At 36.1% G+C, this 72,089-nt stretch overlaps 3 protein-coding genes and 1 long non-coding RNA gene across 5 annotated transcripts; 2 read left to right on the forward strand and 2 right to left on the reverse strand.

Annotated features, from left to right (window-relative positions):
- Positions 1 to 3,591: 3,591 nt before the first annotated feature.
- On the forward strand, positions 3,592 to 6,385 carry LOC131689928 (RNA-binding protein lark). The gene is made up of 3 exons (XM_058975316.1): positions 3,592 to 3,750; positions 4,016 to 4,750; positions 5,213 to 6,385. Exons 2-3 carry the CDS (start codon positions 4,085 to 4,087, stop codon positions 5,537 to 5,539), a joined length of 993 nt encoding a protein of 330 aa, XP_058831299.1. The 5' UTR covers positions 3,592 to 3,750; positions 4,016 to 4,084; the 3' UTR covers positions 5,540 to 6,385.
- Positions 6,386 to 8,048: 1,663 nt separating this feature from the next.
- LOC131689376 (uncharacterized) lies at positions 8,049 to 48,803 on the forward strand. 2 transcript variants are annotated; one of them, XM_058974427.1, is made up of 4 exons: positions 8,049 to 8,265; positions 8,458 to 8,578; positions 34,857 to 34,961; positions 48,378 to 48,803. In XM_058974427.1, exons 2-4 carry the CDS (start codon positions 8,477 to 8,479, stop codon positions 48,471 to 48,473), a joined length of 303 nt encoding a protein of 100 aa, XP_058830410.1. In that variant the 5' UTR covers positions 8,049 to 8,265; positions 8,458 to 8,476; the 3' UTR covers positions 48,474 to 48,803. The 2 variants fall into 2 exon arrangements, with proteins under 2 accessions (XP_058830410.1, XP_058830409.1); XM_058974426.1 differs by lacking the exon at positions 8,049 to 8,265 and having other exon boundaries at positions 8,386 to 8,578.
- LOC131689377 (uncharacterized) lies at positions 17,472 to 24,448 on the reverse strand. Its single transcript, XR_009305382.1, has 4 exons — positions 23,701 to 24,448; positions 18,377 to 18,459; positions 17,969 to 18,149; positions 17,472 to 17,912 (listed from the first exon to the last, which is right to left on the reverse strand). It is a non-coding gene; the product is annotated as an uncharacterized LOC131689377 (long non-coding RNA).
- A 17,224-nt stretch (positions 48,804 to 66,027) lies between the features above and the next one.
- On the reverse strand, positions 66,028 to 67,157 carry LOC131689368 (protein transport protein Sec61 subunit beta). The gene is made up of 3 exons (XM_058974416.1): positions 66,939 to 67,157; positions 66,662 to 66,870; positions 66,028 to 66,355 (listed from the first exon to the last, which is right to left on the reverse strand). Exons 1-3 carry the CDS (start codon positions 66,939 to 66,941, stop codon positions 66,268 to 66,270), a joined length of 300 nt encoding a protein of 99 aa, XP_058830399.1. The 5' UTR covers positions 66,942 to 67,157; the 3' UTR covers positions 66,028 to 66,267.
- Between the last annotated feature and the right edge of the window lie 4,932 nt (positions 67,158 to 72,089).

The following is a 72,089-nucleotide window of genomic DNA, read 5'->3' on the forward strand; positions in this document are numbered from 1 at the left end:
GTCGTGAGTAAGAACTTTACATGTACGAATGGAAAACCAATTCGAAGATCTGTTGATATGATTTCATACTTCTTGAGCGTTTTTTCAAAACGTCATATCTGCAATGAGTTACTCTCTGTTTATACTTTCTCTTTCGATTTTTACGGCGTCACTATAACACTTTTCACTTATTTTACAGTACAGATCGAAAGACGGTGGTTTTAGCTAGCATATTATGCAAAGAGCTGAGGGATAAATGTTAAAGTGACCGAATATTAACAGAAGAGAAAGTAAACAAAGAGAGTAACTCATTGCAGATATGACGTTTTGAAAAAACGCTCAAGACTTGTGCGAATATCTCTTCGTGTTACAAAAAATCTTGTTCTTTTCGTTTCTCTACACTCGATGACACAAGAAAAGAGTAAAATAATAATGACTATAATCACAATACCTTTTCCATATACATCCAAAGAGAACATGTTATGTGACGTCATGCTCGATTGGCTCCGCCATTTGACATGTTCAATTGGCTCCGCTCAGTGTCTCCGCCTAACTATGAATATAGTAACTATAGACAGGATACGCGCAGAAATCTGACAGGGCTGCCAAACCAAGACTTACAGAAATCTAGCAGAGCGGTCTCTGCCAGAAAATTTGCTCACTGGGGAGGTGTGGCCCACCCAGCGAATCGCGACTGTATCAACAAATTGTCTCAAATTTTCAGTAAAAGGTATGAAACATAATACCAAATACAAATATGTTATAATTTGTATTTGATAATACGTTCATTGAATCGTTGACTTTTACATTACAAGGGTAAAGTAGAGCACTCTAGTTAGAGTGTGGCCATGACGTATCCAAACGAACATGAAATTTGACGTATTTCTATTGTGTATGGGCCCATATTATTGGCTCGAATCAAAACTCGTCGAAATGTCAATTGACGATAGGTTCATCCGGAGTGTTCATTTGTGTTTACATTTTGCTAGCGTTGCCAATTTTATTTTGTGTCCAGCACCCAATGTGGCTACGCCACATCGCTTTTGCGCGTGCTGGGATAGCCTCTATGTTTGAGTAAGCCGGGCAAACGAGTGGATCACAGGTTGGCTTGCTTCCGACGGCGGGTCGGTGGCCACCTCGCCTAGGCCTCGGTTATGCGGCTAAGCCACATCGAAATGGTACCCCTTAACCCAGTTAAGCTCAGCCGGAAAAGAACCGGAATTCTGGCTGGTTCCAGTTCGTATTCCGGCTCCAGTGACACAACCGATTCTAGTTAGAATCGGTTGTTGCACTGGAGCCGGAATACGAACTGGAACCAGCCAGAATTCCAGTTCATTTCCGGCTGAACTTTACTGGGAAACATTCTAACTTGAATCGATTGTGTCACCGGAGCCGGAATACGAATTAGAACCAGCCAGCATTCCGGCTGAGTTAAACTGGGAAGTTTAGTAAAATTTAATCTGGAAATAAAAATCTTTTGGCAACACTCCAGCACCCCGTTGATTTCACCACCTGGGCGCCAGATTGACGATATGAAATGAACTTTGTTTACTTTCGACAAGTTTTGATTCGAGCCAACAACATCCAGCCATTGTGTATACGTCAAATTCCATGTTCGTTTGGATACGTCATGGCATCTTGGCCACACTCTAACTAGAGTGCTCTAGAGGGTAAAGTAAGTTTTTTCCGAGTATCCAGTTTTTTTCAAGAAAGGTTCGTTTTTTTGAAAAAAATGTTGGCAACGCTGGCCACACCTATATATAAAACTTTGTTGTGCATTGGGTTTAAATCAGAGGTGCCAGATTTGCAGACAAATCTGCAAATTCGCAGACTTTTAATTTAAGCTGCAGATTTTTTCGATGACGCAGATATTAAATTTTGCAGATTTTTTAGTTTGGTTGCAGATATTTGCAGATTTTTTAGTTTGGTTGCAGATATTTACAGATTTTTGAATATAAAGGGTTTTGGTTACCCTACACGGTTAAATAAAACAACCTCCAGAATAAGTTCTTTTAACTTACTTTTGAGTTGTGCGTCGCTTTCGCACTTATTAGTGTTGTCAAAAACAAAACGAGAGATTCGACTCAGTCGAGGTCTTCCATGGAGGAAGGTACTTTTGAGTTGTTTGGGGTATACTCGAAATTAGGTAAATTCAACTTAAATTTGAGTATAAAAAACCTATCAATGAGTTGTAATTTTTGCCGTGGTTAAATGGAAACTATTGCTTGTGGCAGTAAAAATTGGATTCTAACCACACTGCGCACTTACTATTCTTCTATTGAATTCTTCTCATAGACTGGTTAGCTCGACTGGTCTGTCCATGAAAATACCATCTCTATCACTTGAAATACATGTGATTTGACAGCTCGCAGTTTTCAGTAGCAGTTTGATCACTCGCACTTCGAAAGTGCGGAGTCCAGGTTGGTGGGAAGTGCGCAATATCTTCAACACGGTTTACCTAATTTTAAGTTCCCCCACGAAACCAGAGTGTATGTAAGGAGAGGGAAGACAACTGTCATGATTATCCGTCAGTGATATTCCGAACGAACAAACGACCTGTCAAAATACATGAATTTGACTCGTTTGGAATGACACTGACAAATAATAATTGTTCCAATTTTGACAGTGTCGTCACTCTCCTTATATGCACTCAGCACGAAACCACGAGATTGAGTCAAAGGAACTCAATTTTAGGTAGTTTTTCGTTTCCGTGTTGCTTTCCTGACATTTTTTGTTCTTCCTAGACTTTTAAAATTATTATTGGCAATTTGCGGCAAAGCCAAAATTAGTCATGCGACACCTATGATTCAGCTCATGAACTGGCAAAGTGATACAGTTTGCTTTTTTTCACCCGTAAGTGAGTCGTAGCTTACAACAAAATCTTCATTATCTTCTCGGAAAAAGCTTACCACTGCCAAAATTTGAATGAAACGAGTAAGAAATTTAGTTTTATTTGCAATTATTCTGCAATTACAGCCATTTGCAACTATTTCACTTATACATTTCTTCGAAATGTAATCGGGGTATTATTGTGGTTATAAAAAATCGTTCCATAAATAAAGTTCCAACTCGAAACCGAGACCCAATCAGTACCAATGTCAAACTACTTCATATTTTGAACTACGTAGGAGATTCAGTGAAGACTATCGGAGAGAAGGATCGGCTGTGCATGATACAAAGCTGACACTTTCCTATTAGCCGGATATATTCTTTCCTCGCCTGATCTGGAGAGTTTCATGAATTTACACCATCTCATGAAGGTTTAGCTTAACTTAGGACGAACGGGAAATGCTGTTGCGGCGGCTACGGTGCTCAACAAATTACATTTCGAAACAGCGCGCATATAGCTCTGCGAATAATATTAGAAACCACTATGTTTTACACTCTTTTCGCAAGATGTTTACTCATCATCTTATAAAATGATGGTTTTCCTTCATTTTCATAAACAATTATCAACAAATTGATCGGTAATTTGGTGGTTAAAAGTCATTTTTTACCAATGTTTACATAAAATATATGCACTATGACAGAACAGAATAAAATCAGCAACACTTTCCTTCCAGCGCTATCTGCGAGCGGTTTCAACGTAGAATCGCCAATTGCAGACATTTGAAAAAAGTACCTGGCATCTCTGGTTTAAATCGGGCTTTATTCTTCTTTGCGGCGTCCATCATTGGAACGACGGAGCTTACTTGGCAGAGCATCGAAATTTTGTGATTTTTCGCTTTATAGTGTTTCCAATATTGCTTCAAAAGTTGTAATCTGTAGGTGGTAAGTAGCGGTATTTAAAAAAGAAATTGGTCGAATTGCCGATTTTGTAGTTGAGTTCGATGTAGTAAGTTCAGATAAATGGCACTTTTCGAGAGAAAAATGCAAATTGCAATCGGCGTTCGGCCATTTTGGTTTTGGAGTAATATAAAGAAAATTTGTCTTGCAATGTGCTGCGGGAAATGTATAAGCCAGAATAATATATTTTAGTTTGGTTTATTTTTTTCGGAAAAAGGTTATTGTTATTGTATGTTTGTGTCCCCCGTAGATTGGCCGTAGCGGGTACATAGCAAACTCGTGTGTTGCCGGAAGAAAACCTGACGCGTAGGAAAGCAAAATGCCGGCTTCCGGAACGTTTAAACTCTTCATCGGCAATGTCGATGAAAAGACACAACCCTCGGATTTGCGTCCGCTGTTTGATAAGTACGGAACCGTAGTCGAGTGCGATGTTGTTAAAAATTATGGTTTCGTGCATATGGAAAATGAGGATCAGGGTCGAGATGCGATTCAGAATCTGGACGGGTACGTGGTCAACGGTAAAGCGATTAAAGTGGAAGCCGCAAGGAACCGTCGCGCGCCGAATACAAACACGACGAAAATATTCGTAGGTAATTTGACTGACGTGACACGCGCTCCGCAAGTTCGCGAACTTTTTCAAAAGTACGGTACCGTCGTGGAGTGTGACATCGTGCGGAATTACGGCTTCGTCCACCTGGATCCGACCGGCGATGTGAACGAAGCGATTCGTGAACTTAACGGAATGATGGTGGACGGACAGCCAATGAAGGTACAGGTGTCCACTAGTCGGGTCCGTCCAAAACCCGGTATGGGCGATCCGGAGCAATGTTATCGTTGTGGTCGTTCTGGCCATTGGTCTAAGGAGTGTCCGCGACTGCTCTGGTCCGAAAGTAGGTTCCGCGATCGACCGATGTATGCCAGGGATCCGTATCCACCGCCGCCGCCGCCACCGTTCCTTCGCGATCGCATTATGGATGGATTTAGGGTAACACGTTTTTGTTTTACAATCATACATTTTAAGCCAATTTGTTACATGAGATTTGTTCTGGCGAGCGCGTTGGTTAGGAATGAATTCGCTCAGCTTTCGAAATTCGTTGTGGGTACGGGCACAAAATCTTGCAGAATTCATTTTTGTCCACTCGCGTTTTACCGAGCTAAAGGTTTATTTTATCGCTTTATATCCTTGAACAACAAACCGGTCAGACAGGGAATGCTTTACGTAAGAAAAACCTAAATCGCAATCGAACGCTTTTAAATTATTGTTCTCCTCTGTTCATGTGTTGTATGCTATCGGCTGAGGTAAATATTTTAGATTTCATGTCGAGAGATGACAGCTAGTATTCAAAGCTCAAAATTACTCAGCGAACACATTTACCTAACGCTAATGTGAAGCACAATATTTAAAATGTCGCCATACTGAATGCCCTTATATTTTATCTTGGCACAGGATACCTTCGATTATTACGACCGGTACGATGACCCTAGGGATTTATTCGAGCGGCGCTACGGTATCCGGGGACGTGACTTTCCCCCCTTGAGATCCCGCGAGCCAATGCCACCAATTCCTCCGCTGATGCGTCGAAGTGCTGTTGAAAGCAGCCGCACTAGCACCTATGATGCAATCTTCAGTCGCCGTACTCCGCCACCGACAAGTCGCAACGGCAGCAGCATTAGCCGTTTTGGTGTGTACGAAGATTTTAGCCGGGATTCGTTCGATGACCGCCGACAAGGATTGCGAGGTCCATCGCCTACTCATCGATATGCACCGTACTGAGATGAGCTGCATCCGATATGTGGCAGTAATGAAAGAAAATATTCACCCTTATTCTTGTTTACGACGAATGCAAAATTGGTGCGAAAGCAAGACGAACGAATAGTAAGTCTATTTGATTCACTGATAGAATCCAAACACTTTTCTTGCAAATCTGGCATTGTCGTAAACAAGAATGACTAATTTACCGGTTGCTAATGAGACGCGCGAAATAAAAGTGAGTGGGATTTACGTACGGTGCACGTATAAATAAGTTGAAGTTGATGAGAATCGGAAGTTTGTAGTTTATCACTTTTACATAAATCGTGAGACAGCCTATTTGTTTTATCGTATAAACACGCATAAAGAGAGGGTTTGGCAATATCATGTGTAGGCAAACCTAATTTTATACTATCATCCGGTTTGATTAGAAAGACCGATACCCACAGCAAATTAATATCGATCAGTTTAATCAGGTTGGGGTAATTTTAAATCGTTCTATAAATAAGAGGGAAATGCACCGAGTGATTGTATTCAAATAAAATAAATTCTGAAATATAGAAGGAGATTCTTTCACGATTCTTGCTGAAGTTAACTATGCTCATACAACAAACTATTTGACAGAACGAAAGTAGGATCCGAAGTGAGGTTTATTAACGCTTGAATGCATGTAACTCATTTTTCCTTGATATTCTCCCTGGTATGCTTACTTTTCGGGGTAGATGCGATATATATCTCTTGACTGTCAAAATTTGCAGATGACCACACTATGCATTTAAGCGTTAAAAAATTGCTGTCACGTCACCTAGTGACTAGAAGAAAAATTTCGTACATGTATACATTGATGAATAAAATGCATATTAAAGGCAATATTGGTTATTAATTATCCTCCGAAATCCTAACCCCTTATTTATTAAAGGCTAGTTACAGTTCGGAAAATGTCACGGGACTTCGGTCACTGTGTCCCAGTCAAACCATTCGGAATTTGATTCGGAATCCTGAATGGAGTCAGTATGCATTCTTAATCAAATGCAACAAACGATTCTGAAACCGATTAAGTCAGAATCGGTTGTTGCATTTGATTTGGAATCCATACTGACTCCATTCAGAAATCCGAACCGGTTCCGGAATGAGTTTAACTGCCCACTGAGACGTCCAAAAAATTGTTTCAAAATCGTTCAACACGGGTCCAACGATGGGCGTTTGTTGAACGGTTATTTGGACGTTGTCCAAATTGGTCCAACGAATGTCCTTCATTGGACGATTTTGAAACCAACCGTTCTTAGAGGGTGGGGTATTTTAAGGCTAGTTTACAGTTCGGAAAACGTCACGGGAGTTGGGTCCCTGTTTGTTTTAAATGGAGCCCGGGATTTCAAATTCCGTGACGGGAAATGAGTAAACAAAAATCACAGTTTTCCTGAAGTGTAAACCCAACCGCGGGAAACATCACGGGACTTTAAAACTCTCCACACAGAAATCCGGCCGGGAACAATTCAACACAAATTGTTTCCGGCGGGGAAAATTGTAAAAATTCGGTGCAAGTTTGATACCGTTTATATTTTTTAGAAGCTGCAGTTTTTGGTTTGACAGTTTGGAGAGATACCGGCGGGAAATTTTCCCTGGTCAAATGCCGTAATCTATTTTCCGAACTTATACGAACGGTAAACTAGGCTTTATAGGGTATGACGAAAGTGGTGTTATTTTAAGTTTGGACAGAGAATGGGCAAAAATCAAAAAATCAGTTTTTTTCTACACCGTGTGAGATCTTCATAAAAATCAATCAGCTTATGTAGAATGTTGTTACAATAGCGCTGATTGATTATTTTGAAGATCCAACACATGGTATAGAAAACTGCTTTTTTCGTTTTCTATTTTTGTCTATCTTCCGTTCAACCTTTTTTTTGAAGTAGAATACTTCTAACGTTTCAATATAGGGGTCCCGCTTCAAATTTTTTTTATTACGCTATCTGATTGGGAATATGTACAACAATTTCGTATCCATTTACGTAGGATGTACAATTACTAAAAATAATGGCAATAATGGATTTTATGAAAGCAGTAATTATCTGATCCATGACTGGTCGGTACAATTCGATCAAGCAGCGAGCGTTGCTAGAACTGCTTCTTTGCCATCCAATGAACTGCGACGCATATAAAAAGGGAACATAATAAAAATTCGTTAGTTGTGTGGGATTTCAATTTTAGGATTTTAGTAGTCCGTGGTCAGCAAACTTTTCGAAAGGATGCTGCTGGATAGAATACTCGACCATGCGACTAGCAACATCATCCCCCAGTAAAGACGCTGAATCCTAGAGCACTCTAGTTAGAGTGTGGCCAAGAGGCCATGACGTATCCAAACGAACATGGAATTTGACGTATACACAATAGAAATACGTCAAATTTCATGCTCGTTTGGATACGTCATGGCCTCTTGGCCACACTCTAACTAGAGTGCTCTACTGAATCCCTCTGGATCCCGGAAATCTGGCATCTTTGTTTCCAACGTTAGCAAACCGTGTTATCCCACTGAGACGTCCAAAAAATTGTTTCAAAATCGTTCAACACGGGTCCAACGATGGACGTTCGTTGAACGGTTATTTGGACGTTGTCCAAATTGGTCCAACGAACGTCCTTCATTGGACGATTTTGAAACCAACCGTTCTTAGAGGGATCTACCACACAATCAAGCAAAATACGCTGTGTTACATAGCGGTACTTTCCGAACCAAAGCTCGACCGGAATGACAATTGGTGCGCTCTTTGTTTTCTTGGCAGATCAGCTGTTCTTTAGAAAACCTGTAAACAGCTGATCAGCCAAGTAAATAAAGAGAGCAGCAGATGTCATTCCGGTCGAGCAGGGGCTCGGAAAGTACCGCTATGTAACGCAGCGTGTACTGGTGCACGTCATATACCACATTGCTATAGAATGGGTTTGTTCGGCAGTAAATCACCACCAGTCAATATGAGTGGATCAGTTGCAGATTTTGTGAAAAGCGCCATAACCCAGGACAAAGTGGTCATTTTCTCTAAAACTTACTGCCCATATTGCACAATGGCTAAAGAGGTAAGTGTTATTATCAATTTAATTTTGATTACTAAAATGAATAAAGATGACAGATGCAATGCATATTGGTAATTGTTTACGGTAGGTACTTCTTCCCTTGTAAACAGAAAACGTTTTTCTTTTAGAAATATGCTAGTTAAGTGTTGTAGATTTTTAAAAAGGGGCGTAAAGCGAAAATTTTAATAGTTCAATAATAAGCTTAAAAATAAATTGTACCTACTAACTATGCTCGTAGGGTTATTGTGCTCCCAAAAGTGAGCGTTTGGGATGAGCTAGCTGAATGCGGCTATGGCGCATAACCGAGATCCGCCGGACGAGGTTGCCGCGTAATCGTCATCGGAACCGCAAACCAGCGTTGTTAGATGGTTTCATATGATATCGGTATAACTTTGAATAAAAATCGGTCTTTATCGGTATGAACATTACTTTTGCAAACCAGTGTTAATATAGGGTTACCAACCGTCCTTATTTTAAAGGACATGTCCTTAACTTCGATGATTTTGGAAAGCGTCCTTAATTTTACTTCAAATATCCTTAGTTTTAGTCGGTGGTATATTTGAAATCAATCAGATTAATCGCAATTTTAGTTGGTCACTTCCCTACAGTACATTTGATTTATTATGGTCAGATTAATGATTCAATAGCATTGATTCAGTTTGTTGGTTAAAGTAATGTTTTAAACTAAAACATGTTTCTTATCTTATTGAGTGTTGGCAGAAAAAACGATTTTGTCCTCTAATTCGAATTTTGACCAACTATCTTTTACTAGCAAAGGGTTCTATTTCTGAGGGTAGTCATCTCGGACTATTCATGTTTTTGCTCAATTTAAATGACAAATCATTTGCTGAAGTGCATGAAATATTCGTTTTCGGATGACCTCAAACTATTTCATCTTATCAGGAATGCGAAAGACGCAGAATTCTTGCAGTCCAAGTTGGATGTATTCGCCAATAAGACGATATTAAATCATTCCAAGTGTTCGGTTATATCTTTTACTCGCAAACACTCGAAAGTTAATTTCGACTACGATATTTTACAAATCTTTCTCAAACGTCTGTTAAATATTTGGGAGTCTACTTAGATCCCGAGTAAACTTCAAGCACCACATTGAGCACACTATTTCTAAGGCCTCTTAGCTTCTAAAATTCGTTTTAGAGTCACTAAAAACTTTACCAATACAGATTTTTTAAAAGCACTCTATTATGTTTTGTTCTGTTCCACACTCGAATACGGCAAGTCTGGGTACCTTATAACCAAAATGATATTCATCGTATTGAAGCTATTCAGCACAATTTGTTTCATTACATACTTCGTGAACTTCCATGGAGAGACCTTTGTCCCGTAATGCTGTCAAGCAATCGTTTATGGGCTCATTATCTTGTTAGCTGTAGTCTAGTCCTAGTTCCTAGTTATTAAGATTATGCTTTTAGTTTTAATTGTAGCTAAAATTGACGAAATGCATTATTTGGATATTTGTTATCTGTTGATATAAAAGAGGAAATTTTATACCTTCTTGGAGAGAGAGAGTCAAAGCAAAATTCAGCTCCAACAGCTTTTTCCCTGCTCCCAAATAAACGAATAAACAAAAATTATCTTCGGTAAATTGCTTACTCACTTCATGGTTGTACACTTTAGAAAAAAAAAACTTTGGTTTTGGAAAGTGGAAATATAAATGGTAGGATTCCTCGTACTAATATCCATTAAAATTTCAAATGTAATGCGGGATGGCACGCGATAACCAATCGACTTTATATTTTGCACAGTTCTTTGGGGCTCCAAAAGAACAAAAAAATCGATGCCCTGAAAAAAAATATTGCGAATCTTATCTAAAAACCGTTTTAATCCACCTATCAGTGAGATGAGACATTTCTTACACATATCACTATTGTATTATACATTAGTTCGCCGAACACGCGCAATGTTAGCAAGCAACTAGATGTGAGATAAGCACAGTTTCGAGTCCTGCACGAATAACACTTCGAATAAACTGAATAAATTGAAAAATAATAAAACAAATAAAAATTTAAAATAATTATGAAGCAAAAAAAGTTATTCGTAAAATGAGAAGAATGAATAATATAAATCAAATTGATACGAATATGATGCATGATAATAAACTGATCGGAATGCAAAGAAAAAAATGAATACAATAAATAAAATGAGGTCGAATAGACAAAATGAATCAAAAGAATGCTAAATGCAAAAAACCATTAAAATGAAATGATCATATATTTAAAATAAGTCAAATATTTAAAATAAAAAATATACATATCAAATATAATCCATGAAATGAATGATCTGGAAAAATGAGTATAAGGAATTAAATTTAAAAATGTTAGTCAAATGAAGTATATGAATAAAACGAATTTCACGAATTCCAAAACCATTGTTTCAGAATGTTTGTGAAAATCCTATTGCAAAGAGCACGTTTTCGTTCTTCTTTTCTTGAGGGCGTTTTAGGATTATATGGTGTTTCTACTATATTGATAGGCCTTAATTAGTCATCAGGAATCTAAACAAGAAATTTGTGTTGAAATAAAAAAATGTCTTTTTGGTCACAGATATCTGAAAATGATTTTTGCACAGAATTGTAGTTTCAGGTCCAGTATTTTAACACGTACCTGGAAATAGTAAACTGAGATAAGGCCACCTGTAAATAGTATTCATTTGTATTGAAGTGTATAGAAACGAGTGTCAAGTGTTGTCTAGGTTATGTTGGCAATTATATTATTGTCGATGGCACAGAAGCCGTACATTCAGTCGATTACAATGCAGTCTCTTTCCACCCATCCTTGTCACTAGCGAATTGTTTCGTTCGGAATTCTCGTTTTGGAGATATGGGTTTATGATTCCTACACAAAACAATAACATGACAAAGGAATGGTTTAAACTACCAGAATAAGTATTTAAATTCGAAAAGCCAGTGGCCATTCAAAGTATCCCTGGACTGCTTTTGAGACACGAACATACTTGAAATTACAATTCGTAGGATAAAGTGCCTATTTTCACCAGGGTGCCTTACTAATTCATTAATTCCTCAGCCTACAATCAATGAAATGCTTTAAAATTGACATCAACAGCTTCGCTTCGTTATTAAGAACCAATATAATAACACAAATGCGCTGAAAACAGTGAAATTCTCGTGTTTGATCGCAACAAAAACTCGAATCGAGTGTCCTTATTGTTGCGCTACCATTTGACTCAATGCGTTGAACAAAGCTGGCAGACACTGCTCTAACAAACGGCTTCAAATGGGTATGGTGACAAAAGAAACATGACAAAAATGGGCTCTTCACCCTATTCTTCGCAACTAAATATGTTTTTAGTCACATTCATCATGCAAAATATATATTGGGGTTTTCAGTACAACTCAGTATCAGTTGTAGTTACATTGTAATATGTATGACATAAATTCAGTGAGATCAACTATCTGTCCAATGCATAAATTGTGATTGTAATTCTCGCTAATTTATTTACGTGTAGGATACGGAGCACCCAAACGAAACGTCCATTGAATTGTCCAATGCCTGTACTAATTCTGGAATTGATGCTTCAATTGAAGCGTTCTCAGCATAAGGCAAATTTGGGCAATTGAAACCATCGCTATAAGTTAAAAACATCCTTTTACTGAGATGCAAGTATAGTTGGATAGTTTAGAGGTCTTTCTTTGGGCGCCATTTTCCTAGGATCTAATTTGTGGATATTTTTGGAATTTGATGCGTCATTTTTAATAAAAGTGTATTCCAGTACAATGAATCTGCATTTTCAATAATATCAACCCAAAACAAGTGTTCTTAATTTTCAAATGACACATTTGAGCATATGTTTCATTCAAAATTCAGTAGAGATACGAAAAGTTTAAAAGAGTGCACGTGGGATGTCTCTTTTTAACATTTTTGTCTTCAAACAGCCATAATGCCCAATTTAAAATACCCAAGGATTTCCTTAATTTTAGTATATACAAACACTCAGTATAGAATTCAATTAAATTGGAATTGATGTAGTTTTCGGTTTTTGGTCACATGACTCTCCTTAGTGCAACGTTTCGAAGGAATAACCCCTCATCTTCAGAGGAAAGCAGGGTTTGAACATAAATTAAAGTAATTATAATTATATCAATTATAGTTTTCTCATAATACAAATATTTTGCAAATTTTGCCAGGACCACAAATATTTTCTTTTTCAAGTAGAATATAATATTTATTTTGTTTCCGAAAGTGGCTCTGTTCTACACTAAAATGGAAAACTATTTATAGGAAAACAGAGGACAAAAATTGGTTTGTTTTTTTTTAACCTGAACAAATGCATCGCAAGATTAAATTAGCTTGGATACTAACAAATATTTCAGATTAGTTGAAGATCTTATGACACATCTTGGAAATGGATTTGGAAATTGAACTTTCAGGATAGATCTTAATCGTGACATTTGCCACGAACACGATTGTTGAGAGATCGGTGGTGGGGAGGGGCGACAAGTGAGGAATGGTAAATGATGGTTAGTGCTGTGACATTATTTTTGTATATGGTGCGAAATTTTGATTCCTTACATCTTTATTATACATAAAGCAACTGATAATTTTTACACCATAATTAGTATAACATAAATCTGGCAAAAGAAGATAAATTTTCACTAGAATTTTGTTATTCAAAAATACAGTTGCTTTCGGTGATGCTACGAGTATAATATGAATATGAATTATGTTAGAAAACTATCTTCTCACTACTAGGTGGATTACTTGGTGATCTGTGCACAGTGATGTACCGATGGGAAAAATTCCATCTTCCCGGGTTTTTATTTTTGGGTTTTAACCGGGTTTTTTCCCAAATCATTTTAACCCGGACAAAATATGTGTTTTTTTCGTTTTATCGAATGTATGATGTTCATTTAATGTTTTTAACCGTTCGGCAGTCGCGCTAGTGCACTGAGTACACGCTGCTCTGAAAATCTAGAAATCGTCTTAGGGCACCAGCGGCTGCTCGTTCAGTGGGCAATTTGCGCGACTTCCAGAGGGTTAAAGAATCTTGCATTTACATTTGAGAGACCAAAAATAAAAGTCGCAAGGATAAAACATACTTTGTAGAACCCATTCCAGATATCTTAGCATATAAAAATCGAATATAAACATCAAGCGTAAAAATCGGACAGAGATCCTTGAGCATGAGAATCGCTTAGAATATTCTCACCCGAAAAAGTCGGCAAGGATGAACATCCAGTATAATTCGCTCACGGGAAATTCCGTACAACGTTACATTCAAGATTAAAAGTTGTATAAAGAAAAGTCCTTTTTAAGAACCGGATATACATTTTTTCGTTTTTAATTCTGTAGGACATAATCGAAAAGCACCTGGCCGATTTTTAAACTTAAAGTTTAAATCCAATTTTCACATTCTAATATATTTATAACGGGTTTTACGAAGCATTTTCTGTTCCTGCGACTTTAATTTCGGTCCATTCCATATTTCAACTTGTTTCATATAATACTGGAAACAATACTCAAACTAGTGAAAATTAGAATAATCGTGTGATGCCCAAACTACTTTTATTCTGCTTGCTACTCATTTTAGGGGTTGCTATACTTTTAGCGAAATGAGGTAGGTATTCATACAAAATTTAGAAAATACCTATTTAGTTCGGTGAAAAGTAAAAGTGAGTAATATGCAGAAAGCGAGTGGCCTTGCCATTCGTCATTAGTATGAACCGTAATCAGAACTCTCACAAATCGCAATCCGAATTCTTTCGGCATCAACTACATCAGCAACAGTAGAAAAAATGTTTAGTACGTTTAGGTGGATTCACACTAAGAAACGCAATCGGCTTAGCCCAAAACGTGTTGAAAAGTTTTATCACTTATTCAACCACAATATTTGTAAAGAAATGTTGGATCACCGCTATAGCAATGATTCAATCGAGGAAAACCATTCAGAATTCATATACATGCAAAACTTTACAATGCTCATAAATAAAATAAGTGTTTGGATAACAATACATTATATATCATATACTATACTATATATCACAAAATTGCAAAAAACCTAATCTTCCCGCGAAAAAACCGTTTTAACCGGGAAAAAACCTTGGGTTTATTCCCCAAAATTATAAAAACCCGATTTGGTACATCGTCTGTGCATTTATATACCATCCAACGTCTATCACACGACTGAACGCAATGATTAATCCAACAGATAAATACATCAATTCTGGACAAATTTTTGTTTGAAGTGAATTTACACATTGTTTTGTCTTTGAAGTAAACTTGATATTAATTTTGAGGAATAGTTAATTAATTATCAAGTAAATTCACAACATGTTTACGGAATCGAATTTCTTGAATCACGCAGATGTGTTTTCATACCCCGATATTCAAAAACGGTTGAGTTTTGCCTTAAAACACCCGTAAAGCAATACTCTGTCTATAACGATCTCATTTTTAGTTAGTGGAAATTGGTAAGCGAAAAATTAAATTACAAAATGTTTAATATCTCCGCCCTTCGTGAACGGATTTTGACAATCTATAGCTTGTTCGAAAGGTATTTTTACAATTTTTACATTTCTTTCTAATTATGTGCAAGTAGCATGACTTTTTTTGCTTTGTTTGAAAGTTATTTGCTTTAAACCCTTTGTGTTTTGATAAAATCATCCATATCTCAGAAGGTAAACAACATATCGAAAAACAAAAATAATAGTGTCAAATGGCAACGTTGGGCCTTTCATTTGAAACTAATTAAGAACGTTAAGGGACCACTTCAATGGAAAAAATGCTTGGCCGCGGAAAATATTTTAGGAACACTGTTGATTACTTTGATGGTTCTGACAAGACAGACTAAGCAAAAATCTAGCGGTTTATTTGAAAAAGTTACCAGTTTTACAAATTTGTATACACTGAGAAAAAAATATGCAGAGTTAGCATGTTTCCTGTCTCCGTCTCTTTTATTCTGCTGTGATTTTTATGCATTTTTAGCATGTGCTTTTAGGAAGCATTCAATGACGGGAAGAGCAATTTACAGCTGAAGAGGCAAGAGGCAGATAGAAATATATGCTATCGATGACTAAATAAAGTTTCAGTATATTATGTATATCAACGAACACCCTAGTAAGTCCACCCGGAATTCTGGTTGGTGACCGGTTAGTTTTCAATCTCCAGGGACACAATCGATTCTACACGCTTACCGGCCGTTACCTAATTTTGGGTAGAATCCTACCCAAAATGGACTAAAGTGCATCTCCTCACTTTTGGGTAACAAGCTTTGAACTTAAATTTTGGGTAGTGTGAGGACTACCCAAAGTTTGGGTTACAGATAACCCAAGCGTTGGGTACAGAGCGGGTAACCCAAAGTTTAAGTAACGATGAAATAATCCAAAATTTGAGTAACGAGCGGATAACCCAACATTTGAGTAACGCGCGGATAACCCAATATTTGAGTACTGAGCGGATAACCCAAAATTTGAGTACTGAGCGGATAACCGAAAATTTGAGTACTGAGCGGATAACCCAAAATTTGAGTAAAGAGCGGATAACCCAAAGTTTGTGTACTGAGCGCATAACCCAAAATTTATAACGAGCGGATAACCCAAAATTTCTGTAACGTTCGGATAACCCAAAATATAGGCTTCCAATATATATTATATGGATGCTTGGCATTCGCACTAAGAACAACCATCAATATGGGTATCATTTGAAAAGTAGCCATTTGTAGAAGCTGTAAATTGATGATTGGCGCCATTTTGAAATTCAAGATGGCGGCTTTCGGTTACCACAAAACACTTGAAACTACCATAAATATGGGTGTCATTTGAAAGGTATTGATTAGTTGAAGGCGAAAATTGATGATTGGTGCCATTTTGAAATCCAAAATGGCGGCTTCCGGTTACCACAAAACACTTGAAATTACCATAAATATTGATGTCATTTGAAAGGTTTTGATTAGTTGAAGGCAAAAATTGATGATTGGTGCCATTATGAAATCCAAAATGGCGGCTTCCGGTTACCACAAAACACTGAAAACCACCATCAATATGGCTATCATTTGAACGGTAATAATTAGTAGAAGGCGAAAATCGATGATTGGCGCCATTTTGAAATCCAAGATGGCGGTTTCCGATTACCACAAAACACTAAAAACCACCATCAATATTGGGGTCATTTGAAAGGTAGTAATTGTTAGAAGACGAAAATTGATGATTGACGCCATTTTGAAATCCAAGATGGCGGCTTCCGGTTACCATAAAACACTGAAAATCACCATCAATATGGGTGTCGTTTGAAAGGTAGTAATTAGTAGAAGGCGAAAATTGATTATTGGCGCCATTTTGAAATCCAAGATAGCGGCTTCCCGTTACCACAAAACACTTAAAACCACCATCAATATGGGTGTCATTTGAAAGGTAGTAATTAGTAGAAGATAAAAATCGATGATTGGTGCCATTTTGAAATCCAAGATGGCGGCTTCCGGTTACCACAAAACACTGAAAACCACCATCAATATGAGGGTCATTTGAAAGGTAGTAATTGTTAGAAGGCGAAAATTGATGATTGGCGCCATTTTGAAATCCAAGATGGCGGCTTCCTGTTACCATAAAACACTGAAAACCGTCATCAATATGGGTGTCGTTTGAAAGTTAGTAATTAGTAGGAGGCAAAGATTGATGATTGGTGCCATTTTGAAATCCAAGATGGCGGTTTCCGGTTACCACAAAACACTAAAAATCACCATCAATATGGGTGTCATTTGAAAGGTAGTAATTAGTAGAAGATAAAAATCGATGATTGGTGCCATTTTGAAATCCAAGATGGCGCCTTCCGGTCACCACAAAACACTGAAAACCACCATCAATATGAGGGTCATTTGAAAGGTAGTAATTAGTAGAAAGTGAAAATTGATTATTGGCGTCATTTTGAAATCCAAGATGGCGGCTGGTAACAAAACACTTAAAACCACCATCAATATGGGTGGTTACCCCTCAGGTTTAAGAACAATTATTCACTAGTGGTCTATCCCCCATACGCTTGCTCATATGTCAGTGGCACCATAATTGCAAATGTGGCCATAGTCCCAACTACAAATATATTTGAAATGAATTAATCATCAACAAAAAACAAAAAAAAATGAATGCACAATTAAAATACTTGTCTCTTAGACAGCCAGAATTCTATATTATATTCCAGCCGGTATGACTAAAGTCAAATGGAATTGTAGTGGCTCGGAGCTCGGGTAAGCTACAGTCTTGTTCAAATGTTCCGTATTGCTCGATGTATCTGAAGTCAATAACCGAGATGACGTTGTTTCACCGGTGTTGACTATTGGAAGCCTCAGTTTGACATGACTGAATAGTTTCCTTAAAAAAATGTTATTATATATACGTTATACCACAACCGATCATCTTAACCATACCTGAAGTCACCACGCAGATGCGAGGTCATCTAGAGGCAACCAAGGCCCATAGCAACAGGTGGAATATCGAAACAAGCCACGCGGCTCGCTACCAACGAGTTGCCGATCCACGAGGCAGCACGTCGAAGCCACGTGAACGGAATCGAACGACAGCAAGGAGTGCAGAGGCAGCAGAAATAATCTATAAAAAGTGGTAGAAATTAAATTAGTCTTATGGCGCTTTCGTTTGTTCTTGGTGCTACACAGGTGTAGTGCAAAAAAGAGATAGACTGATTACACTCAGGTTTGAATGAGTGTAGCACCGACTACACTGGTGTAGTGCAGAGTCAAAAACGAAAACGCCATTAGTTTATCTTCCAGTGTATCCACAAGTAATAGTGAATAAATGTCGTTTCCTTATTTACTTACCAAATATTTTGAGGAGAAAAATTTCTTCAATTATTTATTTGTTTTCCGTTCGTTGGCAACAAAAAGTGCAACTCGATCATCATCTGCAAAACGAAACGCGTCAGATTTTTAATTTTTAGTTTGTGTAATTTTGCAACATTTTCCCTTTAGATAGATTTAATAGGTGTTTGAAACAAGACGACCTAATATGCACGGAATAAATTCTTCGATGCCGCACGCCATATTCTTTAGATTTGGAGTCACAGGACCGAATCAATTTTGCAACCCTGGGGGTATTGATGACAATGCTTTAAATATACGATTCGATTAATAGAATTAAATTACAGGACTAGATTTAAAATAATAAATATCCTTACATATCCAGCTGCTCCGCAAAACGATGCGAGGCTACCAAAATTTGTTTATATTTCTTTAACCGTATCCAGGCCTGCGTTGACGATTTTCGTTTTCTCAGTTTTCTCAAACCACTCAAAAGAAATATCAAACTGGGACGTCATCAAGCGGTAAGTGCGGTCAAATCTGAAGGGACATGAGCCACTCATTATAAAAGTGTTAAATGTACCACTATTTGCTATAACTTGTTCGTACGATTTACGTTTTGCCTTTCTCAATAGAAAACTGCTCTGAAAACCGTCTTTTCAACGGAGACCCGGAGGCTCGAGTGACATATACCATTCGATTCAGTCCGTCAATTCTCTGTGTGTATGTGACCACAATCTCACTCACTTTTCTCAGAGATGGCTGAACCGATTTTCATAAACTTAGTCTCAAATGAAACGTGCATCCTGTAGGCTGCTATTGAATTTATAATGGATCTGACTTCCGGTTCCGGAGTTACAGAGTGAAGAGTACGATCACGCAGAAAATGTTGATTTTAAAAAATTCTGTAATGAATGTATAAAGGTGAAAACTTTTTCAAACTGGTGCCACATCTACTTAGATTTGTAGTACTAGGTCACTAACAGCCATTCAAAGTCTCTTTGGTCACATTGGCCACCATCGTCGGTTCCGGAAGCCCCGGCGGAAGTATCCAAATTTAGAATTACAGTCTCATTGGTTTTTCGGAGATTCGACCAAACTTGGTCTCAAATGAAAGGTGTTTTATCCCCGTAAATGGCTATTAAATTTCATCTCGATCCGATTTCCCATTCCAGAGTTATGGGTTGTGGGGTGCGGTCACTAAGCAAAATCTGTTTCAAATCGAATATTCTAGGGGAATTGTATTGACCATTAGAAGGTAGAAATTGAGCAGCTTCTAGTGCTGCGAGGGAAGCTCCTATCTTTATGAAAAAAGAATTCGTGTTTCTTAACATCACTGTTTTCAAGGAAAAATAGTTTTGAAACCCTACATGCACTAGGAAAACTTTGGGAATGAAAGGGTTAAAAGCAATAGATAGATGATTTGAAAAAAGGAAGAGCGTCAGTACGATGATTTCCATTTCACCGAATGCTAGTTTACGAAATGGATGATTCTAGAAACATAGTTATTTTTAATGGTACTATCGAAGTACTTAGAAATATAGGGAAGATCCGATATTATCAGCCACCGATATTGTCTGTGCCTGATTCAGTCTACCCCCGATTTTGTCAGTGCATTGACCCCATTCTGTCACCTCTTGCATGAAAATTTGTTTGATGGGCTCTATCTAACAAGCCAAGTCAATCGTCTTAGATTTCAAAATGGCGCCAATCGTCGATTTTTGGCTTCTACTAATCAATACCTTTCAAATCACAACCATATTGATAATGGTTTTTGATGTTTTGTGGTAACCGAACGCCGCCATCTTGGATTTCAAATGGCTCCAACCGTCAATTTTCGCCTTCTACTAATTACTACCTTTCCAATGACACCCATATTGATGGTGGTTTACGGTGTATTGTGATAACCGAAAGCGGCCATCTTGGTTTTCCAAATGGAACCAATCATCAATTTTCGCCTTCTTCTAATAACTACCTACCATTTTGGGTGTGATTTTCAGTGTTTTGTGGTAACCGGAAGCCGCCATCTTGGATTTCGGAATGGCACCAATCATTAATTTTTGCCTTCTACTAAACACTACATTTTAATTGACACCCATATTGATGATGGTTTTCAATATTTTGTAGTAACCGGAAGTCGCCATCATGGAACTCAAAATGGCGCCAATAGGGATCTTTAATTTGGAAAAATTATGTCAGTGTTTCATATGTACTGATAGCGGGTGTCCTCACGAGTACACTCATATCATTCTTAAACCTTAATTATTCTTTTCTGATTTTTAAATTTAAAAAAACCAAATTAAATTCAACCAACAAACTGACAGTTGTTCTGCTAAATGACGTATCTGCAATTATCTCGTTCACCTCATTGTCAACCGGGTCAGCACCCCACGCGGCATGATCTGGTACAATATATACGCGAACGGAGGTCTTAGTGGAATGTACGTAATGTTTCAAAGATTTTCTTCCATTTAATTCCACTATGTTTTTTTTTTTTTTTTTTTTATTCCTAAGGCTAATAAATTTATTATGCTCAACATAGTGGAATTAAATGGAAGAAAATCTTTGAAACATTATGATCTGGTACTTTTGCAATCCGCTAGCAGCCTGCCATCCCAAGTTTCATCTGCAAACTATGGTAGATCTGATAAGGCAACCTATAGAGCTGTGCAAGTCGCATGGGTTTGGATGTGTTATTGTCTTAAAAGGAAACAAACTAAAACATGTTTTTTCAATAGTTTTTGGCCTAAAATTGAAAAAGGACTGAGATATTAACTCACGGTACTAATATGCATCAGAAAATGCCATGGTTTTCAGTGTTTTGTGATAATCGGAATCCACCATCTTGGATTTTTAAATGGCTCCAATCATCATTTTTTGCCTTCTAATAAACACTACCTTTCAAATGGCACCTATATTAACGGTGCTTTTAAGTGTTTGGTTGTAACCATAAACCGCCTTCTTGAATTTCAAAAAAAACGCCTATCTTCAATTTACGTCATTCAGAAACTTCCCAACTGCCATTGACCAAAAGGAAATGTTACCCGAAAATTCAAAAAAAAAATATCTGAAAGTAAACGCAACACTTTTTGGTTCTAATCACCTACATTTTTTAGGTGAGCACGCGCAGAAAAATAATTATTAAAGTCGAATAGAATGAGGGTTAAAACAACAAATTTATCAAATTGTTCAGTGTTCAATAAAAAATGTTTGTTAATTTAAATAAAACAATTGTTGAAATAACTCTGAATAATTTATTGGGTCAAACGTGAAAAAAAAATTGAATCAAAAAATGTTTTATTGATCTCATCATAACAACAATCGAAACAAAAATACAAATTTGTTGTTTCAATAAGTCCGTTTGGTTGCTTTAAACAATACAAATATTTGTATCAATACATATCAAACATTGAAATGAAAAAAAAACTATTTTATCAATTCAAATTGTACATTTCGTTGTTTTAAATATAAGAAACGTTCAAAATAATGGTTTTGAAATGTTGAGTCAACACCAATTTTGTTGCAAAATGTAATTATATTTGTTGCAGGGCATATAATTTCAACCATTTCTCCTTCACCTGGTACATTCGCATCAACTTCAGTAGTAACAATCGGTATATTTTCCGTGACACTATCGAGTGTCTCCTGTTCATCTGCAGAATTCACTTATTCTGGGCCAATTTCAGTAGCATCTATAAGGACTATTTAAGCAAGAGAAAACATCGCCACTGTCGCTGTAGCCTGACGAATATCTCGTACTACTAGAACTGTGTCTTCTGCAGAGTTATTCTATAAAATGAAGTTGAAAGCAAGCAAGACTTTATGGATGCGATCGTCTCTGTTCTATTCTTTGATGCGTCGAAAAATCTAACAGCAGATTTTTCGTAGCATTCGTTGTACCTTCAAATGAATAAATTGTTCTCAACTCATTGCGCAAGACTAAATGATAAGTAACTTACCACTGAAGAATTTTGTTATGTTTAGAACCTTCGGCATAGCGACGGCCTACTCGCGTAAGACCATTACTTCCGCGGGATGCTTTTGCTCAGTTAGTTCCTCGGTCAAATGCTCGCTTGATATCGACTTCGAACGACTCAACGAATCCGGCAGTAATGCCAACTTGACCTTTGTTGCTATTGAATCCAACAAATCGCTGGAGAGTATATTTTCTTTGGGATTTTGTTTTCGATGTAACGCATCAAAAACAAATTACTTTCGATCGCTTCAGAATTCGATTGTTTGTCGCACGTGTAAACAACGTTCTTATTAGTTAGAACAAACTTTTATCTCTTTGTTTCAATCCAGCAAGGATTGTCGAACTAATACAGGAAGACTTTTGGAATCAATCAGACGCATGTTTATGCTTCAATCACTGATTTATTTGAAATAAACAATAATTTGGTTGATCTTCGAAAAACACAGATAACAAAACCTGTAAGATTAATGTAATAGATATTTTGGTTGATCCAACCCAAAAATCCATTTTAGTTTAATAAATTCCTGGATTTAAAATGAAAATTTTATCTTGATTAAAAGTGAAGAAATAATTTGTGGAATTAAACATAGATAATTCTTTTTCGTGCATTTAGTCACTTTTTCCCATCTTACGATGACCGTCGTCACTCAAAATGATTATTGGAATCGCTCTGCCAGGTGACTTCTGTCACCTTGGGTGACTATAGTCACCTAAGTGACTGCGGTGATCGCTTTTTCGCTCTCACCTCACCAAACTAGGCGAGGTGACGCGTCATAACGGTGATAATACATTATTCTGTTTTTTAAATTTTAAACTTTTGTTTCATTAAACCTTTAGTAACATTGGAACCTTTGTTATTTTCAATCATTTGCTATATTCGACCTTTTATCATTCAACATTTCGTCGCATCTTTTAGAATTACCCCGTTTACTAAATTCACACCGCTTGAGGTTTTTGCCTGCTTTTGATCAATAGACTCGAATTAGAATTGTTGCAGCCTGGAACATTTGGCATATAATTGCCAAACTGTATCGCTTTGTAGCTGCTATTGTTACTAATTACTTTAACCTGCGTGTGTCAGGGGCAACAAATGTCAATCTAATGGGCCCATCATATGTAAGAACGAGAAAATATTTAATCACCGCTAGCCGCTGCCATTGCCCTCTAATAGTTATATTCTATTTTAACTCTAGCGATATGCATTTCAGACATTTCCAAAAAATATGAATCATCAACGTCCCATCATGAGTTCAATGTGTCTTTCGAGGTCCGATCGGGTTTCGGAATGATGCGGTGGCCGCTATTTAAGTACTATGAGCAACTCAACATGAACCCACAAGCAAAAAATAAACAACGTTTCAGTACTCACCGACTCATGTTTTAGATCCAGCGCTAATTGCTTTATCCTACGCTAAGGCAAAATGCATAGCGAAATTCATAAGATTCATCTTATGATGACTAGAAAAGTAACAAAACTATGATTTCATAAGATTAATATGGAAAACATACGACTTGTATGATTACCTTTACATTTTACAATTTATTGCATATGTCAGTCGTTCGAGTTTCATACGAGCATCTTATGATTCTCATAAACATAAGAGAAATGTATGATATTGTCTTATGATAATTCAAAGATGCCTTATGGAACATGAAATCATTGCAAACCGATTTGACCAAATAAATGCCGTTTCATAAGATAATCTTATGATTTACATACGTGCTGCTTGTGGCTAAAAATTATACGATATTCATGTGAAATTCGCTGTATTTTTTGCCTGAGTGTAAGTTTCTAGGCTGAAATAAATTAATCATTAATTTTAGTTGAAATTATTGCATTATGCATTATAATTACCATTCTTTTCCAGAGCCACTTCATGCAATTTGATTCACAACAATAACAATGGCTGTCAAAAACATTACCTACTACTTTGTTTGAAATGGACTACCCAAAATATAAGTACAAAGCGATGAACTTGAATTTGAGTAGACGTCATTATTCAATTCCTACCCAACACGAAGTTCACAGCGACCAACTCAAATTATGGGTAATCGCCATGTTCAAATTTCTACCTAATTTTGGGTTGCCCATGTATAAACTTTCCAGTGAGCAAATTTAACCCAAAAAATAGGTAACTTTGATTTTCAGTGTAATTAGTATTCGTTTTGTTACTGGTGTCGGAATACTTACCAGAACCAGCCATAATGCCGGCGTATTTTCCAGCTGAACTTTACTGGAATGGTTTGCAAAAAAGAGATTACAACCTCTAGAGAGAATGTTGCTAAAATTGCGTTGCAAACACTGGTCGAAACGTCGCCTGATCTAATTAGTTTGACAGTAATTTTTGTGGATACAAAGAAATCAGATATACCGCAGCGAAACAGATTGTTCAACCAGTGAATGCATAGATAAATGGCGTCTTGAGGTAATCTCTATTTGATAACTACGGTGACGCATGATTCTAATTCTGTATTTTGCTACTGCATAGAATTTTTTCACAAAACTAGGCAGAGATGGCGGATGACCTAGGTAGTATAAGTAGTACTACCCACTCGAATATATCTGAGAGGGTAATTACCCACTTGGAATTTTTAGAACAAATCTAAAATTTGAAATCAGGCGAGCAGATGTCTCGCACGCACAATACTCCTCTGTCTGAAATCCTCGATGTACCACGATGTCATGTGCTACAAACGCACCGGAGGTAATTTTATCAGATTGTTATGCTAGTATGAGTATTGCAAAAATGCGGTATTTATCTAGTCCCACCACGCTTTTAGCCTAACACCGGCCCTGAAACTATTTCACGCCAAATATCATATGATGTTACACTCAAATGTTTAGTAAGATCACTGCGGTTGTGTGCCAAATATGTTTAATTTTATCTTACAAATCTAGTTCACAATTTGAAGAAACACTGTTTCGACCAAAAGAGCTGAATATTGAACGATGTTCATGATGTCAAGAGGTTAGTCACGATTTGGCAATTACGATGTACATTGGCGTTATATTAGTTGATGAGGTTTCTATCTGATTTTTCGGGCATAATAATGTCACTCACGTTTATAATTTGAGGAGCTTAGTCACAAATTTAATATTCGTATTGCGTTGTATATTATATGTACAATTTAAAATTATTCTATACTTATAATTATAATATTCCAAAATTTTGTGAAATTGTTCACGTGACAATTTCCAGACCTGGTGCAGAGTTGCTTGAAAGTGCAAATGATTAGAGATATCTTCTAAATTTCACAAGCATGAAGCATATCATGCACAAAATTGCACATTTCATGAAATTGGAAACGTATTTTAATTTTGTGAATTATTTTACGAATAAAAAGGGTTTATCGTGACTAACATACTCGGAATCAGGAATTAGTTTACGAAGCTCGAAGGGATCCATGAATATTATTTCGTGAAACTAAAGCAGTAGTTTTATAACCTCATCCACAACCACAAAAACCTGATCATGATCAAGATGTAATAAATCATTAATCAGTTCACGTCAAACCATGAACAATGTTCCTAAATTTATAAATAAATTCACTAATCAACACTTGGTTTATGAAAAATGTTCATCAACTAGCTGACAGACAGTTTGTCAATGACTAAGCGGAACCCGTGAAGTTCATAAAAAAATCAAATGTCTCCAAAAATAAAGCAGGCGTTACGGAAAAATAAACACGTTTATAAAACACATGAATTTCTGTTAACGGTCCTGTTTCCGAACGTAGAAACACGATTATTCCAGAATTCATGGCACTTTATTTCCGAATTGGGGAACATTTTTGTCGGTATTGCGATACAAATTGGTCGTCCTTACAAGCATTTTTATTTTCATAATAGGTCGATCAGCCACTTCATGAAAACGCTCGAAACCGAAACAGTTTTCATAGACGACGGAGATAACAAAAGGCGAAATGAATATATATTAATACTAATAAGAATTACTAATATATACGCAGCCATCCTGAAAACAATATGGTTAAAATAAAATGGAAAAATCTAACTGGCAACTTCCTGGTGCCTTCATAACTACCAGTAAAATGCTGGTAGACTCGGGTCTCCCGATATTCCAACTTACGGCTAAGTAATACGCTCAGTTGTCACGTGTCTATTGTTCCTCTACTCTCGCTCTCCAGGTTTTATAACAAATTTCGGATCTATTTTGAGCTATTCAGTTTCAGTCTCCAATTTCCAGTAAATCGTATGTTACGGCATCAGAAAGCTCGAAAGTTACCGATTTAAAACATTCGACGCACATGTTGCTATCTAGTTTGCTCGGAGTCATCGAAGTCTTTCCATCAGAATTTGAATACCGTACGCTCTTATTACAAATTATAGTTGATGCAGATGTACGTTTGTGGGTTCATATTTTCAATCTCAAACATATAATTTTTTTCAAAACAACCACGACGGCTGTGAACATTTTTTACTTTCGTCATCGAAGGTTGCTACGATGGAACTCATCCACTAAGTTTGGTTTTCAACCTTGTTATAAAAATAAAAATTTATATTACAAAATCGATGCTTTCTTAGATAATGTTCAGTGGAAGCCCATTGATATTTAGTTAGTGGTTGTGTGTAAAGTAATTACAATGCTTCTTGGAGAATCTAAATAAAAAACTGATCAATATGGTTCGAAATGAATTCAAAGCGTTTGTATATACGATTGACTATGATCATGTTGCAATATTACCAAATGCTTGGGAGACGTTGGAAAAACATGACTCTACAAAATTTCAGTGTAAATCCGAGACCAGATACCGGAGGTACTGATAACTGAACATCAAGCTTTCAATGTGTGTAAGAAATATATCTGTCATTTTTAAATGGCATCAGTAAAATCAACTTACCAGTGCTACGATCGGCTAGCAGACTTCCGGCAATCGACAGACGGATCTTGCATGCAAACATGGATACGATGGTTATTCGCGTACATATAAGGCGATATTTATATGTAACGAATGCTTACACAGGTTTTCCCGCAAAATATCTTCTAGCTTATCCATCGATTCTGTGTCTGAGCTGACCATAATAAATAGAGTTTTTGCAACATGAATAAATGCACGATGATTTGCAGAAAGTTTGGTTGAAATTGGTTGAACATTTTGAGAACTAGAGCCCACTGAACATCCAAATTCATAAAAGACACTATATGAAATCCACTTGATATTGTCCTATGAACTGGTGATAGATAGGGGAAATCACGTTGCAATAATAGCTGTAACACAACTTTGAACACGTATTTTAACAACTTTCACAGTTAGGCACAAATCTCCGGCTACATACAAGGAACAGGGCATTTGAGCCAATATATTCTGATTCCTGATTCACCTTGAACTGAACACCTTTAGTGAAAAAAGATTAACTATTCGTGGTATAATGCGGATGTTTTCAAAAAGTGATTCATCGATATTGAAAGTTGCGTTCAATACATTTTGTTAGCTGAACTGAATTTGGACTAAGTTTTACATGACTCTAGTCCACCTCATTTGTTTCGACTGTTGAAGACAGATATAAAAGCCGCCTGTCATTGATCGGATAGTAAGACGAATGTGGATGGTCCGAATAATCAACTGCTGACAGTTGTATTTCTGACACTAATTTATCTTGAAAACAGCTCCACATTTTCATTATACTCTATCATTAGTGTTCATGTTCACTACTCAGTATTGCGTTTTTGACGAATGGAAAAGATCAACATATCAAGCATTTCGTTATTTTTCGCAGTGTATATTTTCTAAAATTGATATAAACTCTTTTCAATTAGCATGCTAGATAAAAGCATTGATGTCAATGAAGTCATGTCATCTGAGTCAACAAACAAGCCAAATTGAAGCTAGATGGCCATGGAATATCATTATACGCTAAATGTTTTCACAATGTAACAAATGTTCGATTACGAATGGTCATTTATGGAACGGTGTTTTCAGAACATTCTACATTATAAATTGGGATAAATTCATATCAATATTGATGATCAAAATGAAATAAGCTAGATACAATGCTTATTTTATTGAGATATGTGATTATAAGCACATTTATTCAACATTTTCTTTTGACCATATATTATCCACATTTACGCTGTGCATGCAAACTATTACAAACACCATAGTGTTGCCGATATGGATGTAAATAAACATCCCTTCACCCAAATCTTTCGGACAGGAAATTCTGATTTTTGAGTACTTTTTGTGGAAGCAGTGAATTGAAAAGGTTTCTTTGGAATGTCACAAAAGGATCAAGGTAAGTTCAGTATTATCTTTTATTTATTTACGGAGATAACCTGACTAGAAAATTGAGCTACGGAAATGAGCCATGTTGATTGGATTTTTACAGGACCAACAATTTTCTGGACAGGAAATCTTAGTAATAAATGCATATTTCGCTTTTCGGTAAATTCCTAAATATTGTTTCAACTTCATTTTAGGTAGTAAAAAGATTTCAATGAAATTGGAGCGATATTTACGGAGAAACAATTTGTTTTGCGGAGACGTCACATAACCACAGTTTTCATTGAAGTGGTCCGTTAAGAACGGTTCAGCGGTTGCTGAGATAATTACATGACATTAGTGCACATACATACATACCCACACACACACACACATACAGACATTGTCTCAATTTGTCGAGCTGAGTCGATTGGTATATGAGACTTGGCCCTCCGGGCCTCGGAAAAACTTTTCAAGGTTTGAGCGAATTCTATACATCTCTTTTGTAAGAAATGTAAAACCATTTCACAAATCACATTTTGCATAAAGATGAGTAAAATTTGTTAGTTTCGGTCAAGATTGAAGATGTCCTTATTTTGCTCTCGATCAATTTGGTAACCCTACCTTTACCCGCAAGTAACGTTGCTGTTACTGTCTAAAGATTCTGGACAGAGTTGCCAGTCTTCTTGATATGCAGTCTTCGATTCTATCCTGACATGGCTCTAACACTCATGCAATATTTACATCATACCATATTGTCTATCTCGAGATAATCTAGCATTTCGTCGAGTTCTTGCTATATGGGATACACACGAGTGCGATCGAAACAGAAACAAACGTCAAAACTTTTTTTCACTCGCGCTGATGCGAACTAGATGGGCGCGTAACTCAACGCACGGGCCGGTGGCGCATGGCTGAAAAGTCGCAATGTGGATTTAAGAAAAGATTCGCAATATTCATAAGGGGCCGTTCATAAACCACGTAGATTCATAGGGGCGACAAGGGCGTCTGGCAAAAGTCTACGTTTGTCTACGAGAGGGGGGGGGGGAAGGGGGGGGTCTTTGAAAAAGCCTACGTAGACTTTTATTTTTTGTTATTCTCGTATTACTAATTATTAATGGGATTTAAAGATAGTTGTATTCAAAATATCGGTCTATTCAGTATTTATGCAGAAACTTCAAAGCTAGTACACTATTGAGGTAACTACTCGTTAAGCGACCACTCAACCCAGAACCTACGATTTTTTCGGACAACCTCACACGTTGTTGTTTCTTGCGTATTTTTTGATATAGTTTTGATCTAGGAATAATACAAAATGACAGCTCTAAAGACGATCGCCCAAAATTCCTGTCAACGGAAGATTTTGACTGTGAAATCGTCTGAGACACCACTAGTTAGCAGACATGCATGGACCATTAAATGCATGAACCATAAAAAGTTAAAAAATGATCAAAGCTAAGCATTGTAACAACAAAACACCCGATTTTTAACAATAAGTAGATTATTTTTTTATTTATTATTTATTAATTTCGGTGGATACTCGAATAGTAGGGTTACCAAATGGACTGAGAGCAAATTAAGGACATCCCTGCCAAATCTATTCGGAATTGGAGCCTGAATCAGTTGTCATTTGAGCCAGAATTCTGAAAAAGTCGGGACCCTGGCTTATTTTCCAGTAGTTGAACCGGGACGTTGAATCTTGATCGAGACAAATCGGAATGGTGTAGTGCCAATATTGAACGAAGATAACCACTTTGGCCAAACCTCATATCGAGCTATCCAACAAATTTTGGTTACTTCTGAGTAAAAGAACTTTTGGTTGGAATGAGTCGCGGAGAGTATGCATTAACAAAAACAATCGCTGGAAGTATTTGAAATTGACAATAGAAATTGATTCTCTTGGAATAAAGTTGATCTGAATAATTTAATACAGGGTGATTCATCATGACGTTTTTTTTTGATCTCGCAAAAATTTGAAAAAATGGAGTAAATCGCGAAATGTTTGTCAATCGAAAGAACATTTTGTCCATTTATTGTTTGAAAACAATTTCTTTTAAATGTTGACCATGTTGACGCTTGAGGTAATCCATTCGACTGGTCCAATTTTTGATGACGAATTTGAGTATTTCAAGTGGTATCTGGCTAATTAGTCGAGTAATGTTGGTTTCCAATGCTTGGGAATGTCACCGCCACTATGTTTTCTTCAATGCGTGCTGAATTTGGTCGATTTGTTCGCTAATCATCCAATAACGAGAACTGCAACTTTTACTCTTTGATTGTATGCGAATGACTCCACTAGTTGGCCGATTAAGTCGACCATATTATGGTCGGAGTGCATGAAACACATTTCTCACAGATCGCTGATTTTCGAAATACATTTGAATAATTTGAAAATGGTAAACATACCATTGATAACATGACATGCCCTGTTAAAAACCATCATGTTAAACCACCCTGTATATGCCAAGATTTGAGACTAAAAATAAGGACATTTGAAGTAAATAAGGACGCTTTCCAAAAACCTCGAAAATAAGGACATGTCCTTTAAAATAAGGACGGTTGGTAACCCTACCGAATAGAAATGTACTGTAACAAAACCATGATTTTCACTGTGACAGTACAATAATTTACAGTAAAATTTAGTGTTATGTAGGGTGACCATACGTCCTGGTTTCCCAGGACATGTCCTGGTTTTGCATTGACTGTCCTGGTGTCCTGGGAAGTCGAGGAAAATGCTTGATTTGTCCTGGTTTTTCTCCTGTAAGCCTAATATATTTCTATTTATTCAGTCTTCGATTTTCACTATGCTCCAGACCGCAGTAACGACCGACCGCAACCATAACTGCAACATTTACTCATCCCCAATCAGAATGCGACAAACAAAACTTATTATAGTCGAATATCCCAATTGTACCTTCCGATGGTTTTTTTAATCTCTCAAGAGTGCCTCGTCAATATCGATGAAACAGTTGGATTGAATGACGATTTAGGCGCTTCTTCTCGGCTTAAATCGTCATTCAATCCGGGACCCGAAGAATTCCCTTTTGTACCTCTAAAAAGACACATCGGCATTTTCGTGCTTCTGCTTCTACTTGAGTTCTCTTGCTAGTGGATTTTTTTCGCCTTACTGGAAATCCATTCCATAAAAATAAAAATAGCACCTAATCAGTTGCTCTGCTTGTCAACAGTGCAGTGAATCAAACGAAAGTTTCTACCTAAAGTCTGCTGTCTATATGTAACGTGACAGTACTATGAACAAGCAAAGCAATCGAATAATAAATTTCGTCCCAAGCCAATGTGAACAATAAAGCACCGTTACTTTCATCGATTCGAAATCGATCATTTATTTCAATATGTTTGAAACTCAACAGTAAAATTCAACAGCAAATTTGCAAATGCAGTATAGACTGACGGAAGTCGTCGTTATACACGCTAACCACACTCGATACTGATAACGTTTAAAACTTTGGCTATAACGGAAAGCTACGCTATGGAAGATAACATGCAATACGTCATTGAGCATGAAAATGTTAGGACCAAGAGACCCGTTTATATTGACAATGATAAGATTGATAAGCGTCTGCACGATCTACACCTGGGTACTATTAATAAATTTATTACAACCATCATGTCGGAACACGTAACGGTTGAATCCTTTAAGTTAGAAACCTGGAGAAAATTCAGGTATTTCCAACGGTTTTTGTTTCGTGAGAATGCGAGTGACCTATTCCTTTATATCTGAACTTTCAATTCAAAGCAAAACTCGTCACCAAATCTCAAATCACGCTGTGCACGTATGAAGAACAGACCCCTGTGTGCCCTACGTTGTTACACCGGAAGACACACTACCAGAAACCATGTACACAAACCTCTAACGAAGCAATATCAACTGCAAGCATACCCATCATCCAGCCCTTCATCAACATCAAGTAAACCACAAACCACCGGAGTTGCAGCTCAGGCACCAACGAATACTGGAACAACAGAACGTACGCACAGCGTGAACCATCATTGTGATATGCATACTACTTTCCAAACAACAGCCAGAACCACCGATAATAAAGTAAATAACAAAGAACACGAATACGCGATCGTGACCCGTAGACCCCACAAGCAACTGAAACCAGATAATCGTGAAAGCCCATACAACATTAACAGCGAGAATAGTATGAAAACGATAAACCTAGAGAAAGCGGACTAAGTGAATCACAAGCAACAAGAGGCAATAAAATAAATAGATTTTCAACAAGAAATAAGATCTTTACGCAAAGTAACAAATCGCGTATACAAGATCCGATGGATATACAATAAAATTCGATTTATATTTATTTACACATTGATAATATTAAAAGTTCCACGGCTCAGGTAATACATTGAGGAGTGTCGAATAAAATGCGTGTGAAATATCTAATGGACGATTAACATGCCTTCACGCCAGGACGCTGAATAGCGACTAACCGCCGAGTCACATCCTACCCCAGTCAAAAAAATTCATCGCGACGGGCATGAATTGAATTTTGTTTTCTTTCAAGTTCACGCAGGGATGTCAATTTTTTCAAGCTCTGGCTCAAACTGGTATTATTTTCACCAAGCTATCCGCCAGTTTTCATATAACAATCGATTAAACGGAGAAATTTTTGGTAACAACGGTAGGTTTTGCAGCTCTCAAATCGAGAGATAATGCTTGTCAATAGAGATTGCCAGGCATAGCGCAGGGAAGCTACTTGGGATCACTGATGTTTCTGATTTACGTCCATGTCGTGTTTTAGTACTGAAAACTCCTCGCCGGTACTGCACAGACCATCTCAGCATTAAACGTTTGCTTATGGTGGTCTAGCAAGAACTGCCACTGTGGAACTCCGATGAAAGACTTTCTGGCAGAACTCTTCCTCCCAGACTCCCATAACTTTTTTACTGTCCAAGCTCTGCCTGCCAGACCCCAGAACTTTTCAACTGCCGAAAACGTGCGGAAAAGGCAATGTCGATTGAGAGGTATCGGGGGGAAGCAGTACCCTTTCGACTGTCCTGGTTTTTTACTCGTTTGATATGGTCACCCTAGTGTTATGCTACAATACAAAAACAATAAACTAACGTTTTTACAGTAAATTTCAATGTAAAATAGACTTTTTCAGTTAAAAAGGGTGGTTATGTATCTTAACATTAAAAAAATCAATTTTTCTCCATACATTTTTATCTCGAAAACAGTAAAACTTAATGTGAATGCACTGTATCAGTTTTTTGCTGAACAGTGAAATTCATTGTTACATGAAATTTTATTGTAAATCTACTGTGAGAACTTGGCACCGAACAATGTTGAAACAGTAATAACTATAATATTTATTGTTTTATGATTATTTGTAGGGTAAATGGAATTGTAAAATTCTATCCGGGTAAAGCAGTAGTGTAGTTAAACTTCTACAACAAAGTGTTTACTAGAGTTAATCAGTTTCTCTTGCAATCACTTACACTGATTTCAAAATCTTTAAACATCCGTTAAATTTTACGTCTTGACCCTATGCAACTCCGTGCAAACCGGTTCTACTATATTTATCTTCGAAAATATTCGAAGTTAATCTTTGATACTTTGCGATGATACTCTTAGGTGATACGGCTATTAATTATATAAGAAATATAAATATTTTTGGGAAGATTTAAATGGCTTCGTTCCCTTAATCAAATAAGGCAATTTAGATTATCTTATTATCTTAGAAATATTGAAATTTGTTCACGAAAAGTGAAATTTGTGTGCATGTTTGGTTTATTATTTTAGTTTGGATGATAGTACACATCGACAGTATTAATTTGTAATTGTTTCTTATAATTTAACAATTTTGAATGCACCAGTAAGGCTCAAAAAGTGTTTAGCAATTCTGCATTGTTGGCGAACTTTGGCCAAAATTTAAGCTAGTTATAGCAATATATCTTTTTACATATATTTGAGTGACTATCCTTGAAAAGAAGTATTCCGCTACACAAACGTTGGAAAGCACCTTGAATCGGTATTAATTGATTTGATCAATCATAGATAAAACACCAATGTGAAAAACCTTTCTTTAATATTTAAAAAGCTTGAAATAAATCCGAACGCTAATTTTTAATTGAACATCTTAATGTGCTTCTTACTAAATATTTCCTGCGAATAAAAAAAATTAAAAGTCTACGTAGACTTTTGGCGTGGGGGGGGGGGGGGTTGGTAATAGTCTACAAAGGTCCACTAGGGGTTAAAAATTCTCAAATTTCGGTTTATGTGGTTTATGAACGGTCCCTAATCAAATATAACTTATTTTCCTCTCTCTCTCTTCGCAGCCATTTAAAAAACTAAACCAACAATTTGCTTGCTACGAACTGGATCAACGCAACGATGGTGACCAAATTCAATCCGTATTAGGAGAGTTAACCGGGGCAAGAAGCGTAAGTATTATTGTGTAGTTTCAGATTAATTTTGAATTCTCAAAGGTCCCCCTCTCATAATGTGGCAAATGTCAAAGTAAGCTCAGATGCCAAATTTCACATCATTTGGACAATTTTAGACCCCCGCCTACTTCGCTTGAAATTTTTGAAATTGGTACTATGAGAAAATATGAAGGAAAAATATATTAAATGCTTTATATATATATATATATATATATATATATATATATATATATATATATATATATATATATATATATATATATATATATATATATATATATATATATATATATATATATATATATATATATATATATATATATATATATATATATATATATATATATATATATATATATATATATTAAATGCTTTTGAGAATTCAAAAAACAATATTTTTTTTGCAATGCCCTAACGACGTAAGTTGTTTTGAACACTTATTATCATTGAAAATGCTTTACTCGGCTATATGGAGCTAGAAATTCGGCCCGCTTCACAAAAATATTGCATAATTTTAAACGACTTTAGTGCTGTTAATTTTTGATTGGTTTGCGTTATTTAATCATCAATCGATCCAAAAACCAAACTTATTGATTGCTACTTGACTTTGGTATTCAAACTGTACACTATTGTAAAATACGTATTATTGTAAAAAGTTTACGTTTTGTTACTTGTTAATGGATTTTCATATTTCGAACACTAATCGATTAACGGCACATGTTAGTTTACTCCCCGATCACATATGTTAGAATTTGATATACACCCTTCCCGTAAACATAATTTATTATTTGCCCTCCGACAATTGCAAAATATAAATTTTAGTGCAACACCATGCTCTTTGCTATGCTTTTAATCTAATCGATTATTTCAATTAATCAATTAATCGATTACATTTAGTAACTTTGTGAAATATATTCGATACACCCTAGCGCTCTTCTGAAGGTAAGCCCATGCTCTATAAATTGAATAATATTGGTTTTTTAACAAAATATGAAATATTATTTTCCAATTAAATTTTCCATAATTCATTTTTTTTCATTAAACGTTTATTTGCAAAAGCTTTTTCGCGCCGGGGTCTATTTTTTACATATGTTATAAAACTGTCACATTATAGTAAAAATTCACTTCCTAATACTAAAGTTCTAGTTTTGAAATTTTCAATTTTATATCATCGAACTGTAACTATTATGAATCTAGAACTGTACAACAGAAGTTATAAACCTGTTTCAAATGAAGCAATAAAGAAAACGGCAGCGTGTACCAGTTTTAATGTTTGAAATAATAAAACAAAACGCAAGATGATTGTTTCCGTTCCAGTTTTGTTTTGAGCCTCATATATAAAATACAACGCTGCTTAATATGCTCTACGGAATTTGAACAACATAAAATGTTAATGCCTGCAAATCTGAGATAAAAAACTTAGAGGGCTGTGTACAAGACACGACCATTGTTACATTGAAAATGCAGCATGACTAGCGTACACCATGTGCAAATTTATTTCATTGTATCAATATTTCATCATTTTTCAGGGCACACACCCATTACGTTGTTACTTTTCATGTTATTGTCACAAAATCGTTCTAGTACACGGAGATGAACGTCCCTCTTTGGCAGCTCATGTAAAATGACTACATGTGAAACATGGCAAGTTCTTTTATCAACTTTGCGATGAAGATGGAAGCCTTACCTTTTGCGTTGCGTTGCGTAAGCACGGTATACTTCGTAGATTGCAGACTGATGACTCTCATTTCCAGCCAGACTACTTGAGGAGCATTGGTTGGGAATAACAATTGATCCAGTCCCAGCGAGAATTTCGCCTGAGAGCCACCATCGCGGGCCACGACCGTCTTTACCGTAACTTGGGATGAGAAAGGAAGTGTTGATGTGGTACTTACTTAACGGAAGGCCCCGACTCAGTGACACTCCCATAAGTACCACGGATTGGGTAGTGGGTGGGTTGTTAGTCAGGATTCGCTTCAAGCAAGCGATGCGACTGAGAATATACTTTCGTGCATAAGATGTTTGAATAGTTTATTGACTGTAGGATACGTAAATGTTCTATGCGTTTAAACTCTGGGTAATCGTTTATCGAGATTGTTTCATCGAAAATAACTTGAACTCCGGACAGCCGGCTGTCGGGAGTGTTGTCGACAATGTAAAATGGACCGTAAACAATGAGTTTGAAGTGTTATTGTGGAACATTCATAAATTATGCCACGCAAAGATTACCCAACACTAACTAACTCTCTGTCATATTACCACGTTATTTGTATCCTTGGTCTAATACGAATCAAATGATTTTAGTTTTTCCTTCATTTTGTAGCAGAACATTAATGCCGCTACTCGGAAAAGTGTTCACGTTCCATGGAATTTCCTATATACATGGCGCAATCGTGCGTAAAACGGCCGATTGCGCTAAAGCACATGACGCACAGTGTCGCCTAGCCGGACAAAACCTCAAAATTTTATTTTAGATTTTTCATGATTTAACATTTTTATCTGTTTCTTAACAGGTTGAATAGAGTTTTCTCAAAATATTAAGTCCCGAGGACGAGAGTTCGATTTTTCACGGAACTTCAAAAGTGGAATAGTTGATGAATTCTGAGGAAAACTGTTTTCAAACCTAAGTTATTCAAGTGAATATATCTTTTTAGTTAAGATCCCGATTAGGGCCGAACTGATTTCATTTGAAAGGTTATTTGCTGGACTTATAGCTGCCATTCGTTTTAGTCGATATAAGCCTTTCTTCTCTCTCAGACATGAAAAATAATTTAAAGTTATAATGTTCAAATTGGCTGCACTTTTTTTTGAAACGGTTCGGAAAGATCGCTTATTGTTCATGATACTTGAAATTTAGTGTACTTTCCGAAAATGAATATTTTGTTTTGCCCCTTTCTGCCACGAGGTATGAAACAAGATGATTTTTCATACGTCTGATGGAGACGCATGGTAGCCTTTGATTACCCAGGGTTCGTAATATAATTCATAGATGTGCCTTATCATTATCAACAACTGAAAAAATGTGTATTCTGCTAAAAAATTGATCGCACATAATTTTTTGAAAATGAATTTTCGGATATAGTGCATTTTATATTCGTAAATGTTGAATTTTCGAACCACCCTAAGTACCAACATTTTGAGGAAATAAACAAAAAATAAAAATCAAATATGAATTCAGCGTCACAAAATTACCCTAATGTGAAGTTTTCATAAAATTCGGGCCACTTTTGAGGTTTTGTCCGACTTTTGTATGGAAGGTGATCACTGTGTGACGTGCTCTCCTCCCATTTATGTCACAATTAGTCATATCTCTTCCTCCTAATAGCGTGGCAGAATTTGTAAATTGTGGTTGGTATAATCACAAGCATATTGAGATCCCGTAACTTGAAATTTTCCACCTCGTTCGAGTAAATGTTGCGATATTACAATGAAGACGCGAAACAGAAAAATATTAATGCTGCGTTCCTAAACGATATTAACATCATGCACGAATCAAACACCCCCCGTTTCCAAATAGTACGTACTTATTCTTAGCTCAGTATAATTGACTGATGAGTTAATGGACTAAAAGTACACCATTATATATGACCATAAAAATTTGTTTTAATGTAGAATACATTTAAGGTTTCAATATAGGGGTCCCGTTTCAAAATATCGGCTGCGGCGCCGCGTCAGATTTTGAACGTTAATAACTTTTATCATACTTAACAGAATGATTTGATTTTTAGGCCAATTTGTTGCAAATATGTTCCTCTATGGTGTATTAAAATTTGAAGTATGTATAACATGTACTAATAACAAAAAAAAGTGTTTTGAAAAATCTTTCGAAAACGACTCGGAAAAGTGAAAATTTTCAGCCCATCCCGCACAAAGCCGTCGTTATGGTAGACCAACCGAACAATAAAATAATGAAAAGTTTATATATAGGTCCACTACATGTTTGTTCGTATGGTTATTCGCATTGGGTTGCTTGGCGAGAGCACTTGGTGGGGGAAAGACGGCATATTCCTTTGGTTAGGCCATTAGAAGCCGGACGGAAAGGAAAGGCTCATGCACGGCACGAGAACGAGCGAGAAAGTGATAGTAGTGCATATTAGCGCGATTATATAAATATCTGTCGGTCGGTTTTTCTCATCATTCGTATTCGTTCAAGCACTAGCAAGCAGCCAGTCCATCGAAGAAAAGCAGTTGGCAATGACGACGGCGGAAAAAGTGCCCCAGCTACTGGTGACTCATCGCAACCCGATCAGGAACTGTCGCCCTGCAAGAATTTCGCCCTGCAAGAATTTCGCCCCAACTAAAGGGCAACAGAGTAGGCTATCGTTCCAGCGTCTGGGTCGTGAGATTGTGCAGGACTGCAAAGTCGAGCTACGCTTACAAAGCTCAGTCGTAATGATGCCCCGAGAAGCCAACGATGCCTACTTGGTCGGTTTGTTCGAGAATGCAAAATAGTGCTTTCTAGCTCACCGTGTCCGCGGGGAGTGCGTCTGAATTATGCTCCCGCAATAAAACAATAAACGGTTCTTTACAGGACCAATTAATTGTGTTCTAATAAGAGTTAAACTGAAATTTACATTTTATGGTGTATAACAAATAATTTTCAGAAAGCAATATAAGAAATACGATGTGTGGAAAGAAAGAAAGAGAATTTAAATTATCTTCTCTCGCTCGTTTTCGTGCACTGCTTTTCCATTCCTTTCTGCTGCTACTACCATCATAACTAAAACGAATGTGCGTGTTCCTTCACCATCTCATGGCCAGTGTTGCCAAAATTGCATGTCGCTATAACAATTTGAATTATTTTATTGATCCTCTCTAGTATTGATAAAATATAGAACATGCAAAGTACACTAGTCGCATGCTTTTATTCGAACTTTTTGGCAGCCTCCGTTGATTAACTGCATAAATCGATTTGTTTGTGCAGCTCCTTGCTAGTAGCAAACTAAATAGCCTTTATCAGCGCTAACAAATAACACGAAAGAATTTAAATTTGTGAAAATCTTTTCCTTCCTTCTTTTCAAATCTGCAACATTCTTTGAAAATATTGTTTGAATGTTGTTATTGAAAAACTGAACATGCAAGTTTGCTAGCACTGGCCACTAGATTGAAGGCGATGGAAAGACAGAATATTCGTTTTGGTTATGCTAGTATTGGTAGCCGAACGGAAAGGAAAGGCGCAGGAATGGCACGAAAACGAGCGAGAGAGCGATAGTAGTGCTTTCTCGTGTGTTCATATATGAATATTGGTCGTTCGGTTTTTCTCATCATTCGTATTCGTTCAAGCACTAGCAAGCAGCCAGTCCACCGAAGGAAAGCAGTTGGCAATAGCGACGGACGGAAAAAATGCCCCAGCTACTGGTGACTCATCGGAACTGTCGCCCTGCAAGAATTTCGCCCCAACTAAAGGGCAACAGAGTAGGCTATCGTTCCAGCGTCTGGGTCGTGAGATTGTGCAGGACTGCAAAGTCGAGCTACGCTTACAAAGCTCAGTCGTAATGATGCCCCGAGAAGCCAACGATGCCTACTTGGTCGGTTTGTTCGAGAATGCAAAATAGTGCTTTCTAGCTCACCGTGTCCGCGGGGAGTGCGTCTGAATTATGCTCCCGCAATAAAACAATAAACGGTTCTTTACAGGACCAATTAATTGTGTTCTAATAAGAGTTAAACTGAAATTTACATTTTATAGTGTATAACAAATAATTTTCAGAAAGCAATATAAGAAATACGATGTGTGGAAAGAAAGAGAATTTAAATTATCCTCTCTCGCTCGTTTTCGTGCACTGCTTTTCCATTCCTTTCTGCTGCTACTACCGTCATAACTAAAACGAATGTGCGTGTTCCCCCACCATCTCATGGCCAGTGTTGCCACAAATGCATGTCGCTATAACAATTTGAATTATTTTATTGATCCTCTCTAGTATTGATAAAATATAGAACATGCAAAGTACACTAGTCGCATGCTTTTATTCGAACTTTTTGGCAGCCTCCGTTGATTAACTGCATAAATCGATTTGTTTGTGCAGCTCCTTGCTAGTAGCAAACTAATAAGCCTTTATCAGCGCTAACAAATAAGACAAAAGAATTTAAATTTGTGAAAATCTTCTCCTTCCTTCTTTTCAAATCTGCAACATTCTTTGAAAATATTGTTGGAATGTTGTTATTGAAAAACTGAACATGCAAGTTTGCTAGCACTGGCCACTAGATTGAAGGCGATGGAAAGACAGAATATTCGTTTTGGTTATGCTAGTATCGGTAGCCGAACGGAAAGGAAAGGCACAGGAATGGCACGAAAACGAGCGGGAGAGCGATAGTAGTGCTTTCTCGTGTTTTCATATATGAATATTGGTCGGTCGGTTTTTCTCATCATTCGTATTCGTTCAAGCACTAGCAAGCAGCCAGTCCACCGGAGGAAAACAGTTGGCGATGATGACGGTCCGCAAAAGTGCCCCAGCTGCTGGTGGCCCATCGCAACCAGCTACCGATCAGGAACTGTCGCCATGCTAGTATTTCGCCCCAACTAAAGGGCAACGGAGCAACTAATCCGCTGGCTAACATTCCAGCGTCTGGTTTGTAAGGTTGTGTATTACTTCAAAGTCGAGCTACGCTTACAAAACTCAGCCGTAATGAAGCCAGTGATGCCTACTTGGTCGGTTTGTGGGAGTGGGCGTAAATTACAATAAAAGCAACGGTTCTTTTCAGGACCAATCAATTGTGTTCTAGTGAGAGTTAAACTGAAACATTCATTTTAAGGTGTGTAGCATATTTTCAACAAGCAACATAATACGTTGGGTGGAAAGAAGTAGCTTGCACACGGAACAAAAATTTATATTATCCTCTCGCTCGTTTCGTGCACTGCTTTTCCATTCCTTTCTACTGTTATTATCAGTATTACCAAAACGAATGTGTTGTTGCATGTGTTTAAGAGAAACGTTGAAGTCGCATGCTTCTATTCAAGCTTTTTGGCAGCCCCCGTGAACTAACTGCATTAAATGATTTTTTTGTGCAGCTCCGTGCTAGTAGCAAACAAAATGGCCCTACCAGTGTCTGATTCGTGAGATTGTGCAGGATTTCAAAGTCGAGCTAAGCTTATAAAGTTCAGCCGTAATGGTACCCGAAGAAGCCAGTCTTGTCGTTTTGTTCGAGGCTACAAAACAGTTCGCCAGGCACGTAACTATCATGCCAAAAATATCCAACGATCCAGCGCATCACCATCAACACCAACGCCGATACCAAAGGTTCTTTTCAGAACCACCATTATTACCATAGAGAATTATTTGAAAATTTCCCATTCAAACGTGATTCTGTTGAATATTATTAGATTTAAATTAACGTCTCGAATTGAAATCACGACGCTCCGGTTATGTGACAGACATTACCCACCCATCTTTTTTTATTGTGACCACGACTAACGGTTTAATATAGACACCCCATTTCAATATTTCTGAAGGAACAGAAGGTCGAGTTTGGAAAGTTTGTAACTTTCATTGTACTTAACCAAATTACACAATGTTCGCACTAATGATTCAGAAATATGATCAGGAATCTTCTGTTAGATTTGTAAGTATGTATAATTTACATGAATAAAGAAAAATTGATTTTCAGGAATCAATTATTATCTGTTCTTCCATTGGCCAGTACTACGCGACTTCCTCATGCTAACAATTAATTTCATCGTTAGCCATCTCCCTCACCAAGGCCAACAACGCCAACAAAACCGGTCCTTTTCAGGACCACCGTCATTTTTGTAAAGAATAATTTGAAATATTCCTCGCCCAAATCAGCTTTTGTCCGAAAATCCTAATGAGTATCAACATATTTGAAGAACGTGTTCCTTATGTATTCTACATCTCTCCGGTTATGTCGCAGACATTACCCACCCATCTTTTTTATGTTGCAATGATTGCCGCAAATTGGTAATTGGATTTGAATTGATCTTGCGAATTGTCAATTCTCCATCCTCATACATAATTCAAAAGTCATTCACTCAGACAAGATCATGCGTATTTCCCAAACGTATAAAAGACCCAGTGGATTCGTTTCCTAGTTGGTCAAATAAACACTAAACAAACAAATAAATTAGTTTGCTCAGTCTAAAGAAATGTCAGCTCGATTGGCATCAACCGGCGGATACGTGTTCCCTTACAATGCCATCAAATGAATTACATACGACAAAATATGTGCAATTCAGAATATAACGAAATGAAGACTGCTTAATTATTTGCATTTAAAAAAAGATCGGAAAATTAGTTGCATAACCAAGGTGGTTCATTTTCAAAGATAGCACTGCTGATGAATCACTTTATAAAAATAGGTGATAAGGGACGCGGACGAAAATAGTTGACCACCGCCGAAGATGGAAGCTTTACCTTTTGTATAATAAACAAAAATATGTTCATCATTCTTTTTGGCATGGCTTTCGCTTAGTGACAGGATTGCCACATTCACTGATTTCCTTGAAGGTTTTGCAAAACCCTTGGTGTTTGTAGATTATTGATTTGAAGAATATTTGCTTATATTATGACTAATAAAAGGAATTTTCTAATTAAATTCTTTTTCCGATATGTATTCATCCTAATAAGGACGAAAGGACGGTTTGTAGATAACTATGTTTGGTGATACAGGACAAGAATCTTTTGAAACGATTCGAACCATGCCGGCGAATCACGACTGTATACCAAACTGTGAAAAAACAAACAAACAATTTATTGTTTTCATCTAGGCGGGCAACGTGTATGAAGGCACTATTAACAAAGGAGTGTATGAATGTAGCAATGCTTTGTTTCCACGAATTTCCATGATTCAAACGGATTTAAATACCGATTCGACTTTGATAATGAATGTAAGTCATTGAAAAGCTTCGAAATAAATTTGGAGTATTGTCGATTCTCGCATGGCCCTGTTCATATATTGGTAAAGCATCAGCATTGTTACTGTTTGAAGAGAGTTGCACAAACAAAAGCGTTGTTTATCATAACGTATATTATAGGACTTTTCATAACATGTTTTACAATTGGAGTCCCTTACTGGACTTGAAATTAACAGAAATTCGTTCCACAAGCATTGCTATTTTTGCTTTCGTTGAATTTCGTTTTATTATAGGCAGGACAACGTCTGTCAGGTCAGCTAGTTTAAAATATTTTTTTCACGCTAAAGTATTCGAGATGCCTAGTTTGTGTGCACACACACTTACGGATGTGATCTCAGTATCCGATTTCCAGTATATTTTCCAGGTGATACTATTGGATCGAGGCGGACGCCAAGTTCATCTTACTGGTGTTCGAAGCAACAGATTTGCTCGCGTCGAATTTGAACAGGTGGTCTGAAGAACCCGATCAAGCAATTTCCGGGCCCAGTTGGAAAGTTTCCAAAAGTGTTCGGATAATTTAAAATACTTAGTATTCATTGATCATCGATTTGGTGTAATTTGAATTGACATTAGGTACAGTTATGTTTAGGTGCAAATATTTGATATGAATTGCGCTTTCCGAATATGTTTCTTCTACAATGTTCTATGAGATCGGTCTCAGGTTGTCCCAAAAATTCACTAGGAATAGAATCTAAAGAATGTTGCAGTACTCTCGTGCATTCTATACGAATAACTGTGAAGTTTGATATGGCGTTCGGTATTGTGTGGATGTCCTTTACAATACCTCCTGGAACCGTATCTAAAAGCAAAACAAAGTTTTGATACTATCATTCCGTTTTGGAACTTGACCTTCTTTTTCAACAGACTTTGCAGCCGATTCTTAGTGTACAGGACAATAATAGGGCAAGTGCGACGATGCTACTGATCACTACAAATCTTTCCTGGATGAGTTCTGCAAATACGACTAATGTTTTATGAGACCAGCACCTTACGCTCTGAACCGCCAAAGCAGGGATCATTTCTAGTGTTCCCAAAACTAGATATAATGACTCCAATTTCATTTAGAAGGCTGACATTTATGATTTTTATTTATACTCAGGTTATGCAAAAAACACTTTGACCTAGAAGTTGTATGACTATTGAATATGGCTCACGTGACTGACCACACGGGAATTTTTGGAAAACCAGAAACGGTTCTCTGACCTGACCAACAAGTATAGTTAAACAATCTTGAATAATTTCCCGATCATTTGCAAGTGGTTTAGTTGGAACTAGAGCCAAATAAACACATAAACTTTAAAGTCATAAGTACTTCGAAGACGAATTTTTTTTTCTCCAGCTGCCCAACACCGCCTTTTGGCGGGGTAAGTTCTTTAGCCCATAAGTTTAGTTTCAAGTTAGTACAAGACCAAATTTCAAAGTACTATTGTAAACTAACTTACCAATAATTTTTATTTTTTGGAAAACTCCAAAATGTGAGATAATTTTCCAATTGAATTGTCACATGCAAAATATTTTTTTTCTCGTTTCCCTCAAATTTCCAACTTTCAACTCAAATATCATTTTATATTATGATTTCAACAAGTTGATAACGTATTTGTATGATAGGCGGGAATGTTTTGAAGAGGTTTTAGTTGAGTTGACAACACAAGATCGTGTATTGTAGATTTTACAGCGATTCTACAGAACCCCGCCAAAAGACGGGGTTGGGCAGCAGAGGGTTAATTTAATACAAGATAACGAAAGGAATTTTCTAATTGAATTCTTTTTCCATTATTTATTCATCCTAATAATAAGGATGGTTTGCTGATAGCTGTCTTGTGATACAGGACGAGAGTCGTATGGAACGATTTGAGCTTTGCCTGCATGACTCATACGCACGGTATAAATCAGCATTTCGCTATCTCCCTGCTGTTCCGCCATCGTCATTTGGAACTGCGAACAAAATCCTTCCAGCGCACACAAACAAACGTTCCCCTTCCGTAGCTCGCGTCAAATGAAAGATCTAACAGCTATCCTACAAGCAACAGTAGCAATAATCTAACCGATTCTGCCAGCAGAGCAGGTATGGCACTGAAGGAATTCGGTCAAAAATATTCCTTTTATATCGAGCGATGAAATATGTAGGACGCTTAGGAATGTCGAAATGATGTTCGTGTTAGGGAAAGTCTTGCGCAAATTTGTGAAAATTTTGTGTTTTCCCTTTCTATTGCATATTTACGAATTTTTCAATAGTGTACTAATAAAATACACAGATAAATTTGATAATGATTTCTTACTGGCAATTTTTTGGTTGGTTTTCGAATCATGAAAATCCATCAACAATTAACAAAACGTAAGCGAAAACTTTGTCTGTTTTCTTGCATTTTCCCAATGTTTTCACAATAATACGAATTATTCAATAGTGTACAGTTAAAATATCAATTTAAAGTTGCAATCAAGTTTAAGTTGGACTTCTCTGAATCGATTGGTATATAAATGACGCAAATCCATCAACAATTAACAGCGCTACAGTCGTTTAAAATTATGTCACATTTTCGTGACGCAGTTCGAAATCATATTTTAGTTTTACACCTAGCCCCAGCCCCACACAGTAGAGTAAAGCATTTTCAATGCTAAAAGTTTAATACTATGCTATAGGCCTGCTAAGCCAAGACAAGTTTCGTATTCACTCTGTCTTATCGGGATAAACAGAACTTCTGCTCGGACGGAACACAAGTCATTCGATTGAAAGACAAAGAGTGTTTTAGGGATTTAGCGTCAAGCCGGCGCTTATCTATTCCGACAAAAAGTCAGCGTCGGTTTCTGATGAGACGAAATCGAAACGCCCCCATGACTTTAATAAAAAGGTTAATATTTAATTATCTTAATCAGTATGATTTCAACGTTCTCTTCATGTGATCATATTTCGAAAAGCTAAGAGAATCGGTTTTGGAGGGGAGGGGGGCGGTTTAGCAGAGAAAGAGAGTGGGGGATCCGTCAGAAATCCTTTATTTTATTTCGGTATGCGGGGTGGATGAAGGAAATGTGGGTGTGATAGTAGTCCAAGAAGAGGGGGCAGGTGATGATGGAGTGAGGTGTAAGGGTAAGGGGGAGGAGTGATACAACACTCAACTGCATATTATGCAAATCGGCTCAGTCATCACCGAAGAACCGATGCGATGTGACTTTAATTGTGCAATGCCCGGAATCCGGGACTTCCGAAATTGTCGATAGTGAACAATATATTCTAAGAATGTTTGATTAGCAATCAGTCAACAAGACCTGCAAATCGGAGTGATTTCGTGATTATTTCAATAGATTTTTAGCCTCTGCGGTATCACGATTGAAACGGTCTGTATGGGAAAATCCAGTGAGACCTTACAAACGAACCTGTAACTCCGGAACCAAAAGGCAGAACCGAATGAAATTCAATAAGATTACTGTTCCTTTCATTTTAAATCAAGTTTCTGAAAATCGGCAAGGAATTCGCTGGGAAAAAGGTATGATAGTAGCTTAGGAACTTGACGGGGGCCTCATGAATTGTCATAGGTGGCTAATGTGATCAAAGCTACTTTGATTGATCATTAGTGACCGCAAATCCAAGTAATGTTGGACACTTTTTGATATGTATTACATCATTCGGACATGATAGTGCTACCAGTTTATATGGGAATTTGCTGTGTGACTGCACTCTTCAATCCGTAACTCCGGAATCGGAAGTAGGATCAACTAAAAATTCAATTGCAGCTTATGGGAGCATCATACCTTTCAGATGAAACTAAGTTTGTGTAAATCGATTCCTCCATTCTGAGAAAATTGTGAGTTTGAATGACACACACATACATACACGCACACACTGATTTTTTCCGATTTCGACGAACTGAATCGAATGGTATATGGCACTCGGCCCAGGCCTCGGTTAAAAAGTCGATTTTTAGAGTGATTGCATAGCCTTTCTTTATATGAGAAATATGGCTAATGATAACAAAATTGTTACAAAATTTGATATGATTTGATCAAAGTTATAACTAAATGTGATGTTTTTTTCGAAAAGTATATTCCGCCTTTGTGAAAGATTATATAGAACTTGTATAATCATATATTGACAGTGATCTGGTAACAAACGATCAATTCATGAATTTATAGTTTTATAACAGACTAGCTAATACCCATCGCGCGTTGCTGTCACTTTTAACGAAATAAGAAGAAAACACAATTTGTTCCGAAGCGCCATCTGGCGGGCAGACAATCCCCAACCAATAGCACACAAGCACACTTCATAACAAATGCCTATTATGTACAAATGTAAATATATAGATAGATTGATTACGTTATAATATTGATAGTATAGAAAACTGTCCGCAATCTACTTTCAATTCCGTTATCTGAATATAACCTCAGTTTTTATAAATATCAACCATAGTTAAATAATATTATTGTTTTGTTATGCTCTTCTGATCGATGCGATAACTATATACTTCAACCGTTACTATCTAAGATACTTTAATATGAGCAGTATCGTACGAATCTGAGTACATTCATTAATATTTTTTTTACAATTGCAGGTACCTCGGGTGTTCATTAATGGAGAATTTGTCGGAGGTGGAACCGACATAAAAAAAATGTATTCAGATGGGCGTTTGGAAAAATTATTAACCTAGAAAACAAACGGTTGCATTACACATGTTTTTATATAGATATGAAATATAAAATAAACGATTGATATTTACATCGTTCGGGGGAGCTCTGTTAGCAGGCCAAAGCTTCACCCTACTAAACCCTATTGTAATATTCATTAAGAAACGCGCTTATCAGTGGCGGATCTAGGGGGAGGGTCTTGGGGGTCCGGACCCCCTCCGAAGTTTTTTTCATTTGTTGAGAAATTTTAAATAAGTTACAATTTTATATCAGTTTCAAACTCAAAATCATTCTAAACAAAATTTGACTAACACAAATGATTCTCATTGAATAAAGTTATTACGTATGTCGAATTATACGATGTTCATTTTAAAATTGAAATTTCAGACCCATCCCGAAATTTTTTTTTTGATCCGCCCCTGGCTTATCAAGCTCAGTCTCTCGTTGTGAACCTTAAGTGATGTGAAACGCACTATCCAATATGTTTTTGTTTTATTGTTAATCATTTCATTTTCAAATTTTTCATTTTCCCAATTTTCTTTATTTCATAACAAATCATAATTTTTGATTAGAATAGGTTTTTCCAATTTGAATTTAAAAATAAGTAAGACTTAAATTTCTTGAAAAATTACGATATTTTATTCCAGGTCTTACCAAATTTCAATATGTAGGTATATTAATTTTCACGCCAATTAAATTGCGTTCTATATAGTTGTTGAAAATAAAGAAAAAAGTTCGGTACTGATCGATAGTATTGAAAGTATCGATACTTTTCCCCCGATACATCGATACTCAGTATCATAATAATCCAAAGTATCGATATTTTTTTCAGTATCGCCCATCCCTACTGAACGGCAATTGGGAACATCCCATGTATACTAGCGCCACCTCAAAAAGTTTACAGAAAAAGCAGAAAAGTGTAAACAAACAGCATGCATCAGACTAGTGATTTTGAAAAAAAAATGTCGGTACGTTTTTTGGCCTGATGCTTACTTTTTCGTTATCAGGTTGCTGGTTGGTTACTGTTTAAGCTTTTTAATAGTGTTGCAAATTTAAATTAAGAACTGAGCGCTTAGCAGGTAGGAATACCTACCTCACTTTGTGAAACTGCTCTTTGTTCACAATATTGAAATTGATTATGAATGAAAAAGTGGTCTAGTTAGGTCCAACGCTAGCTAGTTATGATGTCCAAAGATCTCACTATAGTCCTTGTATAATCAGAATATACGACATTGATTTATTAGAAAGATTTCGTGTGTAATTGATAAGATAATTTTCCACTTGTTTCATGCCGAGAAACACTGCCCAGTCAAAAAGGCAAGTTGCTGGCTAACGGGGGGCTATTTGCCAACTCGGATTTGCTAATTGCCCTTCAATTTGCCAGCAAATTGCTGGCAATTAGGGGGCTATTTCAAATGCAACATTTGGGTGATTTGCCGCCGTCATTTTGTAGTGGCTCTACCTGCCCTTAAATCACCCCTAAATCGCCCAGGGCACGCGCTATTTAATCGCCCTTAATTACCTAATATGAAAATTACAAATAATACTTATTTTCGGATTCATTATCTGTGATGTGATGTGATGTGATTTGAAGCCACTATCAGCTCAAGGTTTTTCCAGTGAATGCGGGTAGACTTACAGTAGCCCCGAAATAGTTTATCGTGAAACCTTCACATTATTGCTGTTATTAAAGGGAAATCAAAAAGGGTTGGACGGGCCCGTAAGCAGAGACACTTACGCAAACCCCGCAGGGGAAAAAGGAGGAAAAGAGTCTCTTCCAACAATAATATTCCAGTCAAAAGGTAAACAATTTCGCTATACATGCTTTTCCCACCTGATGGTTTGTTTTGAGAAGGGTGCGTCAAACTCATATAAGACCTTCTGAAGAAAGCAAGTTTCCTTCAAGTGACTTAGGCTGGCTATCCACGTTCCCTCGTCCAGTCCTCAATTCGTATGATACCCTGTTGCTCCCATCCCTTCCCAGTATTCAATTGTGATATAAAGTAGTTTATAGCATTACATGTTATCAGGATAATGTATATAATGGAAATTATGATTCATAATGAATATCATATAACAACATGCAATTAATATAACGTATACCATGAATTTAATTATGTAAATGAGCAATATAAAACAATATAGTGCATATAATGAGTAATGAAATCAAAGGGATAATATTGTGATGATAGAGACAATCCATGTGTTGCTGGAAATAAATGATACCAGTACAGTAAAGCCCAGTTTTTATTAGTCTCCTGGTGTATTTACGGCTGATGAAGTGTAGACATTGAAAAGCTTGGCTCATTACCTATAATCGGGTCGTCCAATTCAAATTTCAATTTTATTTTGCATGTTTCACATCTATTAGGCAATCCATTAGACGTTTGTTTGACAATCTAGCGGGGGGTTCTGTAAACAAGTCTACTCCTGCGAACAGAAAAACTCGCCCGACAAACATCTTTCGTTAATCCGATTCGTTTGATGTTGGATCGAATCAACGATATCGTTGGACGTCGCTCCCCTCGGAGTAACGTCAGAAGAAGTAAAAAAGAAATAATCAGCTGATCAGAAACGTCTCATGGATTGCCTAATAACATAAAATAGATTTGCTCAATCAAGGATATACTCGAATATTGTGAGGTGTGTCTTCTAGCAATCATCAGACGGATTATCAAGTGAGGCTAACAAAATATTGTCAAAAAAATTTCATGTTGTGCTAACAAAAGCGGGCCTTTACTGCATAATAAAATGAAATTTTCAAGGGAATATTAAATAACAATCAATAATATTATGAAACTTCTTTCTACAATTAATATGAATATGGTGAATGGGCAATATAGTCAACATCAAACCTGCATACTATTATGGATTACAAAAGTACTTATTTGAACTAAAAATTTAACAAGCAAACTAAACGTAAGTAACACCTAGAATGCGACGGCTCCTATAGACTAAATAAAAAAATAAAATAAAATGGAACGATATTTGATAAATGGACCAGAATAAAATGAATAAACTTAAAGAATGTATTGGATGAATATAATGGAAAAGATTAACATAAAAATATTTATCATATTTATTAGGATGGGATAAGGTTATTTATTCTCGCAGCAGCTTCTTTTTGTTTCACTTCGTGGGTTTCATTGAACCATACAAGAACCTAAGTCAACTGGCTGCAGCCCGCAATTCCTCATCGCAACCGAAACCCGCATGTAAGCTATCATGGTAAAACCTACACCTCTGCCTTCCCCTCTCTTAAATCGTAGTTCCACTTGAAGCCGCTATCTCTAAGTAAACTGACGAATATGAATATTTAATGTAAAATATAACATAAATAAAATATGAATATCATAATTATTGTATGGCACTTAATATGAATAAACTATAGTACAGTGGTACGCATAATGCTGATTATGCAATTATGCTGTCGAAGGAAACAATATTATATACACACTGAATATAATGACTTTGATAGGAGTAATAAAATTATCATCAAATGATAAATCTGCTAACAATAAATTCTTTAGGCAGGAAATTAAAAAAACACGCAAAGAATTAAAAAGTAACGAAGTATCAAATAAATCTAAAATTGTGAAATTCATTGAGGAGTTTTCTCGTTACTAAATCAACATTCCTGCTAGCACTCCGCGCTAAACAATTGTTAGCAAATCGGAATAGCAATAAAATAAAAGGAAACTGGTGGAGACAGCAGGCTCACTTTCCTGAGACTAATCCAAAACATATATAAATCTCAAAGTAATTAACTTTCTACCTCGTGATGATGATGATGATATAGGAACCCACCATCAGTGCATGGAATACTCCGGTGGCTGAAGATGCTTTTAACAGCAAGGATAAAATTATGTTATCAACCGACATTCACATTAACGCTGTATAAAGGGCCAAAATGGGATGGATTCATAAACGGAGTCATTTATGCGTAATCCGAAGGGACAGAGAATCTCCTTCCAACGAAATAATCCAGCCAGTTACATAACTCAATTTTCAATACTTGTTAAGGCACTACATGATGGTTTGTGTGAGAAGGGTGCGTCAATTTTGTTACCACTTGTCAGATAAGAACATTCACAGCAACAGCATGATCCTGAAGAATTATGCGCTTGCTGGTAGTATTCATATTTTGTGACTAGAAGCTGGCGACCCACGACATCTAGTCCAAGTTGTAACTTGAATGATACCCTGATGCTCCCTCCCAACCCAATGTTATTTAATTTGCATATGAAATGTAATGTATGAAATTCTGAATATAATGCATATAATGAATGTTATGAATATAACGATCAAATTAGAATCCTATAGTTATGAATGATTTATGTATGAATGAATCTAGGTAGCCATCATCCAGCTTCAGTCTTGCTCTGGTTGCGGCTTCATGTATGTATTTTAATTAATGAATATAAGGAATATGGCATTCAAATAATGTAACATAACAAAATAATAATATAAAATAATATAATATAATATAATATAATATAATATAATATAATATAATATAATATAATATAATATAATATAATATAATATAATATAATATAATATAATATAATATAATATAATATAATATAATATAATATAATATAATATAATATAATATAATATAATATAATATAATATAATATAATATAATATAATATAATATAATATAATATAATATAATATAATATAATATAATATAATATAATATAATATAATATAATATAATATAATATAATATAATATAATATAATATAATATAATATAATATAATATAATATAATATAATATAATATAATATAATATAATATAATATATTATTATAATTAACATAATATTATTCAATATTATACAGGGTGTTTGGTTCATGGTTAAGAACCTCTCGAAGGGTGATTGATTGTCATATTTGGAGAAAAAAAAATCGTTCTACACATACCATCAAATCTCAACCATTACAAAGTTATTGAACTTTTTGTGTTAAAAACTTATTTGTCTTAAAATACCTCTAACTCAAAAAGTATACTTTGTATTTCAAATATTTTAGGTCCACTGGGAAGGTGAATTTCGCATTGAGTGATGCTCTCACATGTTTCAGCTAATGCGTTTAAGTAGCTTTTTCAGAGTAATTTATTGAAAATTAAACAACTTTAATCGATTTTTCGTTCATTTCTTGAAAATCCTAATAGTTAACCTCATTATTTTAATAATCCAGATTGTTAGTCTTGAAGAGCTACATAATTCGTTCTTTGACATAATACACTTACCTTTTCTTATTTTCATGAGTTTGGGTTATTCAACTTGGATATTTTTATCTCATTTTCACTAATACCAGCTCTAATTGAAAAGTATGGCACTTATTGTACTTTTTTTTCTTTTTATCCGAAAGCCAGGAAAATTTTACATAGAAAAATGTATTAATACCTTTCAGTTAACTGAATTTAGTATTCTTTTAGAAGTAAATTAGTTTAAAGTTAGTGCTATTATTAGCATTTTCGTTAATTTTCTTAAAATAGTAAATAATAAACATCACCATTATTATTATGGAAATAATGCATCTCAGCAAGTTCTACAGTTTTTTCTTTGACTCCATTCATTTATCTCTTTTGGTTTCGACGCAAAATCGTTTTGATTACATTGTTTCATATGCAAAAATAACGATTTCGAACCCACTACATTTGTGGCGATGTCATGCTGTGTTAACTATTAAATACCAGTAAAATGAAAAGAGATATAGACAAAGTGTCAAATCTAGGGGCAGATCACTTGTGATGCATTTTTAAAAATCAGCGAAATTAAATGCATTTATTTCCATCAAAACAGAAATTCATAATGTATTTTGCGTTGCGTGCAATGTTTTTGCGTTGCGTGCAATGTTGTTTGCGTTGCGTGTAAGACGTCAAAACCCTACAGAAAAACTAGCCCTACATTTAACAAAACGTCGAACAAAGTGGATCAGCGTAGGACGTTTGTTAAACAAACTTTTCTGTGAGGGAGTGCAAAGCTGATGCAAAAATGGAAATTAAATGCATTTTTTCTAATTTGATGCAAATTTGTTATACATTCTTAGAGTGATCTGCCCCTAGTGTCAAATAAAAAGTTATAGAGAACATTAAGGGGCATCAAATGAATAATAGTAACGATAAATTTTGTTGATTAATAATTAGAATAATTAAAAAACTCTCCAAAAAACACAAATTTTGAGTTATTAGTAAAAAATCATTTAGTATACTTAAATAAAAGATATTTGTACATACACTGATAGGACATTTTCTCAGTTTTCCAATGAAATCTTGTAAATAACGATACAAAGCATATTTTTTAGATTATAGTCTTTTAAGCACTTGCAAGTCGGTTACAGGAAAAGTATAGTAATGATATTACAAAAAAATGAGAAGAGATAGAAATATGACGTCCAAGAACAAATTATGAATCGTCCTAAAACCAAACTTTTGGATAATGGATATTGCTATAATCATACTTCATTATTTCGAGAAAATTAGCAAAAACCTCCTCAAAAGCACTAACTTTTAACTACTTTACTGCTAAACGGTAATTAAAACTAATTAACTAAAAGATATGAGAACACCATTCAATAGGAAATTTTCTCACCTGTCGAATGAAACTAAAAGATTTAAAATACAAAGTATACTTTTAAGATTAGAGGTATTTTAAGACAAATAAGTTTTTTACACAAAAGTTCAATAACTCTGTAACGGTTGAGGTTTGATGGTATGTGTAGAACATTTTTTTTCTCCAAATATGACAGTCTATCACCCCCGAGAGGTTCTTAACTATGAACCAAACACCCTGTATAATATACAATACAATATAAAATAATATGAACAAGTTTTTCTTGTATCTATGTATAAAATATAATGTATTGTTTAAATATGATATTCATCTTTATTGAGTTGTAGGATTATGCCGCTTCAACTGAAAAATGTAGGTTATTATTGTATCAATTCGTGAAAAGATATGATGACCTTACATCAAATATTATAAAATAACAATATGGTTCACTTTTGCATTTCTTAAAAGACACTACACTGGCGCCACCATGACACAAAAGGTTACTAGTACACTGTAAATTTTGCAGTAGGTAATGACAATTCTCAGTTCAACACAATACATTATAGTAGAGGTGGCGACATTTCTAGATTAGGGACACTGAAAATAATCGAAACGATAAAACCATATGCATTTAAACATCACTTTCATGTGCGTTCTCATGTTAAAAAGTAAAAGAAATGATTTCGTTTTGAATTTCACATGAAAACCCATTAAAATGCATTTCATGTGGTGTTTCAAATTAAATTCAAGCAAATTCCACGTAAATATGACATATATATCCATTGAATGATCATTGCCATACTATTGAACTTTCCACATGACTTTCGCATGAAAAACATGTAGTGCATTTCTACATGTAAAACATTTAATTTCACCGATTCTTCTGCTAATAAAATCTATAAGTAAAACAAGGTAATATTCTCGTGTAATTCATTTGGAAATTTTAGTCAATTGTATTTCTTATGATGTTGATGTTCTTTTCACACCATGTTCGCATGAATTTCATTTGAAAACCATATCTCCCACACTCGAATGAATATTCAAGTAGCAACGGTGTGTATGTAATGTGTTTGTGGATTGAAATAATACAATAGATTTCCACATGATGCTAACGTGTTAAGTTTTTTCAGTGGAGAAAACTTTTTTGGATTTATTATCTTTCCAGCAGGAGAAAGTTTCATGATTTCGTTCTAATGATCATATTTTAATACCCACATGATATAACGATCATTGCGTAGTCTGACCAGTTCATTAAGAGGCACAGTTTACAAAAAAAGGAAACAGAAAAATATTTCGCTGGCGAAAATGCTGGAAATCTCATTCTCTGCTTACACTGCCCATAAGTGCTTAAGAGTCCAATATGGATTTTTGACGAAAATGAGTTATGTTGGATTGTATTCTGTCTTAACACTGAATCACAATGAACAAATAACATTACCAGTTTTGCTATGAAAATACCGAAAAAATACCAAAACATGGTTGTCCCATCCATAAGGCTCAATGAGAATGTAAAGCTTCAATAGTGTTTTTCTCGGCTTGCTGTTTTTCAATATGGGACTCTTATGCTTTTATGGGCAGTACATGTATTTGGGATAACTTTTTCTAACGCAGCTGGAGAAGATTCTGGTAGTTTAAAGCAGCGTCCCTAAAATGCAGCTGATGCAAAACCAAATTACACCGATAACCCCACGATATATTTTACACTGAGCTCCAACTATTGATTCTTACGTTGCGCAGGCCTGGCAGCACTTTTTTCCATCTGAAGATTCTTACGTTGCTCAGGCCTGGCAGCATACTCAAGGTTTCAGACACACAAATACCAACACGTTAGAAAATGAACAATTTACCCACGGCTTAAAGTGTAAATATTTGACGAGCGCGCGTCATAGAAATCGTCGGCGAAAACAATTACATGAAATTCCTATATTGTTTGCTGGTAACGAATGATCGACACCTGATAAATCACAAGGAAGCTATGCCGATGCCCAATGCCTTTGCTGTGAACAGAAAATTACGGTCTGATATGTTTTCTATGGCATGCAGCTAAATTCCCGATTTACGCTGATAATAACATAGATGCACTGATTATCCACTGTCTAGTGTAATTATGGCTTAATTTTCGTCAAGAATCCATTGCACACTATTTTTTCCACCATAAGAGCTCAAATATTTTCAATTAAAAACTTTCGAGAAATTCGTTTGTTTATCTCAACGATTTATCTGACGTCACCGAAAACTATCAATTCGCGGAATAGCAAGCCTCGTTTCTGTGAGCCGTGCAATTTGCCCACCTTTCGCTTCTATACTTCTTGGGCGCGTTTGACATTTTAATCTACGGCGCACGCTAATCGCAGAATGATTATTTATTGAGATTAAAAACCTTTTTCGTCCACAGATGGCATTACATTTATGTCCTTTGTGTTTCGTATGGGATTTACAGGAGTGGACTATATTGTTAATATACAATATTTGCTTATATGGTACGTAAAGAAATTATATTTTATGCAGTGAAAACAAGGCAGAAACATTGCTATAATACAAGGAAATGAGAATATATTAATAATAATAATTATGCTGAAAATAATAACTATGCTGAACAAAATAAAAGCAAAAATGTACGAAATATTAATAATACAATATACTACTGCTGTTTAGGCCGTCGTTTTCAGCTCTCGGTTCCCTAAGCCTGACGGGCATGATGAATTTATCGAATGTAATGCGCATGAAATTTAGCTCTTGGATGCAAAAGATCATTTAATTTAGTATTTATTGTACGAAATTATGAATCTAACACATGGTTATCACAGTATATTGAAATATATGTAATGAATACCTAAGACATGGCAAATTAAAAAAAATATGTAAACCATCTAAAGAAAATAAAATAAAGGTTATGTGTATACATCTTTACACTCTGCAATACTGACAACCCTTGCTTCAATTTTACCCTTTGTTCTTCAACTCCTGAATTGTCTCGGTCCTTTTATCCTACTGTTTAAACGAAGTATACATATATAAATTTTAAGAATATTTTTATATTAATAGTATAATTGAGAAGAGCAATACATAAAATAATTCAAGATATTTGTACACATAGACACAAGCGATAGTGGAACTGGAAAATGTGACAAAAAGGCCCTTACTGAGATTATATGAACATATTCCGCTAATCCTCTCGTGAAACTTGAAAGTGCCAAAATGTCGCTTAAAATGTCATAGACTTTTTAATACAAAACTCTAAATTGTTTTGCACAGCCTGCGTTTCATTAATCGTGAACATGATTATTTTGACTGTATCGTCACCTATATATCGATTTGTCAATGGAAAGCACTATAATTTGAGAACTTGCATGCAAGTACGTTACTGTTACCCAGTAAAACTCATTCCGGAACCGGTTCGGATTTCTGAATGGAGTCATTATGGATTCCAAATCAAATGCAACAACCGATTCCGACTCAGAATCGGTTGTTGCAATTGATTTGGAATGCAAATTCCGAATGGTTTGACCGGGTAAAAGCTGTCTTAGCGACACGATATGAAATACTATCGCCACTACATATCATCATGAGCTTGCGGTCGCGTCAGATGCTGAAAGCTTTTAAAAATGACACTCATTACAGTTATACTGGCAATTTTCTTTTTGTATAGTTATTGCCTACAATGCGTATTCAAATGTTGTATGAATAGTGATACTTAAAAACGAAATATATATAAATACTCCCTGATATAAATATCCGCTGCTACGTTGATGATTTCTGAGTGATTTGTTTCCACCAATACAATGAAACATATACATTTGCACTGTATGAGCCATCATGCCCTTACTGGGCATATGCTTTCCTATCTCCTTTTACTTTGCACTAACACAAATTCTCCACTCCACAGTGATTGCGAAAATGAGAATCAAAACCACTTAACTAGGTTGATTTTAGCCGAATAGGGATCTTTAACTTGGAAAAATTGTGCCAGTTTTTCATATGTATTGATAGCGGGTGTCCTTACGAGTACACTCATATCATTCTTAAACCTTAATTATTCTTTTATGATTTTTAAATTAAAAAAAATTATATTCAACCAGCAAACTGACAGTTGTCCTACTAAATGATGTATCTGCAAATATCTCGTTCGCCTCATTGTTAACCGGGACAGCACCCCACGCAGCATGATCTGGTACTTTTTCAATCCGCTAGCAGCCTGCCATCCCAAGTTTTATCTGCAAACTATGGTAGATCTGATAAGGCAACCTATAGAGTCGTGCAAGTCGCATGGGTTTGGATGTGTTATTGTCCTAAAAGGATCAAACTAAAAAATGTTTTTTTTTCAATAGTTTCGGGCCAAAAAATTGAAAAAAGACTGAGATATTAACTCACGGTACTAATCTGCATCAGAATATGCCTTAACCCGCACACTCCTACAGATCCCTATTTTCCTATTCCCCATTCCTCGCATAACTAAGAGGGAGCTACATCACTAGACTAGATAAAAAACACTTCACGTGTTATCATTCGCGACGGTTTCACCTAAAATCGAGGACGTAAGCAAAAGCATGTCCACTACCGCTCAACTCACGCACACGACTTGCTTATTTTCGGATTCATTATCTAGTCATAAACTTATCACTACACTGGTTAATCACCACCAAACTATAGGAAGAATCAATGTCGGTTGTCACGGTAAAGATAGATACGTCTACCTTTATCAGGACACATGATAGTGAACACGGGTGATTCGTAGTTATTCTGCCTAAGCTCGACCCTCATTATCAGAAGGCAAAAATGAAGCCCGCATGATATTAAGCAGAGATGCCAGGTACTTTTTTCAAATGTCTGCAACAATAATTTTAAATGTCTGGGAAGAACAAAAAATGTCAGGAAAGCTAGTGTAACCAAAAGCCTTTATATTAAAAAATCTGCAAATATCTGCAACAAAACTAAAAAATCTGCAAATATCTGCAACCAAACTAGAAAATCTGCAAATATCTGCATCATCGAAAAAATCTGCAGCTTATATTAAAAGTCTGCGAATTTGCAGACTTGTCTGCAAACCTGGCATCTCTGATATTAAGCCTGTTCTAATGACCCTGCCACTTCTAGCTTTCCGATCTGTTTACTTCACATCCTTGCTCTCACTTGAGTACTATGGCTCTAAGTTTCATAACTTTCCCTACCCAGTAATCTCTAGCTAATTGAATGTCGTTAAAACTTAAAAAAAAAGAAAATTTGACTAACATAGTCGAAATAAAAAAGGAAAAAAAAAGGGAAGAATCAATGGTGAAATTGGCATTGCACACCAAAACTTACCACAATCTGACCTTTATTAAGAGTTTATTATGCCAGAAAATGCGAAATATAGTGCTATTACTGCGCAGAGATTGACAACTCGTTTCTGCAGTACTAATGCTATTATATAGCACCAGCGCACAAATGTCAAATTTTAAAGCTTTATATTAGCTTTACTAATGCTAGTAAAAAGCTTCAGCTAGCTGTCATCGTCCGCCATAGTTTCAGAGATGCCAGATTTGCAGACAAGTCTGCAAATTGGCAGACTTTTAATTTAAGCTGCAGATTTTTTCGATGACGCAGATATTTGCAGATTTTTTAGTTTGGTTGCAGATATTTGCAGATTTCTTAGTTTGGTTGCAGATATTTGCAGCTTTTTGAATATAAAGGCTTTTGGTTACACTAGCTTTCCTGACATTTTTTGTTCTTCGCAGACTTTTAAAATTATTATCGCAGACATTTGAAAAAAGTACCTGGCATCTCTGCATAGTTTTGAAACCATTGCTTATATTTCCTTTCGGTATGATGAGCAAAAAGAAAAAATTTAAAATAAAATGTTCTGTTTAAAACCGTAATTGTCTCTCTTCTAATGCATTGTAATGAATATTCTTAATGGGTTTTCGTTCTGACATGATATGATAATTTTACGAAAATTACCTTTAGTAAGTCTCCAACTGAGGTACCTTGCCTCGTCCTTCACGGTAAGTGCGCTGCGTTTGCTCTCAGGACTATATTGCATACACACAGAAAAAAAATATTGGTAAAAGTAAGAGTGTTCCGCTCTTAACAAAAAACAACCAACGCCAACTATTAGGTTGAAAGTAAAACTTTTAAATTAATCAAGAATAATAATCAAAGTAAAAGTTTTCCTTTTAAGCAAATCAAGAATAGTAGTCAAAACAAAAGTTTTATTTTTAAACTAAGAATATGCGTTGGTTGTTTTTTGCTAAGAGTGAAAAACTCTTATTTTACCAACATTTTTTTTTCTGTGTATGTTCGATTAAAATGAAATATGCCGAATATAATCTTCAAGAAGAGTTGCATAACAAATAAACCCACAGCATTACAATAGCATTATATCGGCTTTTAATTTGCTCTATAATGGCATTAAATGCACTTGTAAAGCTTACATGCTTTAAAGATCCTTGAAGCATGTACGCGTATATCAGCTTTATATACGTATATAGAGCAAGCAATAATGCTATATGTCGGCTGTGCAGTTATGCATTATTGATGCTAATATAGAGTTTTATTGCATTGTTAATGCTGTAATGGAGTTTCAATGCAACATAAGTGCAAATGTATAGCCAATATAGTGCAATGGTTTAATGCTTATGGTTACTTGGGTTGTTCCACTATATTTACACACGATTCCACAATTTCCCACATTAGTTGGCAAAATGAAGTGCACTAGACACACAAAATACAAGCGAGAACAATTGTTTAAAAAAACTATTTTAAGCTTAAGCCAAACATGAACCGCCATGTTTGAAAAACGCGAAAAACAACCAAGTCCATTTCAGCCGCCAGAAAACTTATCTAAGCATAGGGATCTTTAGGGGTGTGCGGGTTAAGGCATATTCTGATGCAGATTAGTACCGTGAGTTAATATCTCAGTCCCTTTTCAATTTTTTGGCCCGAAACTATTGAAAAAAAAACATTTTCTAGCTTGTTTCCTTTTAGGACAATAACACATCCAAACCCATGCGACTTGTACGACACTATAGGTTGCCTTATCAGATCTACCATAGTTTGCAGATGAAACTTGGGATGGCAGGTTGCAAACTCCATCGTAGCTTGATCATCAATCTTATAATTTTCGAGCCTTTTATCTGTAAACAATACCTGTAGATAATCAGTAGCAACAAACGTGGAAAGTACAAAATTTGTATTTAATACCCTCAGGACATCTATAATCATATCTTATAGATACAACTTTTCATTCGTTTCATCTGCCATTTTTGTAACACAATTTCATTCATATCGAAACCATAGGCGAAACACTTGAAAGTGAAATATGAAACCTATAATATCCACCTCGGTGGCACGGCTGTCATCTACATACATTTGTCTTGAAGCCAAAAATTTTGGTTCTTTGGTTCTATTAGCTGTCAGAAAATGCGTTTAAGCTATGTTCATATCTAGTTTTGTGCGACATCGTCTCTGTGCGTAATAAATATTTACCAAAAAATTAATTATTTTATCCGTTATTATGCTAACTGAATATTAACTTCATATAAATGTATAAAATGATTGCAGTAGGTATTAAAATCGCAGAGCAATATTTGAAGAGATAGTGAATTATTTAATTGATAAGTTTCGTGTTTAAAATTTATTGGCTTTCCACGTAGCTTAACAACTTGTTGAAAAACAACCACTGCAAACAAATTTCATCCCTCTGATTTAACCAACGATACGATTTTTGCACCGATACACAAACAACAGGGGTAAAAAATCTCAAGTGACAGTAAACAAATCTTTCTCGGGGTTTGAAATCGATTTAGATTCGCAATGATTACAGTAAAACAACGAAGTCATGAATATCATTTTCCCATTTATAGAGAAAACGGCTTATTGTCATTCTAATGTTCTGTGTCGAAAATACAAAATGGTAGAATTAGAGTAACCAACCAAGTTTGAGGTAGTGACTTTTCGTTTACGTAGAAAAAGATGTATTACTCCGGTTAGACAGAAACTGTCAATGGATGTTTCACTAATTGGCATTAACTTTTTTAACATCATGAAATTCTTCATTTTGGACCCTTCCATTTTAATTCTGACGGTGTCAAAAATATATGTTGAACACACTGAACGTGATCGAAATTTTTTTTGGAAACGGTAAAGTTCATTCAACTAAACTGTGATACTGCCTCGTTCTTATTGCAGTATATTAAATGTATTTGAGATAAACTTAGTTAAGATAGTTTTCAAATAAGGTATGCATGAAAAAATATCATAAACAAGTCAGACAAAACATCTACGTAACTGGCATTATGTAGTTTTCTTCACTTATTTAACAAGCTTAAGTTATTCCACTTGGTTTATCTGGAGCAGCTCCAGATCTTGGCTGATGTTCATAGCGTTTATTCACCCAGAATTGTATCTTGGAATGCCGTACCGTCGACAAGATGTTCTGATTGTCATATCATTGCGGATTTCACCCCAGCTATTTTTAATAACTCCTCCGTACGAGAAACTCGATGCTTTTTGTTATGTTTCCATTTCGTATCAACTGGCAAACAAGACTGTTAGCCTAAGTAACCAAAAATTCGGATAATACTTAAATACTTAAAAAGTGGACTTTAAAGTTCACATAAAGTTCTTAGAGTACTTTCAAGCAGCCTATGCTTTAAGGGTACTTGAAAGCTGCTTAAAAGGCTATTATTACACCATATGGCTAGAAAAATTACTTTAAATGGGAAACTAGAGCACATATTGACTGCGGGGGCACTCCGTGTAAACTACGTTTGTAGTTAGCAAATGTTTAGCGACAGCATTGTTAGGAAAATTCCTCTGTCAGAACGATAGAGTTTTACTTTTTACCCCACAATAGAGCAACATAATCAAACATTTAATTGTAATAAATTCCATTGACTTGCTAATTATTTGAGAAGAAATTCGAATATAATCCGCATTCGTCCCACCGTTACTTGATTTTTTACATGTTGATTATTCTAAATTGATAAAACACTGCTATTAAGAATGAAAAACTAGATGTGTCCAAATAATTTGGTACCAATTTTTGATCGACCTATTTTAGGTACTATTTATTTTATACCTCGAACTAAAACTACAAAGGAACCTTTTCAAATACGTAAATGCATAACCCAAAGACAGATACAATTATTAAATCATTGGAACACTATTAAATTGTACTCTTTAATCTCATTAGAAAAAAACATCGCTTCTACCGACTCTTCTTGGAAACCGTGGAGTTATGAATTGTTTTCGACAACTGTGAGTTTTTATTGATTAGCAATTAAAAATAAACTAACGATGCTGTGACTTAAACAACAATCTAAATAGTGGGGACGGGCATAGCGTAGTTGGTAAATGGATTGCCATGTACAGCAGCTCACCTGGGTTCGATTCCCAACCCCGCACATAACTTTAGAGATTTTTCCAAAAAAATTTCTCCAACCCGAAAAGAGGCGAATGACCTTAAGGTTAAAACCTCTATAAGCAAAATAAGAAAAGAAAAAAACAATCTAAAGAATGTGGTTTCATAGAAGTTAAAATTAGGTTGGTTTCCCTAAATGGCTTTGCGGCGAACATTTTAAGTCTGTAGAGCTATGCGCTATTGAAAATGCAGCAAAATGCAAGCATGGAAGGTTTGTTGCCGAAACTTCATCTATGGAAATGATTTCCCAATCACCTACTGAGCATTTTAATGTAGTACGTATATATCCGTGATAAAATAATTTTAGTTTAAATAATATACTTTCGTATAAATTGACCGACTTTTCATAATTCTTAGTATTTTTGTAATTGGCAATTTATTTTTTTTTCAAAAAATGTCTTGTTTGTGGTTATTATATTTTAAATATATGAACTATCCTCGACAAGATCGCATGAATGAAATAATAACTCCTTGGGGACATCCGCATACAGTCAGTTTCCTAATCTTTACTTATCTTGAAGATGCTAAGTTAGATTGCTTATGCGAAAAAGCTTTTCGAATGTTAGATAACATTGTAGTGTCTATATCCTATGTAGAGTTTCATGTCTAATTGAAACATTGGAATAAAATCCCATATACTACTTATAATGTTTTTAAAACGTTCTGTGCCCCTGTAAAACTAAAGCCGGGGACTTAAAATACTCCTTCATGTTCAATTACAAAAGTAATTCAGCTGATTAAGATCAACTGTTTTCCTTGACCTATCAGAAAATTATAGTAGGTGGATCAAAACAAATCGTTAATCACACTAATCAGCTACAGATTGGAAAATACTCTATACCCCTGAAGATTCCTATCACACCGCACGTTAGGGTTGGCTTATCACATACTGCTTCTTCAATCGATATTTCTACTCGTTCCTTATTTCACCTAAATTTTTAGCTCAGTCTTTGTGTCGAAACGAATGCAATTTATTCGAATAACATTGAAAACCTTTTAATAGATTTTCATATCTCTGTATGCATGTGCGCCATACGTAGGAACAGTATGAATATAGCTTAATAATTTGTTGACAACAACGCCACCACAACAACAAACGGAGGTTTCAGGAAACTATCACCGTGCCACCGGGGTGATAATATCCAAGAGAAAAACACTTAAAACTAACGTGTTATGAGTACATTGAATTTAAAGTGCGCCAAGCACATGAATTGAAAGTGGGGATCCATTTCGCTACATTTGAAATGCATTTTATTGGCAAGTTTATTGGCGCTTGAAAAGTTTATGTATATCCTGTGAAATTTAATATTTTGACTCTTGGATTGCCTCTTTAGGGAAAACATGAATTTAATATGAACACGTACAGTTCATGAGGTTTATAAGAAAACCACTTGAAATTGAGATGCTGTGTATATGATGAACACATTAATTTTCAAGTGCAGTTTGCACATATGAATAGAAAGTGTGAATTATTTTTAGTGTCGACATCGTCAATTCTTACTCAAGAGTATAATATGATAATAGAGTATAATATAATATATATTTCTCTGTGATAATATTATTTCTTTAATGGCATTAGGTAGAATCTTTCGAACAAAACATCAAAACAATTTTGTGTAATCATTTTTGCTATATTTTGCATACGAACATGGGTATTTTTCATGAATGACTTAAATTATACAGCAAATTGATGTGAAACGGATTGTTTTTCATTTAGGAAAACAATGTCTTCTCCATACTATTGCAAAACAACTAAAAATAATTTCTGTAGGCTCTAAATATTAAGAATTACATTTACCGTATCCTTTGCTGTGCTTACCAGTTTACGTTATTCTTAGATATGATACTACTTAAGAGCGAGTGTATTTTCCCCAAATATGCAGCATAAAAACGGATGCAATAAACAGTAGAGACATCACCAGAACCGGAACTGGACCACTAGATGAAAAAACAGTATTTTAGCATAGTTATTCTAGCACGCTCTGTAGTCGTTTTTTGCCTGAGGTTAAAATTGAATCAGTTCCGAACCCACAAATGCTAGCAAGTCGCAGACTTTGACAATATTGAAGTTTTGAGTCCGACTCAATTTAGCTTAAAATATATTCCGAAAAAACGGGAATTCATAGTGGCACCGTTCTATTGACTCAATATTTGGATCATCGAATTTTCGAAAAAACGGCAACTGTTATTTGGAACCATTCGATTGATTTAATATTTGGATTATCTAAAAAAACATTTACTTACACTTTGATACCGGGAGAGTCATCGGTGTAAAAACGCCACATTCCACCAGATCCGGTTCCTGTAGTGCGATTTCGTGCTGCAGTCGCTGTAGTGGTTGTCTTTCGTTGCTTAAGATTGCTAGAACCTCCTGCGCTAGCCCGTGGTGCCGACGATGGTTTTGTGGGAGAGCGACTTCCGCTTCCGACGGATGTAGAACTAGCTGGAGCGGGCTGAAAGTTTTGTTGTAGCCCACTAAAACGTAGGATAAACTCAGTTGAATTTTCAGTTAAAAACTTACCATTGTTTCAGAGCTATTTGATCGCCGGAAAATGAGCTACTAAGCCTTCAACAGTATTGACTAAACCAATAAGCCTTCAACAGTAATAACGTCCTACACCACCAATTCCGAAACGAATAACGTTTGCAAATACGAATGCCGCTCTAGCAACGTCAGATCCACTCTTACTTTCTCCTTTCGGAATCCACGTATCGAAGTAACCACTACACGTCGCAAGGAAACGTCAACGAAACGTTAACTGTTGGTCAGAGATGCCAGATATTTTTTTCAAATCTCTGCAAAATATTTTAAAAGTCTGGGAAGTACCAAAAATGTCAGGAAAACTATTCTTGACCAAAAATGACTTAATAATGATGCGTTATATTAAATAAAAACAGTGTATTTATAGCCTAAGATTAATAGAGAAAAATAGCTTATGGAGGAAAAATCCATGGTAGATAAAGCTGTAATTTGAAACTAGTGTAACCAAAGCCTGTATCTGTAAATATCTGCAACCAAACTAAAAATCTGCAAATATCTGTCATCGGAAATATTTGCAGCTAAAATTAAAACTCTTAGAGTTTTCGATTGAAGGAACTGGTGGAGTGTTCTGCACTGAAATTGCACTTTTCTTGCAGAAGTGTTGTCAAAACACCGACACCATGTTCCATTGATAGGAACTGCAATAAAAAAGTGCAATTCCAGTGCAATTTCGGGGCAGAGATTTGGCACCGAAAATTTTGTCGGTGGAGCCAGTGCACTCACCAACACCATCAACACAAAATGTCAAAAAAAATCAAAATGGATGCGTAAACAAATTTCTCGTATCTGGTCGTATGTATGCAAAATAATTTGATTTTATTTAAGCGGAATTTTATTCTTTTTTGGTATATTTGCAGAGTGGCGTTGTCAATTTGCCGAGCGTAATCGTATTCGGCGCTTTTATGCAGAATTTTTTCAGCTAGTGTTTTTCAGTTCCGCTGTAGACAAAGGAAAATTAACAGTGCGGACGTGATTCCAGTGGCTCTCACAAAGGTGGTAAAGTGTTATTAAACTGGTGTTCCAGTAAACGACGTTAGCCAATTGACTCCTACCAAAAACAGAGAATTTGGCCAGAAATATAAAGCGTTGATATAAATCGAAATTCAGAAACCGCTTTAAAACTAGATATGCGACAAATATTTCGTATACCATACGGTTATAGAACAAATCCTGTGCTATAGATGCTAAGCAATAAAATTTATTGTTTTCATTACAGGATTACTTGACAGCAGCCAGATAGAAGATCAATCCAACCCGTACAATGATATCAATTTTCATTTAAACTTTTTCTTGGCTTTATTTTTTTTATAATATACTAATTGACTTTATAGATTTGATCAAAACTAAAGTATTACATTTTTCTAATACTAGTACCTATAAATATGAAATGTTCTTCTATGCGGGAACTATTCAATAAGATATTAGGGCATCTTCCATCTGACGAGCTATGTATTAAGAAACCTCGCATTTTATATGTATCTAAAAATGTTAAGTATATGTGTAGAAGATATCAATCGACTCATATCAAGGAGATCATATAAGTATCTGAATATGATTGAGTGATGAACGCCTGCCAGTTTGTATACTTGTTCCGCAGACGTCCATCTCCAGCATTAAAGTTGTTAAAAATCGAAGATATTTTCGGAGGTATTTGGGATACCTCCACCAGATGCGCTACTGTCCTCATTTTGTTTATTGACTGAGTTCGATTGAATTAACATACCCAGTCAAACCATTCCCGAACCGGTTCGAAATTCTGAATGGATTCCAGCTCAAATACAACCACCGATTGAATCGGAATTGGTTGTTACATTTGAGCTGGAATCAATTCTGGAATCGGTTTACGGGGTACTTGGGATAGGTTATCGTGGCGGCGCTAATGTTTAACGGATATTAGTTCAAATGTTTACATATCTCGACAAACATATGATTACGGCCTAAAAGCCAACTGTCAAAATCCACTTTGAATGGAAATTCCGGACAAACCGTTACACGCCAATCACAGATGTTGGTAGTAAACGAACGAGAAAAGTTTTCTCTTTCATAAACTGTTGTGAACTGTGTTCGACTAGTAACGGTTTGTCTGGAATTTCCATTCAAAGTGGATTTTGACAGTTGGCTTTTAGGCCGTAATCATATGTTTGTCGAGATATGTTTTATTATTATTTTTGTTCGATCGTGGATGTCTGTTCTCTGTGCTTGTTCTATGAATATATCTGTGGGTTCGCACGAGGTCCTGTGTTTTAATCTCATTTAACAAACGAACACCCAATTAATGAATACTCCAACGAACACCCATTCAATATGTTTAATCAGTTTAGTCGGAAGGTCATATTCTAGCAATATCTAGTACAGTTATAAAGCACCTATCGCAGGGTTTACACCTGGGGCCCTATTCTCACAGTAACGTTACGTTCATGCCTTCTTAAGGTTCCACTTGACGTTTGCCCAACATTTTGATATTGGGCGGAGCTCTGGCGTGTTGGGAGGCTGCATGTCCCAAGTAACCAATAAGCATTATAACGTAGCCTAATATCTGCTTTAGATCCACATATAATGCAGTCTTATAGAGCTGTGAAGCCCTTAATACTTATATAATGCTGGTATTATGCCAGAAAAGGCGAAATATAGTGCTATTACTGTGCAGAGATTGACAACTCGTTTCTGCAGTACTAATGCTATTATTGCACCAGCACACAAATGTCAAATTTTAAAACCTTATATTAGCATTACTAATGCTATTAAAAAGCTTCAGCTGGCTGTCATCGTCCGCCATGGTTTTAAAACCATTTCTTGTAGTTCCTTTCGGTATGATGAGCAAAAAGGAAAAAAAATTAAAATAAAATGTTCTGTTTAAAACCGTAATTGTCTCTCTTCTAATGCATTGTAATGAATATCCTTAATGGGTTTTCGTTTTGACATGATATGACAATTTTACGAAAATTACCTTTAGTAAGTCTCCAACTGAGGTACCTTGCCTCGTCCTTCACGGTAAGTGCGCTTCGTTTGCTCTCAGGACTATATTGCATATGCTCGATTGAAATGAAATATACCGAATATAATCTTCAAGAAGAGTTGAATAACAAATAAACCCACAGCATTACAATAGCATTATATCGGCTTTTTATTTGCTCTATAATGGCATTAAATGCACTTTTAAAGCTTACATGCTTTAAAGATCCTTGAAGCATGTACGCGTTATATCAGCTTTATATACGCATATAGAGCAAGCGATAATGCTATATGTCGGCTGTGCAGTTATGCATTATTGATGCTAATATAGTTTTATTGCATTGTTAATGCTGTAATGGAGTTTCAATGCAACATTAGTGCAAATGTATAGCCAATATAGTGCAATGGCTTAATGCTTATGGTTACTTGGGGTCCTTGGGCGCCACCTGGATGTTGTTTCACGGCATTCCTTTCCATTGTCTTTTAACGCTATGGCAAGATGCCGAATCCGGCCAAAACAGAACGGAACAATTGTGTTGCTTGAGGAAGGGCAACAAACGTTTTTCCTGGCACTCCTGCACATAAATTTCATTGTTGATGGTCCCAGTGACGATGTAAATGTCACCACAGGAACGGCTGGCCTGCCACACGAGATATTTCTTTGCGAACTTTGACAGCTTAATTTGTTTGAAAATCGCTGTGATTGTTCTTAATTCAAGTAATTCAGCTAACTCTGCGACGTAAATTGAAGCAGGATCATTGAGTTTGAATGAGGTAGCAAGATTTTCGTTGAAGATACCGAAGCCTGTGGTCCTGTCGAGAATTGATCCGTCAATGTAGAACATTTTGGCGCAGTCGACTTGATGGTATTTGTTATAGAAAATATTTGGGACCACTTGTGGGCGAATATGATCCGGAAATCCACAAATCTCTTCCTTCATGGATGTACCGAAAAATACAGTTGGATCAGAAGTATCTAAGAGATGAGCACGGTTGACGTTATACGTAGATGAATTGATGTTCTGTGCCATGTAATCGAAGTACAAGGTCATGAATCGGGTCTGAGAATTAAGCTCGACAAGCCTTTCGCAATTTGCAATCACCAATGGGTTCAGAATATCGCATCGAATGAGCAATCGATATGAGAGGTCCCAGAATCGATTTTTCAGCGGAAGAACGCCCGCCAGCACTTCGAGACTCATCGTATGGGTCGAGTGCATGCAACCCAAGGCAATACGCAAGCAACGATACTGGATTCGCTCCAGTTTGATGAAGTGTATGTTCGCAGCGGAGCGAAAGCAGAAACATCCGTACTCCATCACTGATAATATCGTTGTTTGGTACAGCCTGATTAGGTCTCCTGGATGGGCACCCCACCATGTTCCAGTTATTGTACGGAGAAAGTTGATTCTTTGTTGGCACTTCTGTTTCAGATACCTAATGTGACATCCCCAGGTACCTTTAGAGTCGAACCAGACCCCGGTATTTGAATGTTGAAACCTGAGCAATAGTTTTATCCATTAACTGAAGCTGTAATTTCGCTGGTTCACGCTTCCTTGAAAATACGACTAGCTCAGTTTTCTCCGTAGAGAACTCGATACCCAGCTGGAGAGCCCAAGCAGACAAATTGTCCAAAGTATCTTGCAGTGGTCCTTGCAAGTCGACGGCTTTAGGACCTGTAATCGAGACCACACCGTCATCTGCAAGCTGCCTAAGCGTGTAGGAATCGACAAGACATTCTTCAATGTCATTCACGTAAAAATTGTAGAGGAGAGGGCTTAGACATGAGCCCTGGGGAAGGCCCATGTAGCTAAATCGTGATGTCGATAAATCGCTATGCGAGAAATGTATTTGTTTTTCAGACAACAGTTTTATCAAAAAGTTATTTAAAATTGGTGAAAGACCATGCTGGTGCAACTTCTCGTAAAGAATGTTGATAGAAACTGAATCTAAAGCCCCCTTAATGTCCAAGAATACTGATGCCATCTGCTCTTTGTTAGCATATGCCATTTGAATTTCTGTTGAGAGCAACGCAAGGCAATCGTACGTCCCTTTGCCTTTGCGGAAGCCAAATTGTGTATCTGACAGTAAGCCATTTGTTTCGACCCAATTATCGAGGCGAAACAAAATCATTTTCTCGAATAACTTCCAGATACAGGATAGCATTGCAATCAGTCG

Source organism: Topomyia yanbarensis, chromosome 3 (genome assembly GCF_030247195.1).
Source record: "Topomyia yanbarensis strain Yona2022 chromosome 3, ASM3024719v1, whole genome shotgun sequence".
NCBI classification, from domain to species: Eukaryota; Metazoa; Arthropoda; class Insecta; order Diptera; family Culicidae; genus Topomyia; species Topomyia yanbarensis.

Bases quoted from the DNA above. Each gene is read 5' to 3' on its own strand.
- LOC131689376 (XM_058974426.1), top strand. From the start codon at position 8,441: ATGGGTTTGTTCGGCAGTAAATCACCACCAGTCAATATGAGTGGATCA. The intron at 8,579-34,856 runs GTAAGTGTTATT...CTCTCTTCGCAG, and splicing joins ATTGCACAATGGCTAAAGAG to CCATTTAAAAAACTAAACCA. The intron at 34,962-48,377 runs GTAAGTATTATT...TTACAATTGCAG, and splicing joins AGTTAACCGGGGCAAGAAGC to GTACCTCGGGTGTTCATTAA.
- LOC131689368 (XM_058974416.1), bottom strand. The intron at 66,356-66,661 runs GTAAGTAAATGT...TTTTTCATCTAG, and splicing joins GACTCTCCCGGTATCAAAGT to TGGTCCAGTTCCGGTTCTGG.
- LOC131689928 (XM_058975316.1), top strand. From the start codon at position 4,085: ATGCCGGCTTCCGGAACGTTTAAACTCTTCATCGGCAATGTCGATGAA. The intron at 4,751-5,212 runs GTAACACGTTTT...ATCTTGGCACAG, and splicing joins GCATTATGGATGGATTTAGG to GATACCTTCGATTATTACGA.